The sequence below is a fragment of the Lissotriton helveticus genome, chromosome 6 (assembly GCF_964261635.1).
Source record: "Lissotriton helveticus chromosome 6, aLisHel1.1, whole genome shotgun sequence".
Classification (NCBI taxonomy): Eukaryota; Metazoa; Chordata; class Amphibia; order Caudata; family Salamandridae; genus Lissotriton; species Lissotriton helveticus.
This window is the reverse complement of record NC_136067.1, coordinates 295,588,228-295,660,316: the sequence shown is the minus strand read 5'-3', so window position 1 is coordinate 295,660,316 and position 72,089 is coordinate 295,588,228.

Here is a 72,089-nt window from a genome sequence, read left to right as displayed (position 1 = left end):
CCAACAAGCCACAGCAAATATCATCAACCCGACAACACTCGCAACTGCAAAGGAACTACCAACCTTGAGCCTAGCTATTGCCTACTGGAACGTTGCAGGCCTAACAACTAAAATAACCTGTCCCTCATGGCTCGACACAGCAAGGAGCAAACAAATCTTGTGCCTACAAGAGACCTGGCGCACAACTCCACTTCATTTAGCGGGCTACAAAACATTCTTCACCAAAGCAGTACCTAGTACTATGGGAAGACCTAAAGGTGGACTCATGATCTATTTTTCCAATACTGTTCCACTCACTGTAAAACTATTAAAGGAAACGCACAATTTTCAAATCATTCAAGTAACACAGCCAATGGAATCAAAGAAAAAGTTATATGTATTCATAAACTACTATAATAACACCGGTACTCTGGAATGCTGCTCACACCTAGACGAAATAGCGGCATACTTATTTTTACTTCAGAAGACAAATCCCAATTCCATACTCAAGTACATCTGGGGAGGTGACTTCAATTTATCACTGTGCCCAAATTACAAAAACGGAACTGTGGGCTCCAGAACGAACTCGGAAATCCCATTCCCCACTTTGTGCACACCTCGAGTGGTAACAAACTAAATGAAATCCTCTTTACCCTAGACCTTGACTTTGCTAACGAATTAGTTAACCCGGTGCAGGACTTTCTACCCACCTTTCACGGGCGAGGCTTTCTGTCTACCATCGACTATATTTTAGCTTCAAATTCCTATAATGGGCAACTAAAAAACTACAAAATAGGGTCTAATCCAATCAGTGACCACTATCCTCTTAGTGTGGAAATCCTCATGAAAAAAGCAGGAACACTCTCTGCAAAAGCCAGCTCTCTTGACCAACAATCGCTGGCCATGAGGTAGACGAATGGCTACGCAATCAAATGGTCAAAGATCGACCCGGAAGAGATAACACAAAGGGTTCTCGAAAAAACCCATCTCTGGTTAACGAACTGTTTGTCCCCCGAGGCATCCTCAGAAATAATTATCACCTCCTTTAATAACATCCAGGAAGCAATAAGGGACGAGCTATTCATAAACACTAAAAACAAGCCTAGACTTCCGACCACGAGATGGTTTGACACTGACTGCCGAAAGACCCTTACATCCCTTAAAGAAGCCCTAAGACAGAAACCGAGGGATCTCCAATTAATCTCACAACGGAGAAAAATCTATAATACCGCCCGGAAAAATCGCAAAAAGCAGATAAAGCAAGATCTATGGCTTCAACTACACGACAGTGCAGCAAGGAAAGATAGCACTGCTTTCTGGCAGACCATAAGATCACCCTTTTTGGCTAACATCACTGACCCAAACCACCTTGATGTGGCAATAACTGAGGACGACTGGGTCTCTCACTTTACAAAAATTTTTGCAATACCAACGGGTGCTCAAATAATTCAGACACAAGATTCTGAAACAGCAAAGAGAAATATCTATCCCATTAGGTTACGTTTTACCCTCAACGAGGTCAGAAAGGCAATCAAGGCCTCAAACCCTGGCAAGGCCCCCGGCCCAGACGGGGTTCCCATGGACTTGTTCCTACACAATGTCGATTATTGGTCAATAATACTCACACGGGTAATGGCAGCAGCTGCCGAAACCGGTCTTATCCAATCATGGTCCACATCTACATTACTGCCCATCTTTAAGAAAGGGGACCGAAATGAACCCGCGTGCTACCGACCGATCTCCCTTCTGGACTCTACGGGTAAGATTGCAGGTCGAATACTCCTGGACCGACTACAATCATGGGCCCGGGAGAATAACATCATCACTGACCTGCAATATGGTTTCCAGAAGGGGCTCGGAACGGTGGAACAGGCCCTAAACCTCGTCCTTTCGGCTGGAAAGTACACACGCGCTAAAGGAGGTAACATCTATCTGGTCTATGTAGACCTAAGCGCGGCTTTCGATTGCGTACAGCATGCAAAGCTATGGCAGATCCTGGAAAACCTCGGAGTGGACCCTCCCATACTAGCCTTCCTGAGAGAGCTATATACCAACGCAGAAGGTCGAGTTTGTTATGGCATTGGCGGAGAATTATCACGTCCCTTTAAAATATCACGAGGAGTAAGGCAGGGGTGCGTGCTGGCTCCCTTCCTGTTCAATTTATACACAAACGGGCTCGAACAGGCCATGCTGGAAGGGAGCCTGGACCTCCCGCAGATAGATCATCGCCCGATACCAATCCTCCTATATGCCGACGATTCTGTCATCCTGGCACGGACATCCAACCAACTCCAGCGACAGCTAAACAAATATGTGACTTTCATGGACTCCCTGGGATTGAAAGTTAATATCAAAAAAACTTTCACAATGATCATCGGACCAAGACCAGGAGTCTTCAAGCCCATATCCATTAACAACAGTAGATTAGAAAAAACATCGGTGTACCCATACCTGGGCATTTTAGTAGAAGACAAAATGAACTGGACTAAGGCAGTGGAAGCTAGAAACCTTAGTTTCCGTCGCGCAGTATCAGCATTAAGTGCGTTTTCAAGGAAACTAGGCAAACCAGCTCCAGCGGAACTAATAACGATATACTATGCAAAATGCCACAGTGTGGCCACGTACGGAGCAGGCATCTGGGGCTATGGATGTATCGACCAACTCCAGGTTACTGAGAATGCTTTTATCAAATACATCCTAGCTCTCCCCCAAAGCTCCCCGATCCTAGCCTCACATCGGGAACTGGGTATGGAATATATGACCGACACCATACGATGCCAGCCCATTCTACTGTGGCAGCGAATATGGTGTAACCCCGAAAGCCACATCACCCGCTCCCTCATCACCGAATGTCTCGGCCTAGCGTACTGGAAGAAAATACCTTGGCTCAATTATATTCACAAATTCTTTTTAGACCTTGACTGCAAGCACTACTTCCTCGAACCCCCCTCAATAGAAGATATCTCGAAGAAACATCTGAAGGAACTATGCATGGGTCACTTAAGGGAACTCCGCAACCAAGCTGAGATCATCAAAAAACATAATGAAAAATCTCGCATATTGCAGACAGGGAAACTCATACAGCCATACCTGACATACTTCCTCTCAAACTATGAAAAGTTTTTAATAACAAGACTCCGGTTCAATCTTTTTTTCCGTCTGGTCTCATTTCCAGAAATGAAGAACTGGTCTAGAAAACTGATGAGTTGCCCCTGCGATGGAGTCTCTGAACAATCAACGATACATGTTGTCCTTTTCTGCAAGTACTACAGACTAGCAAGGAAAACATGGATTTTGCCCCTCCTCCGCTCAACTGGTCTTAGACAATCACACTCAGCACTTTTACACTTACAATCCCCGAAATCCCCGCATGAAGCAAAAATGATAGCGACCTTTCTCAAAATTGTAATATCAACTCGTCGCAAAGTCAACTTCTAAATTTGTTTCATTTCTATAACAGTAACCCACTTTGACATTTTCTGTTCGATATACCGATGCCAGATCTGTGATCAATAGCACATTGACTTTTCTTTTTTTACTGTGTTATATTTCCCTGTTTTAAATGTACTTTTTATGATTATACAAGTCTATAATCGAATAAAAGTTGATGAAATGAAAATGACTCGAATCATAAGGTTGCGTGTGTTGTCACGTGTTTGTAATTTTGTTTTAACTAACATATCCGTTTGTAAAGATCTCAAAATTTCTGTGTGTTTTTGAGTCCAATTGATTCTTTTAAAATCTGGTTTTATTAGATCATAGAGAGGTTTAATTCTCTCTGCATAATTTATAATGTAAGTTCTTCCGAAATTTAGGAAGCCTAGAATTGATTGTAAGTTTTTTAGTGTTCTAGGTGCTTGGATTACAGCACATTTCTCTAGGAAATTGTCAGCCAGGCTTTTGCCTTCACTTGATAGTTCATATCCTAAACACAGGACTGTTAGATGGGCAATTCTTGACTTTTTAAAGTTAAATTTGTAACCCTCTGCTGCGAACCCAAGTATTATGGTGTTCACTCTTTTCAAGTGAGTATCCAAGTCATCATCTGTTAGATAGATGTCGTCGACATAAGATAATGCCTCGTCATCATATGTTTGTAGTAATTCTGTTACTCTCGCTGAGAATAATCCTGGGCTGTTCTTGAACCCCTGGGGCAAACGACAGAATGTTTTTTGCGTGCCATTTATTGAGAACGCCGTCAAATATCTGCTCTCTGGTGCTATATTTTGACAAAAGAAACCATTAGAAATGTCTAAGGTTGTTTTGTATTTTTTGCGCACTATGTTATTCATTAGTGCAGCACTGTGCGAGTTTTGTACTGCAAATGTTTTGCAACATGAGTTAAGGTGTCTGTAGTCCAAAACAAGACGATATGAATTGTCTGGCTTGGAGACAGGAAACAAAGGGTTGTTCATTTGTGAGGTGCAGGTTTCAATCACCCCCTGGTATTCAAGTTGATCTAGGATCTCTTTTACCTGTTTTTTAGCTTCTTGCTTAATCGGGTACTGCCTCTGTGCAGTAGGTTGTGATTTTAACTGGATTTTGTGAGGAGGAGAGTCCTCATCCCATCCCACATGATTTTTATATAAGGCAGGGGCTTGAGCTACTGCCCACTTTCTTGCAAGTGTATATTTTTTATGAATTGGAATATGGTTTGAGAAGGCAGGCATAATTATTTCTTCGCCATGTGGGCACTCTCTGACAAACTCTGGAGGCCAGTCTCGTTCAGCTAGAAGGATGGCATAGCCCTTGGACAGATTATCCCAAAATAGTCCCCTTATTTTTCTAGTCTTATCCCCCTCTATACATAATGTTATTTCATATATTTTATGAGGTTTGCTAACTCTGGTATCTGCAGTTTCCACCTGAATGTATTCATTCGTGTCCACTGTCTCCAGATGATTCATAAGGACTTTGCGAGCTATGCTCACTTCTGCTGCGCTGTCTAGCATTGTCTGAGCCCATTCTCCGTTTTTCAGCTGTGTCCTCAGTATTCTCGGCATTGTTGATTACTTTAATACTGGCTACCTTCTTTTTTGGAAATTGTAATTTTTTATTCAGATGAGCGGGTTCTTTGTCTTTGGACTTGACGTGCTCTTCCCTTTGTTCTGATCGTCCTCTTCTTTCCGATTTCTGCGAGGAAGTCTGAAAAGATTGAGAGGGACGTGTATCAATATCTTGATATCTATCAGGTTTCTTTATATTATCCCTATTTCTAAGGTTGTATTTTTTCACAGAGGGCTCCCGTTGGGGAGACTTGCGTCCTTGGTCGGGAGATCTTTCTCTCCGCCAAGGAGACCTTCCTCTGGACTGGAATCTTTTTTCTTTAGGATTGGATTGTTTATTTCCATCCCAGCTCTTTTTTTGAGTGTTTAAATTATTTTTTATAAATACTTTTTCAGGACTTTCAACTAGTTGGGGTTTCACTGGTATTCCACCCAAACTATCTCTTCCTAGTTCTTCATAGGATTTTTCTATGATTCTGGCAATTTCTGATGGTTGGTCTGCTATATTTGTCTCTTTTAACCTCTGGCGAATCGCCACATTTGCTGCTTCTCCCTTTATGTTGGCTAATAATATTGCAGAGACCTGCTTGAAGTCTTTCAGTAGTTTCATACCGAGAGTTAAAGCGGGTTCTGGACCGTATTCATCTTGAATCTGTTTTAGCACATCTGGTATTACTGACATGGATGGTACACCATGTGTTTTTGTGTAAATGGAAGCAAAGACTGTTCCCCAAGTGTCACAATCCTCCACATGTGGTGCGATTCCCATTGGAAGACAGATAGTCAGAATCCTATGTTTCTCAACAGGGGTGGTATCTGGAAACACCGCCTCTATTTGAGTTATTTTTTGTGCTAGCCAGAAAGGAATTTGTTCCCGTTTTGCGGGTACCTTACCTAGACAGGACTGTATGTTCTGTGGTGTAATTTTATTTGTGTTCCCCTGATGACTGGTCAGCTGTGGAATTTTAATTGCTGGTTGGATTGTTGAAGTCCGCATTACATATTGGACTAATTGTCTATGTATTTTTATTAATTGTTTTAGCTGTGCTAAAAGTTCTGGTGCAGGCATTTCTTCAATGTCTGGATGTGGTGTGTATCCGGCTAGGACCGGCCACGTTGCTCCTGGTCTACCTAGTGGACCGAGCCTGGTGATGTGATTATTATGTTTTAGGGCGCCATTAAACAAGAGCAGATGCTCTTGGAATTTGAGTGGTATTTCCACCTCCTCGAAAGGAGTGTTCTCATTAGGAGGTTCCTCTATTTTGTAATAGTGGAAGTCCTTTGTTACAGCGTTTGCTGCTGGAAAGTTTATCCATGAATAGAATACCTCTGTCTGCCGATATTCGTGTGCCTCAATTACGAATATATTTACAACAAGGGGTGGTGATGGACAGAGTCTCTGAATTAAACAGAGTACTCTCACCCAGTCAAGAGATCAGGGCTAGATCCAACACCGTTTTTTAGCTCATTGCACCATCCCAGTTTCAGAACCTGGCTGTATGCAAATTAGTCTGTCCCTGGCCCAGTGCATCATGGGAACAGGGCAGACCAGACTACAAAAGCCAATTCTTACACTGGGAAGGAAACAAGCTTCCGGGGACCGGTTTCTGGCATTACAGCCGTCTTCGGCCCGGCTTGCTTGAATCCTGATGGTGCAATGAGCAAGGGACTCACATCTGAGTATACCCTTCCACGCTTAGGGTGGACAAAATTATTTACAACAAGGGGTGGTGATGGACAGAGTCTCTGAATTAAACAGAGTACTCTCACCCAGTCAAGAGATCAGGGCTAGATCCAACACCGTTTTTTAGCTCATTGCATTGGGATGGTGCAGTGAGCTAAAAAACGGTGATGGATCAAGCCCTGATCTGTTGACTGGGTAGGAGTGTTCTGATTAACTCAGATACTCTGTCCATCACCACCCCCTTTTTGTAATCAATTACGAATATGACTGTACCACCTCTTGGTGTCAGTCCATTTTCTATAAGTTTTAAAGTTATAGATTTTCTTATGTTGACCGGGATGAGTATTATATCCGGGTCATTTTGTAGCAGAGTATTATCAGCTGCTATTAGTTCAGCTGCTAGTCTAGCTGTCTCTCTTTCTTCTTCAGTGTCTGACATTTTACTGACATGAAGGTTATTCTGTTTGTTTGCAGATCAAGTTTCCACGTAATATAAAGATTAGATACACAATATTTTGGAACAGTGTATCCTTCAACGTTGAATAAACCAAGAACCATACATAGGAGTCTCCTCCTGCGAGGTTTGGCGGATATGACCTTTCACCCACTCCAGACGTCTTTGGAGTATTATGGGAAAAAAGGGGTTCTGTGTGAAAAAGCACGACTGAGTTACTCTAATGTCTTGCGTTAGTTTTATCGCCTATCCAAACGTTGGGCGCCATGTAGTGTAGTTCCTATTATCCCAATAGGCTCTGCGCATTGGAATAATATCTTCAATAGTATAGACCTAGGGCAGAGGTTAACTAGGTCTTCTACCGACGATATTAGACTTAAAGTTTTGTGTTTGCCAGCTAGCTCAGAGTTCACTAGAAACTTTCTCGAATAGGCAAGGAGGATTTTAACCTCCCTGGATAGACAAGAAGGGATTTAGTTTCTGACAACCATAGAACATGACAACTTTGCTCTCCCCTAATCAAGAGTGTATCTCTAGAGTCATGTGAAAACAATAGACAACTTATTTTACTCAGTCAGTACGTGCATTCTTAGTTTCACCAGTTTGTAGAGAAATAAGAGATGGGCGTGGTTCAATAAAAGATGTTATTTATTGATCAGTCTCTTTTCTCATACAAGAGAAATGAATCGCTATTATTGCAATACTTGTAGTTAAGTAAAGTGCATACAGTAGAGACAGAATTATAAAATAATACTGTAAAAACATTGCTATGGTTTCTGAGCCATATGATACTTTAAAATGGATGAAATAGATACATACATATATACATTTGACTAATCGTACTCAACTGGTGCTTCTAACCACGCCTACCCCAATGTACCTGACTTAAGCCTAATACGTGGGCGGGAGTAGATAAGTAGCAGTTTAAGTTAAGTTTGTTTTGCCAAGGGACTGATTCGAGAATTCTCTGCAAGGGGTTATTCAGTTCTGTACCTGAGATCTAGAATGATGGAGGGCTGGTATCTCTTATCCCAGGTCTTGATATTCCAGCTGCCTGCGAGGGCTGCTTGGAAGCGCCGGAGCTGGATTTCTCGGCAGGAGAAAGGCAGCGTCTCGTTCTCAGCGCGTCAGGAAGGCGGGGCAGCGTCTGTGGGCTTCGCTCTCTGCTGGGCTCCTCAGCACGTCTTGCTGCTCCGATCTCGTCACCACCGCATGTGTTTGCTTAAGGCAATGTCGGTAATATTTATACCTGAAAGGTGCCGAGATTGACGTAAGGATGGACATATATACGTCAATAAGGATGTCATATGAACGGGCTCGTTCGCACATTCTTTTGCTGAAGTTCTCGCTGAAATCAAAACAATGGCTATGGGAATTTCCCAGGTCGCTGTAGGTTTGATTTGTTTTGAGAACTCCGTATGCCTTATCAGGGGCTGGAGGAATATCGCTTGTCTAATTAGATGGCATGCGTTATGACCTAATCAGATAACGCGCTTCTGTGCCGTGGTGTGGCTTAATCAGATAACGTTTTTTGCACCGTTGGATGGCTGCTAGTTAATTATTAACCAAACCAGGGTCAGGAATAGGGGAATCGATACAGTACCTATAGGAATACATCACAAAAGGACAGTTGGTCTCTTGGGACAAAATGGCGGAGGTCTCAAACAAAAAAATCTTGTGGTTCAAATATCTTCACGTCAAAAGGTGGTTTCAGACAAATGGGACAAATATAGACACATCAAATGAACTAGAAGTTAGTTTGATTGGTGACGTGCCAAGGAAGAAGGAAGTGGACAGATGGTTCTGCTTATTGGTGGAGTTAACGGCCAGTGTCTTCAGACTGCTAGGCGACTTGTGGGAAAAGAGCTTGCTGGAGATGCAGCCAGAATATTTATGGCAAGAATCTTTTAACATTCTCTAGTCCACTGTTCATCCCTTCATCCCACCAATTTAAGGAGAAACCACATCTTTTGTCATTATAGGGTACATTGGACACCCCTTAAGTTATTGAAGTTGGGGAAGGGAAGAACGCTGAGGTGTGTAAAATGCAGCCAAAAGAAAGCTGATGATATTCATATGTTTTTGGAGTGTCTTGTGATGCAAAAATTCTGGGGCGATATGAGTAGAAGTTTTTTCAACAATACTTGACAATGTGGAAAGAGGATTGCTAAACATAAGTTATACAATAATTACAAATTCTGAATTTCAGGCAAAGGAAACACAGCAAAATAATGCATGAACTAGTGAGCCTTAATACAGATACACAAACATAATCATGTTGTTTGATTGTAAAGATTTATCAAAACTCTTTATTTGAGTATTCAATTATTTTTAGTTTTTTTGTTTAGTCAGTATAAAAACATATTTTAGATAATCTGTTAAAAATGGTAATACATAAAACACAATACAACAAAATCACATACCCATAAAAGACCAAAAAACAACCATATATAATACTTAGACTCAACTGATTAGTTTAATTGTATATTGAGCACAAATAGGGGAAAGCAGATGAGCTGTAGTCAATGGGAAGGCTGGCGGTAGATGAAAGCTACGTGTGTTTCGGCTGGAATGCCTTCATCAGGGGACCGCCATTTGACGGTAATATCCCGGACTTGCAAACAAACGTCAGCCCATCAGTAATACTCTGGATCTCCATTTATCCCGTATCTAGCAGTAATTCAAACGATACAGAAGTGACCTTGAAGTATACCGTTCAAGGATCTTTTTAAGAATACAAGATTTATCCGGTTCCCAAAACTAATGTTATTGCCTAGTCACCTCACTGCTCTAGAGTATAGGGACACTTCATAATCGGCCCTGGAGAGAGGCTCTAACACAACGCATAGACGATATACCAAGTCTATGTCTTTGTGAGGAACCATCTTTTCAAATTAATCACAGCTCCCCCCTGACTAGACAACGAAAGAAAGGTTCATCTTTGATCCAAGAATGTTCCAGTGATAAATAAATAGAGAAAGTTGATACGGGCCCCCGACGAAGGCATTCCAGCCGTAACGCACATAGCTTTCATCTACTGCCAGCCTTCCCATTGACTACAGCTCATCTGCTGTCCTCTATTTGTGCTCAATATACAATGAAGCTATCAGTTGATTCTATGTATTATATATGGTTGTATTTTTGTCTTTCATGGATATCTGAGTTTGTTGTATTGTGTTTTATGTATTAACATTTTTAACAAATTATCTAAAATATGTTTTGATACTGACTAAACAAAAAACAACAAATAATTGAAAACTTAAATAAAGAGTTTTGATCAATCTTTGCAATCAAGCAACATGGTCGTGTTTTTTATCTGTATTAATGCACACTAGTGCATGCATCAATTTAGCTGTGTTTCCTTTGTCTGAAATTCAGAATTTGTAATTATTGTATAACTTGGTCTAGCAATCCTTTTTCCACCATGTCATTTGCCCTACGGCTAGCAAGTACATTTGTTCCATGTAGGGGCCCCTATCCTCCCAAATTTCAACTATACTTGGTACAGCATTTCAGGTAAGCCTGCCTCTTGTATTTTTGGGGTGCCAGTGCGGCATGATTATATGTCTAACATTGTGAGAAAGCTAGTCTTCTATTCGATTCTCCTTGCCCGGGGGGAGATTTGCAAGAAATGGATCAGTAACTTACCACCGACTGAAATAGACTGGGTAAAATCCTTTAAGCATACTATTAGTCGGGGTAGAGTATTGGTGAGAATAAGAAATACATTTTGGTCTCCCGATTTGAATTGGTTGGATCTAAAATGTGAGGAAGTGTTCAGGGGTAGGAGAAGGTCCAATGATTATGCCTTTTTGATCTGCAGTTCAGCATGGTTGGCCAGGGCAGAAAACGAGGGAGAAGTTTATGGGACTTTTCGATCCTTGGTACAAATGAGTATCTCTGGCAGGCGCATACTGTGGGAGGACCCAGAGCTTGATTCCAAGGCGGATGAGGAATGCATGTTTTGGCAGTGGGGTGAAGAGTGGAACAATCAAATTATGAGCAAGTAGTCAATACGCGCTAGAACAAAGAGAGTGCACATATGACCTGATTTCACATATGAAGCACCCTCAAAGAATAGCACGAACACAAGAAAATGTCCGTTTTGAAAGTAGGATGAACAGTAGAACAGCAATCAAATTATGAGCAAGTAGTCAAAACATGCAAGAAAACGGAGAGTGCGTGTATGACCCCAAATAACATATGACGCACCCACAAACAATAGCGCGCACACAAAAAAATGTGCATTTTGAGGGTGGGGTGATCAGTGGAACAACAATCAAATTATGAGCCATGAGGTCAATACATGCAGGAAAACAGAGAGTGTACGTATGACCAGAATTCACATATGAAGCACCCCCAAAGAATAACGCACACAGAAGAAAATGCGCGTTTTGAGAGTTGGGTGGACAGTGGAATACCAAATTATGAACAAGTAGTCAATACATAGAGGAAAATAGAGAGTGTGCATATGACCTGAATTCTCATGTGAAGCACCCCCAAAGAATAACACTCACAGGAGAAAATGCACGCTTTGAGAGCAAGGTGAACTGTGTGACCATTTGTAAAGTGTTTGTTATGGCAGCTGGGGTACGCCCTTTAAGAGTGCATGCAGGGCTTGGAGAGCAGCGGGCACATAAAAAGCTGTATACAAAGCGGGTTATACTAATCGGGCGCATTCAGCAATATAAACAGTTGGCCAATATATGTCGATACTGCAGCTGACTATGTCCCCAAAGTACTAGAGTCCTGAGCCAGTGGCTTCCGAAACCTGCTGCAGTTGGATCTCACTGGAAATCCAGAGTCGCAAATTGGAAACAAATGGAGGCAGCACCAGGGATGAAGTCACACTTTAGCCAATAGGGTCTTTTCAAATTTCTTTATTCTTCTTTAAGTAAAAACGACAGGACAACAGCCAACGCGTTTAGTTACTTTTATAGGAACTTCATCAGGGCAAAAAAAATCCTGTGCAAACCACGTCCCACTCTATGAATCAAGATGATAGTCAGCCTAGAAAAGTCTGGCCCAAGAAAATTTGTAAGTGCACAAAAAGTGTCCAAAGGCACAAGAATAATATTGATATTAACAAATGGAATCCGACTGCAATCGTAGCAGCAATTTGTAGCTACCGGCGATCCTCCAAGGCGAATGAAGTGATAATACACTTCAGTCGAGGAAATCCAATGAGCCTCATATTCCGGGGGTGGCAAAAATGCCCGAATTAGCAGTGAAAACAGCAGCAAATTTTCTTGGGACAGACTTTTCTAGGTCTTTTAACTACGCAGAATCCTGCCAAATAGCCTTGAGGGATCTTTTACAGGTAATTCGATTCAGTCAGAATATTTCCCCGACAAAGCTTAGATTACTGTGGCTGGAATCAGATCTAACGTTGCCCGTATCGTGGGGCTGACTATCGTCTTGATACATAGAGTGCAACGTGGTTCGCACAGAAATTTTTTGCCCTGATAAAGTTCCTATAAAAGGAATGAAACGCGTTGGCTGTTGTCCTGTTGTTTTTACTTTAAGAAGAATAAAGACATTTGAAAAGACCATATTGGCTAAAGTATGACTTCCTCGCTGGTGCAGCCTCTATTTGTTTCCAATATAAACAGTTGATCAAGATAAAACTTAAGCGAGGCACAACGACAATGCGATCCTGTTATGCAGGCACTTCTTGACCACAGACAATATTAATGCAAACAATGAGAATGCACTTTGGTAGCACAGGCTTCTTTCACACAACAAAAACGCAAATAATGTCAATGAGTTACTGCAGCGCAGGCTTCTCTCAGACAGGTAACACTCATCCTTCGTTCATACTGCAGCTCTGTACATAATTTCCTTAACCCAAGGGCACAATTGTTGTACAGCCCCTCCTGGGCTGGCTCTTCTAGAGTTAGGCCTAGTCTCCTAGGTACACTGTCCATGGTCCGAATTAAAAATGGCTTATTCAGGTTTTTTTCCCTCTCAACACCACTTTAAGATACAGGAGATGTTAAGAAACCCTCCTGCACTAAGCTTGCGGTTAACTAAAATATATGAGGTTGAGGCTAATGTACCTCCAGGCCACTCTGATCAGGAGTGCTGGGTAAATCCATTTTTATGCTTAGAGTACCTCCAGGTCACTCTGATCAACAGTGCTGGGTGAATTTTTTTTTACACTTAAGAGTACCTCCAGGCCACTCTGATCAGGAGTGCTGGCTAACTAGTAGGGGTGGGCGGAAGTCGCGTAATGGGCTTTCGTGGAGAGGCACAGAGATTGAACCAATCTCTGTGCCTCTCTGCATATTTCCGTTACGCGCCACCCGCCCGCCTCCCGCCCGCCTTATTAAATTCTATTTAAAATCCTACACCTAAATAAAACGTACCTTATTGCGGCCGCATCCTTGCCCATCGCGGCTTCATCTGGAGACTGCGCATGTGCGAGAGCCTGCGCATGCGCATTCCTCGCCATGACTGCGCATGCGCAGGCTCCTGCGCATGCGCAGTTTCCAGATGAAGCCGCGGTGGGGAAGGATGCGGCCCCAATAAGGTAAGTTTTATTTAAGTTTCATTTTGGGGTTTTATATATAATTTAATAAGGCAGGCGGGAGGCGGGCGGCGGGCGGGCGGCCAACTTCCGTTCCACCCCCGAATGTGCGGAGACTTGCCTCAAATCTCCGCCTTCTTTGCACAAGGGCGGAAGGGCAAATCTCCGCACATTCCGTGTGCGGAACGGAGATGTCCGCCCACCCTTAGTAACTAGTCCACAATAAATAATAATACAAAAATCTATTTGTACGCTTACCGCTTCTGTTTGCCACGTTATGCTGTTCCTATTATTTAATAAGAAAAAGCTAATTGCGGCGTCTTACCATTTACAAATGGCTGCCAGTGGAGGGATGCAACCCGCCACGGGCCGGCAGACTTGCAGTAAAGAGTGGTGCCTGCTGCACCTCTTTTTTCCAAAATGCATGCAGGGTGGGCTCGGGCTGCTGGATCCCCCTGTCTCCAGGCTGCAGTCTGCGTATCCGCTGTGATCAGCTCCTATGCTGGTTCTTCAAATGTTGAAGCAGGTTCTGACTATCAAAATGGAGAACAGCAAGGCTTGGCAATCAGAAACAGTTTAACTTTAATTAAACAATAGCAAATGGGAATAGCAGCCACCTCTCTTACAGTTGCCTGCTGGAATTCAACTTGCATTAGGTACATGCCATGCTTTATACTGTACCGTGGGTGCAATAAAGAGAAGCATGTCCACCTTTGAGCAGGAAATACTGGTACAGTGGGCCATAAATTATGTGTTTAGATGCATGATCCCACCATGATAGAAGGGACCATAAATACCAACCTGAGGTCACATTCTGAGGTGTTCCAGGTGGCCAGGTGTGTTGTGTGGGTTTTCTAGGGTGATGCTTACTATTGGGCTTGTTTGGGCCTTATTTGATGAATACAACTGACCGGATGTTCTGGAATTGCATTCTTGAGCCAAATGCAGGCCCTCTGCTGTGCGTTTGTTTGTGTTTATGAGTGTGTGCACCTGACTCGTTTCTTTAAGTATTACATCCTGGGGCCATATGTGATTTATTACTGCAATCTTCCAAGTATGTTTGAGGCTTCTTCCATATCTTGTGTTTCCATCACAGGAAGCACTAGGGGTGGACAAAGGGCAGCTCTGTGATGTTGATCTGATAAAGGGTCACTATGAAATTGTAACAAGTCTTTTATTGTGAATTTGGGTAGCACATGTGACAGTTGGTCTGCTATGTGCGGGACTCCTAAAAGTGGGACCTTTTTTTGAACCAATCCAATGCTAACACCTCCTAGGAAAAAAACTGTAATAAAATATAGTTTTGTTTGATTCAGCTCTGCTTGCTCTTGAAAGTGTGGAAGTTCGTGAATTCATTGCAGCAAACCTTTTGCTGATGCCATTTTTAGGGGGGAAAACAGAAACTTTCTTGCGCAGCATTTTTTTACCATTTTATTGTAAAAAAAACCCCACCCAAATTCAGCTAAAGGTTGGCTATTTTCAAGTCCCACTCCATTGAAATCCGCAAGCCCTGCGTACCCTTAAATCCCAATGATGTTGGGATAATAGGACGCCGATTTGTCGTGTATATCTTATGTTGAAATTTTTTTATGGAAGCCTAAGCGAGAAGTAGCCCAAATAGCCAAACATGGCTCAGTAATGGGATGGAGAAGCCCCAGTAGTTAAGGGTTTATGTCTATTGCCTATGTTTGCAAAAAAAACACAAACGAATAAAATAAACATAGCAGGTTCATTTATAAATGCTGGATCAAGTGTCTGTGTCAGTGCTTGTTTCGTTCGTGTCTCCTTCCAATTCGAGGAAGGTATATATGAAGCACCACTTTCCAAGTTCCCGAGCCACCACTGGCCTTTACTTTCTTTGTTTATATTTGTCTTTCCATTAATCCAACAGCCCGACCTTACAAAACAAATTCTGGATTAGAGCTAACTGCTGTAGGAACATAAACACGTCATCAAGTCAGGCTGCTGTTCTAAAGGCGCAATCCTGGCTGCTGTTATTTGCATACGTTGTAGCCTTTCGTATTCGACTGTGATTCAACATCAACCAGACAAGTAACAGCAGGTCAGGAGATTACGGCGCTCCTGCTTTACGCAATGGCTGGCAGAACTGACAGCTGCGTGTATAACTCGCTCAGTCACAGATTGGTCACAAGGCGAGCCTCGGGGTCACTCTGAAAAGGAGTTGTGTTGTGTCAGGAAAAAACTGCGTCTGCCCAAAGTCCTGCAACGCAACAGTAACTGAAATTACACGGCCTTGTAATTATTGCTCTCGTGATGTGACTGTACGGCATAATGACATCATGTTTGGCACGCACACATCGAGTGGATATGTTTTAAAAGCGATTATCCAATTTTCGAGTTGTATATCAGTCTGAACGTTGTTTCTCGAAAGGCACTGCATGGTGAAAAATCATAAAAATTATGAGCAGGGTTTTAAGTGGGCTAAAAAAACTGAGGGGTCTCTCAAGTGGGTGTGGCCTGTGTAATTAAGGGCGCGGCTTAAAAACACCTAAGCTTAAAATCTGTGCTTAGCATAGTGTGCAGCCGGACTGGTATTTTGATGGGTGGCACTGCTACACAGAGTTAAGATTTTTTTTTAACCCTGGGGGCAAAAATGGAGAGCCCGATAGGGACCCCTCTCAGCAACTGCTTTATAGAACTGCCGGTGCTGAGCACCGGTATGACCCAGCCCACTTAAAGCCCAGATTATGAGACCATATATTATACCTACGGTCTTACAGCGATGGTGGTCAGTGCTTTCCCTACACGTTTGAAGTATTGTGCACATCTAGTGGGGACACATAATGTACCTGAATTTGGGGCAGTATAAATGATGGGGCACAGGGCACCAGTTTATGTCTGGGCGCTTTGGAACTAGGGGGCCGATTAGGATTGCGGTGAATCCGCATCCTCCGGGCCGGCGGAAGCCACCGCCAGCCTGGAGGATGCGGATTCACCGCCCTGGTGAGGGAAAACACCAACCGCCACATTACGATGGCGTTGGGATCAGCGGCGGACGGCAAGTCCGTCCGCCGCTGATCCGCGGTGGGTGTACGCAAATATGGTGGCGGTGTCTGCAAGACACCGCCAGCCATATTACGATGCAGGCGGAAACATGCTTTTCCACGGCGGCTTTTCCGCCGTGGAAAAGCATGTGGTCTTTTGTTTTTGGGGGCCCGTTGCGAGCCCCCAGGTTGTTGGGGGGCGGGGGGGTGCACATTTGCATTTGCATGCACAATGCGGCAGGCACCGCGTGGTGCCTGCCGCTTTGTGTATGCAAATGCACTGCATGCATATTTCACTTTGCGGCGGGTGCTGCTTAAAGCAGCACCCGCCGCAATGTCAAATATACGGGATGTGACCGCCAGGGTGGCGGTCACATCCTAATTCCAACGGAGGAACCGCCGCCGCCCCTGCGGACGGTCCCTCCACCTCGGGGGTGGCGAACGGACGCAGGCCCATCTGCCATCCTAATAGGCCTCTTAGTTAGCTCAGTGCGGAACGAGGAAACATTTCCTTTTGGCAAAAAAAAGCTGGATGAAGAAAGAGAACAGCGGTTCATCCGAGGCTGTGCGCATGCACAGTGTAATGTCTGAGCATGCACCAGTGGCGTAACGAAAGTTTATGGGGCCCCCCTGCAATGTACACGAGGGGCCCCACTCCGGATTTTATCCAGAGCACTCAGACCTGAGTACTGTGCTGAGGGGGTAGCCTTCAGCTGGGGAGGCCCTGCACCACGGGAGATGTGTTACGCCCCTGGCACGCAATAACTAATTAGTTAAATGTATGTAGGTTTTACGCAGAGGCTGAAGTAGACATGGTCTGTGGGGATCCACGTGCCCACACTTTATTAATTCAACAAACAACAGTTACTGTACTTTTTGTTAAAAGACGGCCCTCTGGGATTGGTTGATTCTGACAGTTGAGATGCTTCAGCTAACAGAGGAAGGGAGAGGGGGTTTCCTTTCTGCGGTTGTGAAGCTGTGGGAGGGACAGAGGTATGGAAGAATAAGGTGTCTTGCCAGGGTGCCGGCTACTTCAAAGAAATGTAAGTGTGAGCAACTGATTAATCTGCAAATGTAAAGGTTTCTTGAAAGCCAGTATTGGCTTTGATGGTGTCTCTTGAAGCTTCATGACGAGAAAGAGTTATTGTTCTTGACAGGTAATGTAAGGGAGTTACCAGCTGAGTTCTGGAGTGTGTGCTTTTAATGAACACATAAAAATGTAATCACTAAGTACAGTCTTCATGCTATTAAATTGTATTTCTTATGCACTTTTTAATCTGAAACCTAAATCTCTGTGCACTCTGTGAAAAACAGTGCACTCCCCACTGATTATTTTGCTTGCATTTATTTTTCATTTGAGGAGTGCTTGTTATTTTATATGCAGTTACTTGATGGTGAAAGACTAACAAAATCATTACTGAATATTATGTGCTGGCATCAGCCAAAACCTTTTATTTTACTGAAATGTATAATATACCTACATATTGGGGCTTTTAGGCACCTCATCCATTGGTCTGTTGTGCCATTCATATGTTGCTTCAGCCCACTACAGCACACAGCATGGGGCAATGTGTCAGCCTACTGGCTAACTTCACTTTGAGTGACTGCTTTTAGCCCTTTCACAAAAAGCACATTTGCACACAGGGTAGTTCCCTTCAGTGCCACTACTTTTGTTTTTACTTTATTACTTTGGTGTTGCCATAGCAGAATTCTTTCTACCACATGAGACCACAATGCACATTCCAGCTTTATCAGTTCCTGTCTTCTGGCAATACCGCTGTAAATTCTTTTGAAATGATATTTCTTTATCTGACTGCTGCTTTTTCACACCATACCAGCAGCTCACATGAATTCTGAATACAAGCTTATGAGAGTGCTCTATCTTTGCAACCCTGTCTGTCTGTCATTCCTGCTTTCTGTCCTTCCCTTCTCTATATTTCCTTCTTTGCATCGTACTTTTCGTATTTCTTTTCTTCTTTCCATCTTTCTTTCATTCTCTACTGTTTATTTCCTGCTTTTCTGTTTGCTTTTTTCTTTCCTTTCTTTTTCCTTTTCTTTTTTCTTCTTTCTTTCTTTCCTTCTTCCTTTCATTCTTTCTTTTCTTCTTCTTTTCTTTCTTTCTTTCATTCTTTCTTATTACTTTCCTTCTACTTTTGTTCTTTCCTTTGTTTTTTCTTTTCTTTATTCCTTTCCTTTCCTTCATTATTTCCTTCTGATTTTACAAAAATCTTATTAAATTTATGATTATAACATAACACTAGGGGTTTTCAGCCGGACTTCGCACATTAGTCTGTTGTTCTACCATCCACATTGTTCTTCCTACATCTCCAACATGCATCAATGGGCAATGCTTCAGGCCACTTCAGCCATTGGCTGACTTCTTTATAGGTTAAGGCTTGCTGGTCTTTTACAAGGACCCCATCACCACACAAAGTAGTTCCCTTCAGTACCTGGGAGTACTATAGCAATATGTGCTTTATAAGACCGACACAAAATGTTTGCCTTTAGCCAATGTGTTTGCTTGAATTAATGAGGGCCCAGCAGCTTCCTGAACAAAAAAGATTTGCAAATGACATGACAAAACAAGAATTGCCCAAAGGCTGGCCGCCAAAGTCAGACTTATTGGGTTTGCCAATACTTGTTAGCCATGTCTCTGACCCTACTCACACTCACTGACCCCGCCCCCATTGCATTCAGGATCACAGTTCCCTTGCTTTTTAATGCACTTTATTTGCGGAGATTACATTACAATTTCATGAACCTTCTTTCAACAGTTATTATAAATAAACGAGTCACACATAATGCACCACTAATCCTATTTGGGTTTTGGAGTAGCGTTCTACTCCTCAAAAAGAGCTTTTGATACCTCATTAGGGGTACCAAGCACCATATAAATGCAAACCCCCCTCTTCTATCCCTCCACTATCCGTTTCAACCCAAATAACAGACTCACATGTCCACCACTCAAATTAATTTCATATTTCCTTACACTAATTCACCACTAATCCTTTTGGGATTCCAGAGCAGCGTGTTACTCGCCGAAAAGCGCTTCAACGCCTCGTCAGGGGTAGTAAGCGTTATATAAATGCAATTACAACAATACAATAACAACATGCCCACTGGGGTGGCAGGTCAGATGCTGCACTGTTTTGCATGTGTCCTGATTTATTGCACTCCTCGCTAGGACTCTCTACTCACAACGAGTGCAGAGAACCCGCAGCTCTCGAGCCTGCTGCCCGACACTCACTGCAGTGTTTATCCGTAACTGATGGAGCTGTCTTTCCCACACAACTCCTACTCTGCAGGCCACCACCTTCTGTTTGCCTCCGCCCTGTGGCTCCATTCCGTCTGCGGCAGACACCAGGCCACGTACAACAGTACTCATGCCTGCAGCTCCACCTAACTTTGTCTATGTGACTGCTGCAGGCATGCACAGGTCACAAATGATCCTCCCTCACTGTCCTTCTTCACAGCATGGAGTGTTTCCAGCGTGCCTTCATGCTCATCACTGCCTGGCCCTTCCCTCAGGCTGCTGTGCCCCGCCTACCTGACAATGAAAGCTCTCATCACGTGCTGTTACTTTGGACTCGCTTATTATTTATCCAACTTCAGTACCTGGCTCTGACGCCTATTGATGTGCTGTGCATCACCTCTTATTGGCACCACGTACACTCTTATGAACCTGTTCCCAAATTCCTGCCTCTGTAAGGAATACATTTGCAACAGCATGGCTGAGAACGCCACAACTATAATTCTTGTCAGAGTGAACCACAAAAGTCATTAAATTAACCAGTGTTTAACCCTTTTGTGGCTTGACACTAAATTAGTCAGGCTTAACTTGGAGGCACTGTGTTAATTATTTATGCACCACAACATAGAATAACAGTATAAAAGTGAAAACACAACTCAAGAGATATACCACACTAATTTAGAAAACAATAGGGCTGGAGACAGAGACCAGATTAGCTCCTACTAAAAAAGTCATAGGAGGAGCTCAACTGATGCCAGCTAAGGGTCCAGGACCTGGGAGAAACCTCCTTTGGATCAGGAACACACTCCGGTAGAGGTTGAAGGGGTCAGCCAGGTCCAATTGTAGGTCTAGGCAGGCCCAGCTGCAGAGCCAATTTCAGCAGGTCAGCTGGGTAGTTGCACGGAGGCCCCTGGACCTTGTTGCATCCCACAAGCTCAGAATTGGAGGGAAACCAAATGGCCCTTGGAGTCACTTAGGAAAGCCTGTGATGAAGGGAACAGGTCCAGTCTTCATTCTAAGAGAGCAGAACAGGCCTCAAGCAGCAAGATTGTCCCCCATAGAACAATCGAGGCCTCAAGCAGTAGGGCAGTCCTCTGGAAGCAGCAGGGATGTCCTCTGAAGAACAAGGCAGGTCTCAAGCAGCAGGGCAGTGCTCTGGGGAATAAGGCAGTCCTTCTTCTGTAGTGTTCACAGGCCCAAGTGTGTAGTGATGAGTGGCTCAGGAGGTCCAATGTTTATGCCTGCTGTCTCCCTTTGAAGTGGGGAAAACGTCTAGTCCACCACCCCCCTACCCCACATGTGGTTCTGAGAAGTTTGCTCTTTCCCCTTCCTTCCCCTACTCAGGCTCCAAGAGCTGTAAGGTGAAAAAAGGCTAGAGTTAGATTTCTTTGTCTATACTGGACGCAAGACCTTTGAAATGTAAATAGGGGAGGGAACATCTCCACCCCTCTCATTCTGGCGGGCTGGCCCTCTTCAGCTACACCTAGGTCCGATTGTTCACTGTACGGGCACAATACGCATTCCTGATGGGAGAACAATATACAGGCCCAGGCAACTGAAAACTCCTAAAAAGCCTCAGAAAGTTTAGGGCAGGAAAATGCCAACTTTCGAAAAGTGGGGAGTACATTTTGGGTGTTGAAGTTGTTGTTGCACTTCAGAAGACTGTGGTGCAAATGGTCACGGGGTCAGAAGCACTGATTTTGATTGGAAATACGTAGGAGATAACCCGGTTTAAAACAACGGATTACACGGTAGCGAGAATGGATGACTTTCAAATATATGGGGAGAATTGGATGAGGAGGTTAGGCTGCCAGTTGCATCTAGAGTAAGGTAATGTTGTCTGACCTTGAAAGTATGGGAAAGGGGGAAGACAGGCTTCGATTTGAAAACGGGTTAGAGGCATATGGGGAGTATTGGTAATTGAAATAGAGGGGGTTGAATTTAGCATTTTGGTGATGTGACACGAGGCTTCAGTTGCTTTTTGATTGCGTGTTTAGTTATGGTTAAATGGATGGGTGAAAGGGGTTTGAGTGATGAGAATGGGATTTTCGTGACATTTTCTTGATGTTTGAATGAACAGGTTCCTTGTTAGGTGGGTTTGGGAGTGGCAGGGGCAAGAGTGAGACAGCGTGCGTGTTTAAGATTATTTGGTATTAGTGAAGGCCAATAGTAAGTAGGTAGCTGAGTGTTTTTTATTTATTCATTGCAGATCCCCTGAAGAAGAGCCAGTATTGCCTCGAAATGCATTGGGTATGAAAAGACAAGCAGACTCTGTTGTACGCTCTACTTTTTGATTGTACGGGTTGCTGTGAAAATCCTGATTGGCACGCAGCAGTCATTTGAAGCAAATAAAGGCAGAAGGTGGAATGGCGCTGTCTCCACAGTGATTTAATAAGCTCGGATGAATGAAGAATAAGAAACTGTATAACTATTGGTTCCTAATTATGAAAATGGAAAAAGGATGTTTAAAGGGTTTAATGAAAGGAGGATTCCTACCCACAACACAGTGCGACAGAACTGACACGAGATGTGTGTCCTGAGGTAAACTTTCTAAAAGTGGCATTTTCAAAATTGTAATCTAAAATCTGACTTTACCATTAAAGAGGATTTTAAATTGCAATTTATTTGAGTTCAAACATATTTTTACCTGTTCCAATCAAATGTTAACACTTACTAAACATAATAAGGTAACCCAGAGATATCCTCTGGGAGAGGTAGGCCTTACAGCAGTGAAAAACAAATGTAGGAGTTTTTCACTACCAGGACATGTAACATTTAAAACATATATACTACTTTTTAAATACAATGCACCCTGCCTTATGGGCCTTTTAGGGCCTACTTTAAAATGTTCTTATTTGAATTAAAAAGGAAAGCTTAAGCATGGCAAAAAGGCTTATTTAGCCAGGTCAAATTGGCAGTTTAAAACTGCACAACAGGCTGCAATGGCAGGTCTGAGACGTGTTTTAGAGGGCTGCTTAAGTGGGTGGCCCAATTAATGTTATGTCTAAAATACAGTTTGATGACTTTGCACCTCCACAACTGCTGAATGCACAAATGTTTCAATCATAGTTCATTGCAACACACCACTCCCAATACATGGAGTGTTCCAGTCAGGTGTAATGCACGAGGATTAGCACATCTTCACAAAGTTCTATGTCATGCAGACAGGCTCTGGGATGCTACTATGTTGCAGAACTGCCTAACTACTATCTCCTAATCCAGTTTGCCTACAGTGTCCATGCTTGTAAGCTGGTCTCTTTGCTGAGTGGCTCTAACTCCCTCTTCCACAGGCCGGTTACTTAAACAATGAGACAAATTGACTTTCTGTTGACTGCACCATCCACCTCATAGTGCAACGCCACTGGCGAGCACCTTTGATGCTATACTGAAAAGGCTAGTAGTGACTGACATGATTGAAAAATTGGACAGGCCATGATCTTGGGCGTTGCCCATCGTGGTGGCATGCAAACCAATAGCAACCCATCAGAGTCCACATTTTCCTCGACAAACACCTCCCCAATACAGCCATTAAGAGGTAGCACAATCTCATGTACTCCATTGATGATCTGGTTGTAGAGGTGAACGGCGCATACTGGTTCTCAAAAATCAGTTTGAATTGTAACAACCCAGTTATCTTCTGCCCAGAATCCATATATTTATAGACCTTCTCCACCCACTTAAGTCTGTGACACTACCAAAGGCTTAACTTTGGCATTGCATTTCAAGAACTGCAAAGATGTTTTAAGACTGCATCATACAGTTCTGCCTGGCCTCACAGGATGATAAATGTCAGTGATTTGATCCTTGTGCATGCAAAGATAACAATGAACACAACAGGAAACTTCGAGCCACCCTCCAACACTCAAAACAAGCATTTGCAATGCAATAGGTCTCGCATTAGGAAAGTTTGAGCTATTGGTATTGTAAATGACACATTTTTTATTTATGTGTTGGTTTTGAAAATAGCGAAATTAATAGCTTTGTCATTTACAATGCCAATAGTTTAAATTTTGCAAATGTGAAACCTATAGCATTTGTATGCAATATGTGTTGTATTTACGTGACTTAGATGTATTGATATTACAAATAACAATGGTTTTTACATTTTTTAATAATTAATACTTAAATAAAAGTTATTGTAATTTATAATGGCAATAGCTTAAACTTTTGTAAATAATTTTTGTGAATATTTTGTTAATTGTATTTTATTGTGACGAAAATCCAAGCACAGAAGTGAAATAACATCTTTTTGTGACATTTGTAATAAAGCTTGAAACATTGAGATAACATATTTGAACCAGTTGTTGATTGGTTGCACAGATTGATGCTGTGGTGGTGCTGAGTGATGTTGTGGCGGCGACAAGTGATGCTGTGGCGTTCAGTGATGCTGTGGTAGCGCCTAGTAATGTTGTATTTCCCCTGAGTGATGCTGTGGTGGTGCTGAGTGATGCTGTGGTGAAGCGATAGATAGAGTGAGTGCGATAGATAGACAGAGAGAGGGCTATAGATAGATAGAGTGAGGGCGATAGATAGATAGAGTGAGGGCGATAGATAGATAGAGTGAGGGTGAAAATAGATAGAGTGAGGGCGATAGATAGATAGAGTGAGGGCGATAGATCCATAGAGTGAGGGCGATAGATAGATAGAGTGAGTGAGGGCGATAGATAGATAGAGTGAGGGTGAAAATAGATAGAGTGAGGGCGATAGATAGATAGAGTGAGGGCGATAGATCCATAGAGTGAGGGCGATAGATAGATAGAGTGAGTGAGGGCGATAGATAGATAGAGTGAGTATGGGCGATACATAGAGGGAGGGCGATAGATAGAGGGAGGGTAATAGATACAGGGAGGGCGATAGAGGGAGGGCGATAGATAGATCGAGGTAGGGCGATCGATAGATCGAGGGAGGGCGATAGATAGATCGAGGGAGGGCGATAGATAGATCGAGGGAGGGCGATAGATAGAGGGAGGGCCTATAGTTGTTTTGTTATGCTATGTTTTGTTATGCTATGCTATGTTTTGTTATGCTATGCTAAGCTTTGTTTTGTTATGCTATGCTGTGTTTTGTTAAGCTATGCTATGTTTTGTTGTGTTTTGCTATGTTTTGTTATGCTATGTGTTGTTGTGTTTTGTTATGCTATGTTTTGTTATGTTATGTTATGTTATGCTATGGTTTGTTTTGCTATCCTATGCTTTTTTTTGTAATGCTATGCTATGTTTAGTTTTGCTATCCTATGCTTTGTTTTGTTATGCTATGCTATGTTTTGTTGTGCTATGTTTTGATGTGTTTTGCTATGCTATGCTTTGTTATGCTATGCTATGTTTTGTTGGGCTATGCAATGTTTTGTTGTGTTTTATTATGCTATGCTTTGTTTTGCTATGCTATGTTTTGTTATGCTATGTTTTGTTATGCTATGCTATGCTATGCTTTGTTATGCTATGCTAAGCTTTGTTTTGTTATGCTATGCTATGTTGTGTTTTGTTATGCTATGTTATGTTATGTTTTGATATGCTTTGTTATACTATGTTTTGTTATGTATGCTGTGTTTTGTTATACTATGCTTTGTGTTTTGCTATGTTTTGTTATGCAATGCTTTGTTTTGTTATGCTATGTTTTATCTTATGATATGTTTTGTTGTGTATTGTTATGCTATGTTTTGTTTTGCTATGCTTTGTTATGTTTTGTTATGCTATGTTTTGTTGTGTTTTGTTATGCTATGCTATGCTTTGTTGTGTTTTGCTATGCTATTTCTTGTTTTGTTATGCTAGGTTTGGTTTTACTATCCTATGCTTTGTTTTGTTATGCTATGCTATGTTTTGCTATGCTAAGCTAGGTTTTGTTATGCTATGCTGGTGAGGGTGTGTGAGGGTGAGTGAGGGTGTGTGAGGGTTAGGGGGTGTGAGGGTGTTTGAGGGTGAGAGGGTTGTGAGGGTGAGTGAGGGTGGGTGAGGGTGTGAGGGTGAGGGGGTGTGAGGGTGAGGGGGTGTGAGGGTGAGGGGTGTGAGGGTGAGGGGTGTGAGGGTGAGGGGGTGTGAGGGTGAGGGGGTGTGAGGGTAAGGGCGTATGAGGGTGGGTGAGGGTGAGTGAGGGTGGGTGAGGGTGGGTGAGGGTGAGTGAGGGGGTGTGAGGGGTGTGAGGGGGTGTGAGGGTGAGGGTGTGTGAGGGTGAGAGGGTCATGAGGGTGAGTGAGGGTGGGTGAGGGTGTGAGGGTGTGAGGGTGAGGGGTGTGAGGGTGAGGGGTGTGAGGGTGAGGGGTGTGAGGGTGAGGGTGTGTGAAGGTGTGTGAGGGTGTGTGAGGGTGGGTGAGGGTGAGTGAGGGGGTGTGAGGGTGAGTGAGGGTGTGTGAATGTGAGTGAGGGTGTGTGAGGGTGAGGGGGTGAGGGTGAGGGGGGTGAGGGTGAGGGGGTGTGAGGGTGAGGGTGTGAGGGTGACTGAGGGTGAGGGTGTGAGGGTAAGGGTGTGTGAGGGTGAGGGTGTGTGAGGGGGTGTGAGGGTGAGGGTGGGTGAGGGTGAGAGGGTTGTGAGGGGGGTGAGGGGGTGAGGGTGAGTGAGGGTGTGTGAGGATGAGGGGGTGAGGGTGAGTGAGGGTGTGAGGGTGAGGGGGTGTGAGGGTGTGAGGGTGAGGGGGTGTGAGGGTGAGGGGGTGTGAGGGTGGGTGAGGGTGAGTGAGGGTGTGTGAGGGTGAGAGGATGTGAGGGTATGTGATGGTGAGGAGGGGTGAGGGTGGGTGAGGGTGAGGGGGGGTGAGGGTGAGGGGTGTGAGGGTGAGGGGGTGTGAGGGTGAGTGAGGGTGAGAGAGTTGAGGGGGTGAGGGTGTGAGGGTGAGTGAGGGTGTGTGAGGATGAGGGGGTGAGGGGGTGAGGGGGTGTGAGGGTGAGAGGGTGTGAGGGTGAGGGGGTGTGAGGGTGGGTGAGGGTGTGAGGGTGGGTGAGGGTGAGGGTGTGAGGGTGAGTGGATGTGAGGGTGTGTGATGGTGAGGAGGGGTGACCAGAGACAGACAGAGGCCACTGGAGACAGTCAGAGAGCAGCCTAGACAGGGGAGAGAGAGCGGAGAGAGGGAAGAGAGAGCGGAGAGTGAGAGGGAAGAGAGAGTGGAGAGTGAGAGGGGAGAGAGAGTGGAGAGTGAGAGGGGAGAGAGAGCGGAGAGTGAGAGGGGAGAGTGAGAGGGAGAGAGAGCGGAGAGTGAGAGGGGAGGAGAGAGTGGAGAGTGAGGGGAGAGAGAGTGGAGAGTGAGAGGGGAGAGAGAGTGGAGAGTGAGAGGGGAGAGAGAGCGGAGAGAGGGAAGAGAGAGCGGAGAGTGAGAGGGAAGAGAGAGCGGAGAGTGAGAGGGGAGAGAGGTCTGACACTGAGATGAGAGCGGAGAGTAAGGGGGGAGGTCTGACACACACTGAGACGAGAGTAAGAGAGGTCTGACACTGAGACGAGAGTGCAGGGACGGTGACAGCAGAGTGCGCTCTGACACAGAGGTGACAGGCGGGTGAGTGCGCCGGAGGTCGAGTCTCCGGCGATGGTCAGGGCCTGAGATGAGATAGAGGCCGGGACTCAGCAGTACTGCGCTCTACCTGTTGCCATCTTCATATGAAAATGCCAATAAAGCGATTTAAACTGTAACATCAAATCCAAAGTACAAATACAAAGAAAGGATGATCACATTTTTTCCCCAAATAAAGGCAGCAAGAATCATTACCAGTCTTATCAGTCTGGTTATATAGTTGTGGCAAGAAGACATTGGGCTCATGTAGTTATTATGATGCCATGATTAATTACAAAAACACTGACTTTCACTAGCGGTTGATGTGGGGGAGAGAGATCAAAGCAAGCCTCGATCTCGGTTTTTTTCTGGGAGGGAGCATGAGCAGTATGGCTGCTTCATATGAAATGGACTATACAGGAACACGTGACTACTGCTATTATGACTGAGATGAATCTGTATGGCATCTTCTGTCAATGGCCACATTCCTTAACAGTTTAATAGTCCTGAAGGCAAGCCACTGAATCAAAGAACATAATTAGAAAAAGCATCAAAGCAGCTCTTCTAACAGACGGTCCTAGAAAACTATGTGCTGCTAAAAATCACATGGGAAATGTATTTCTAGTAAAACCTACATCACTAAGCAGGGGCAGAAGTGTCAAGTGTTCTTCCTAAGTGTGGGGGGGGGACACAAGCTGCTTCACTGCACGATGGGAGTGAGCAACGTGCGGAGTTCTTAAGTGGCAGGGTCGAAGTTCATTGTTTTAGCAAAAAGTACTGAAACACCACACCACGTTTCCTTCTTTCTTTTACAATCCTGTTCTCAAAGTGGCGTTTTCAGTAACATGTCTCCCAGAACGATTCATCTGGTAGACTGGATTCTGCATAATAAAGGATGAAATGAAACCATGCATATTTAAAAATGTATTCCGTGAGAACACGCATGGCAGGAAACACTACCATTTATGAATTCAGATACAATTCCACTATGCCAAACTAAACCTGCTGGCTTTACAGCTCTCTGAGCAGGATTCGCTGGCCAACATGTATCTAAACAGGCAGCTCTCAGGTGTGAACAAGCATTTACAATGCAGGGGAGGTGCTGGAGCTGGGGAACAGATGGCTGGGCAGAAATGCAAGTCACATGGAGAACGCGAGGGGAGGCAATAGCGACAAATGATTGCCACCAATTAGTTACTGAAGTCTTACTTAGAGCTGAGTAATGGGCGCAGCAGGCTTCATGGTAGCTACAGCCAGAGAGAGTGATGAAGCAAAGCTTCGCATATTTTGCGGCTTGCCGAAATCAAGAACCTCATTTATGTGTAATAAGGTAACCCGTGTATGTTTTACTAACGTTTATATTTAGTTTAAGTAAAGTTCCCGAAGCTTGCCTATGTGTATTTCTAATGAATTAATCTGTGTCCTTTTAAAATGGCCGTCGCTTGTATTTTAGTTACTGCGCATGCGTCAGCCACACTCACGTGTCCTGACGCGTCTGCAGAAGTGGAGGGAAAGTTATGCGCATGCGTAATTCATAGCTGTGCTTATCATGTGGTACTGCTCGTGCCACTGCTCTTGTGTCCGTCTCAATGTAGCTAACATTTAAATGCATAAGTTTATTTCTTGATGATGAGTTAAAAGTACAAACCCTGTGATGTGTTTTCCTAATGACATTATTATGTATTAATTTGTTTTCGCTTACTTTTCATGTACCGCGGGAAATGGGGGTCTGAGTGAGAGGAGAGCCATATTGGAGGTCCCTTCTGCGCCTGTGCGACATTCGGCAGCACGAGGGACCTTGGCTGATGGAACATAGCCAGCTGGCAGTGATGGGCGAGATGCTCCTGAGAAAGTCACCTCTGCCCTGCGAGAACAGCGAATGTGGCTCCTTATGTGATACATTGTAATATTGCGCTACTGTTAGCTCATGGGAACCCCAAATCTGCTAGGCGGTACCCAAATATGTTAATGAAGGCTTCAATTCGCGTATTGTGATTGGTGTGTTACCCAAACCCTACCTTAGGACCAATCAAAATTGAGGGATTCTGACACTTTGCAACATTGGGGGGTGGTACACTGTCCCCAAACTGTATATCTACCCTGGGTTCACCTAGTGAACCGTCCGACTTGTCTGGTTTAGCTGACCTGTCACTGACCCAACGCACTCAATAGGTGACTGAAGATACAGAGCGCTGCGGAGCACTCTGTCCGAATTTGACTATAGACTAAGGTTCTACTGAACCTTAAAGTGCTGGCAAGGCACTTAGCTGGGAGTTCGCTGACCCAATCGGGGTCTTGATCGATAGCTGCAGAGCGGGTGGAGCGCAGGCGTTGCTTCCGAACTGTGGGTTCCGATCCTATCCTGAAGAGGGTCCTGTCCTGAGGGTTTGCTGTCCTGTCCTGAGGGTCCTGTCCTGATTCCTTTTCCGAGGGTATCCTGTCCTGTCCTGGGTGTCCATTCTGCACCTGCTGTCCTTTGAGGGGTATCCTTCCTTGAGGGTTTCCTGTCCTTAACTGACCCGTGGCCAGGGTTTGGTTTCCACACCTTTTCTAGGTAAATATTACTCTGAACCTCTTGAAATTCTTGCACCTTCTGAATTTCTAACTTTTGCTTAAATAAAGTTCAACATTGCATATGTTATATTTCCATGCCTTTCCGCAACTATTGAACAGTCATTTATAATTTTGCAAAGTTATTCCTATGTCTTCTCATTTGTTAGAAATTATATTTTGCATAGCAGTGTGTCATTTTCTGATATGGTCTAGAACTTCGTTGCCTAGGTTGTTCAAAGGCCCCTTCACCTTAAGTGAAGCGTGTTATTCATTATAAGCTCTTCTATAGTCACACACACTTAGTCTATCCCTGTCTAGATAATACTGACTTACATAGTATTTTCTCGTTACATTTTATTTAGTACCTTGATGATTACTCTGTCATTATTTCTTCATGCTTATGTGATTTACGTCATCTTGGTTATTGATTGCCTTATTTTTCTGTACCTCATACAAGAAATTATTGAATTTTAGATAAACATTTTAAAACTTCCAGTTGTCCGTGGTCATTTAAACAGTATTTGAATGTTATTGGTTGGGTTTGTATTTTGCTGCCTTTCCTTTACAGCTAGCTCCCTGATTCATTGTGGTCATTAGGCACCCGCATCGGTGGATGGTAAGTCGGGTGCACCGAAAATTGGTAGCAGGGAACACACACACACCAACTTGGTAGAGCTCGTGAAGTCACCTGATCGATGTATATGGTGATTAGAAAAGTATATGGGCCCTGAAGCCGGAAACGGCGAAAACTATTGGTCGGGTGGCCTCGCGCGCTCTATCAGTTTTCTGGTAGCTAGAGGATGGTTAGGGACTAGTTGAGAGTAAGGCAGGGATTAGTTGGACTAGTTAAGTCGGAAGCTGCTATTATATTAATGCTGCTATAAGAGCGGCTGTTCTAAGAGATCTGATCAATCTCTTGTGAATACGCACGAATAATATCTTGTAAAAATAATTCATGAATTACTGTATTGTTATTATTCTTGTTCTTATATTGTTATATGTACTAATCCATGCAATTGTCAATCGTTTAGTTAAGTGTTGTCCGAACTCCCCGGGGAATTGAAAGGGCAAGTGGTGAATAGAATCCATTGTCCTGAGGTCACAGGTTCGAGGAAAGTTAGGTGCAGGTTAGGATAACCGGGAAGCACTAACTAGGGTTTTCTGAATACATGTGTGAATAAATGACAGTAACGGGGTTCATTGGCAAAATTCCCATAGTGGCGTAACCTAGTAAGGGTCACATCGGAAAAGTAGCAGGTTCCTCGGAGCTAGCGTGAAAGCAGAGGGGTCCGCTGAGAAACCTTAAACTCGGAATATATCCCGGAAAGAAGTGGATGAGTTTAGGGGAATAACAGGTTCACCGATGCTAGAGTAAAGGGTAGGCGGAAGAGATCTGCCAGTAGCGAGTGAAAAGTAAATGGAAGTAGTTTACTTGCAGTAATAGAATTCTTTCTCTGTCTAGACACTTGAGCACTGTGGCGAATGTGTATTCGTTGTAAAATAACCAAGCACTGAGCACTTTAAAAGAAAGAAAGTTTCCGTTACCTTGTGAAGGGAGGGAGTCAGTCGCGAAGCACCTCTGACGTCACTCTGTGCCGCGCTGGGATTGGTAGAAGCAGCGGGCGGGTAGCGGAGCTGAAATTGTAAAGGAGGGGTGAGCGCCGGAGCGTGGGAACTGTCTCACGAAGGGGCCGCGCACCCATTGGCGGAGCTTATTTTGTGTCGCGCACCCATTGGTTGCACGAATTCTCTGAAGCGCGTTCTGATTGGAGGTAGTTTGTAAACAAAGTTAGCGCAGAAGTCGTATGTGGCACTCGCGGACTACAGAGACTCGACCTGATCCAAGGCATCTAGGGTTTGAAAGGGATCAGTGGAAGGCTAATAGATACGATATTATGTACGGAACCAAGAGAAAAATGTCCCTTGTAAGTAAGGTGAAAAATTATTTTAAAACAGACAAACCGATAAAATCTAGGGAAGGTGTTCTTGTCCCAGCACCCAATACTCCCGCCTCATTCATGATGTTTGACCGAGGGTACAATACCTGTGTGTGGTTGGAAAATTGGGTGAAGTACACAAAAGATGACGGAGTATTGGCTTTTCCGTTAGATGGTACTTTCAATGGTAGGATCTTATTTAATTTAAGAACCCGAATGAATGAACTGCATCCCAGACCGAGACTAACGCAGTATGAGGCATTAGAGGAATGGGAGATTGAGGCTTTTGAAAGAGAAAGACCCCGAATGGACAAGGGTTTGACCAAGTGGTACCCCAGGCAGAAACAGGAATCCAGGGATAAAAGGATGAAACAGTGGAGGCAGAGCATGATTGTTGAGGGTCTGTTTCCCATGATGCCTGCATGTCATAACATTGGAGCAGGTGAGAAAAGTACTGAAAAATGTAAGCATTGGGGGGCCCTGGGGGATTCAGATGATGAACTAATAGATGACATCTGTACCCGAAGTCCGCCACCTTACAATGAGGGAACCCGACCTTCCAGTGTAGGAGATGTTCCCCGACGCCACTTCCTAAAAGAAGAAGACAGGTCCCTGGGACTGGGAGGGGGTGGTCAAGTATTGCCCTATCCTGAAAAACCCGAACTGACGGAAACAAGGGATATATATCCCAAAGTGCCCGCAAGTCAGGAAGAAAAATATTCACGTACGAAAACTTTTTTCCCCAGACCCTTGTATGAAAGCGAAGAGAAACCCTCGAATTCGGGACTGCCTTTTGTTCAACCTCCATATGGGGAAGAGCGCAGGTCCTTTAATACTGGAACCTTATTCCCGAAACCAAATTATGGGGGAGGACCAAGTGAAACGCATCCTACTGCCCCGAGTTTTACTCCTCCATTGACCCCCCAGATATTACATGACACAACTCTAAGAAGGGTACTAGTGGAAAAGGAGCAAGAGGCTCTAGCTAGACAAAGAACAGAAATAATTCAGAAAATTTCTCAGATAAATACCAGTCCTGAGGCATTGACTATTCCAGTAACTATTGGACCGGTGGTCCCGTTATACGGAAATGGTCAGGGAAATCCGATTACTCCAGTTATGACCCCAGTCATGGCAACCCCGAGACAGGAACCAATCATCATAGATGATCAGTCCAGTGAATGCGAGTCTGAAGTTGCGTTCTTGGAATTGCCAAACAAACAGACTGGAAAGGGAATACAGCAGAGGTATAACCCTTTTAATACAAAAGAAATTAAATTAGAGACAGCAACCGGTACTAGGAATGTCTCTCTGGTAACTCCGGATGAAATTGAGAGTTGGAGTCGTGAATTAGAGAAGCAGACTCCGCAAACAAAGCCTTTAGACCTCTACAAGCTGAGGGTTGAAATAGAAGAATTAATGGCAGGAAATGTGGGGTTGGATCGATTGAATACCTACTCTGAGGAAGAATTGTCGTTCATATGTAAAAGCTTTACTAGGAACACCAGAGTGCTCCATGAAAAACTAACCGAAACAGCAGTTAGCATGGGGGTAGATATCTCAAAATCCAAGCCCTTACAGAAACCGTACAGAGCAGACTTCTCAGACAAAGATATAGAACACCTGAATGTGGCAGGGAAGAAGTTGCAGATTAAAGAATTAATGGGGGTACTGCAGAAATGGGGAGATGTGGAAAAATGGAGAAGCAGGTGGGCGAAAAAGAGGGAAGAGGTTCGCTCCCGACAAGTGACTCCCGAGTTTGCTTTAAGAGAGGTAGAAAAACCTGAGCAGTTATGCCCCATGCGCGAAGTTCCAGGAGGGAAATATGTGCATGTTCCTTGGTCTAGGCAGGATATTGTGTCCTTCACGAACGATTTTCCAAAATTACGAGAGAAACCAGTTGACTGGTACCGGCAAGTGGAGAGGTTCGTGAAGGTACAGAAATGTCTGTGGAAAGACCTGGATGGGTTTTTCGACATTGTGGTTCCAGTAGATTTATGGACCCAGTGTAAAATAAACATAGATTGGCCCAGTGAAGAGTATCCCAGAAACAAGGAAACAGGGGAGCCATCAAAGGATGTCATGCGAAAATATGAGCAGGTAATTCAGCACTTGAAAGAAAAGGTGCCCGCAAAGGAAACTGATTGGACAAAGATAGATAGAACAACACAGGAAAGGGACGAGACAGTGCACTCCTTCTATGAGAGGTTATTGCAGGTATTTAAAACATACAGTGGTATTGACAACATCGACCTGAAAGATATGACGCACTTTATTTACAGGTTTGTAAATGGTTTAAGACCTGAAATTTGTCAGTGGATAAAAGACAATAAAATCTGTTGGCATACTAAGAAAATGGATGAGGTCCTGCGGTACGCTAAGTACTGCGAGGACGAGATGGCAGAAAAGAAAAAGGCCCTTAAGGAGAAGGTTATGTGGGCTCAGGTGAAGCTCGCAGAACAACAGGAAAAACAATTGAGTAACATGGTTAAAAATGCTGGGAACAAAAGTCCTGGGGAAGGGGGTGGAGGAAAGCCCCGGCCCAAATTTAGCAGGGAAGAGGCTATGAAAAAATTTCCCTGCCATCAGTGCGGCGAAATTGGACACTGGCGAAACGAGTGTCCCCAATTAGTCGATGTTAATGAGAAAACTCCTGATTTAATTCCACAGACGCAGAAAGAAAGACCAAGAAAGACTCAACCCCAGGTAAAAACCGTTCAGGTGCCTCGAGCACCCAAGCAGGTATACAGGGGAAGACAGGCAGAGAATGAAGAGATAGAGGTTTGGGAAAGCGGGGAGAACAGAAATACAGCAACTTCGCAGTATCTGCTGAATGATACCTTCCTTTGTAATGATCAGGACTGACGGGGCCTGAGAGGGGAGGACGAGGAGTGCGTACTTGGCGCTTCCTTGCCGGTAGACCAGTCTGGACCATATATTGAAGGAAAGGTTGACGGAAATGATGTCACCTTTCTGTTGGACACTGGCGCTACCCGTTCTACTGTAAGAACAGTGGACGTTCCAAACCTACCCCTCTCGGGAGAAAATATCCAAGTAGTAGGTGTATCTAATCAATTGATTAGTACTCCTGTTACCGAACCAATGGAGATTTCAATTGGAAATTTTAAACAGATGCATAGATTTGTCGTCTGTGACACCAGTCCAGTAAATCTACTGGGACGTGATTTGCTGTGCAAAATGAACTGTACCATCTTTTGCACACCAAAGGGTGTTGAAATACAGACCCCAGATGAAGACGGCATTTATAAATTATTGTTGCTTAGACCTGACTCAGAAATTAAAAGATTGACCCTGCAGGACTTGCCCCAAGAACTCCAGGAAGCCGTAAAGCCAGAGGTGTGGGATTTCACTGGAAAGGATGTGGGGTTGATGAAAGATGTGGACCCCATACAAATAGCCATCAAGGACAATGCAGTATATCCTAACACTAGGCCCTACCGAATGAATGCTGAAGTGAAAGCAGGTGTCACTCTGGAAATACAAAAATTATTGGAAGGAAACATCATACAGGAAGTGATGAGCAGCCCATGCAACTCACCGATTATGGGCATAAAAAAGCCTAGTGGCAAGTATAGGGTAGTGCAGGACCTGAGAAAGGTTAACAAAATTGTAGTTCCTTGCTGCCCTATTGTCCCAAACCCTGCAGTGATATTGTACCAGATTCCTTGGGATGCTGAATGGTTCACTGTGATTGATTTGTGTCATGCATTCTTTTCGATACCCCTGCACCCCGACAGCAAATTTCTTTTCTCATTTGCTTTCGAGGGTCACGTGTATTGTTGGAACAGGGTCCCTCAGGGGTATACAGAGAGCCCCTCTATCTTTAATCAGATCTTGAAAAAATGTCTAGAGACTTTGATCTTACCTGGGAACTCTGTGTTAGTGCAGTACATAGACGACCTTCTATTGGCGTCTAAAAGTCACAGGGACTGTGTAGTTGACACCATTGCCCTCCTAAATCATCTGTGTGAGAAAGGGCATAAAGTAGCCCCTGACAAACTACAGTTCTGTGCGAAATCTGTAAAATATCTGGGACACCAAATAGAAAAGGGTGTCAGAAAAGTCACATCAGAAAGAGTGAGAATAATTCAAAAGATGCAGTTGCCCCGTACTCAAAAAGAAGTCAGAATGTTCCTGGGTGTATTAGGGTACTGCAGGCAGTGGATTCTGGGATTTGCAGCCTTAGCCAGGCCCTTGATAAAAATGACCACGAGAGGAATGCCAGATGTTGTACAGTGGGACGATGAAAGTCTAATGGCTTTCACAAGACTGAAAAACTGTCTGTGTACAGCCCCTGCGTTGGGAATGCCAGATTATTCCAAAGAGTTTGCCCTTTTCTGTGACACTCGCGATAATTGCGCATTGTCTGTCCTGACTCAAGAACATGGCACGACCAGGAGGCCTGTGGCCTATTTCTCTGCCACACTGGACCCAGTAGCTGCTGGGTTACCAGGCTGTCTGAAAGCAGTAGCTGCTACCTGTGCAAGTTTGGAGCAGAGTGAGTCCATTGTCATGGGACATCCTGTGACCGTGTATGTTTCACATGGAGTGGTAATTCTATTGACCAGAACTAAAACACAGTATCTCACCCCTAGTCGGCTGACTAAATACGAGAGGATTCTTGTGGGTGCCGCAAATGTGAGCATTGTTAGGTGCGGTATTCTGAACCCTGCCACCTTACTCCCCGACCCTTTGGAAATGGAAGGAGGGGATGAAGATGAACATGATTGTATTGATCTGACAGAGTTCAGTACCAAGCCACGCCCAGACATAAAAGAAGTACCATTGCCTGAGCATGATAAAGAACTATTTGTGGATGGTTCCTGCCTAAGACATGAATTAGGAGGCTTGAGTGCTGCTTATGCAGTAGTGTCTTTCACAAAAATTGAACAAGCAGGTTACCTATATAACATCAAGTCTGCACAAGTAGCCGAATTGATAGCCATGATAATGGCTTGCAAAATTGGGAAGGACTTACGCATAACAGTGTATACTGACAGTCAGTACTGTTATGGCGTTGTGCATGACTTTGGCCAATTATGGCTGCAGAGGGAATTCATGACTTCCTCAGGTACTCCCATTCGGAATGCAAAAGTTGTTCATGACCTTTTAGAGGCCATCCAGTTGCCCAAAGAACTGGCAGTGGTAAAATGTACTGCTCATCAAAGGAGCATGGACAGAGTATCAATGGGAAACGATTATGCTGATCGAGTGGCTCAATGGTGTGCCAAAGATCGGTATATTGTAAATCCAAAACGAGGGGGGCCAGGAACCAGCTGCCAGCTTCAGGTGTTTGAGGAAGTGCCTACATGGGATGAGGTGAGAGAGTGGCAGGAGTCGGCTCCTTGGCAAGAAAGAGAGAAATGGAAGGAGGATGGCTGTAGACCGAGACGTGTGGATGGTGTGATTTTGGGCCCAACTGGTATGCCTGTGTTACCCCGACACTTGCTTGGCACAATGGCAAGATTGATACATGAAGGATCACACATTGGTAGGGATGCCATGATTCTGGTATTTCAACAGACTTGGTACAGCAAGAAGTTCAGGAAGGTAGCAGAGTCCCTCTGCCAGAGGTACCTGTCATGTCAACAGATGAACCCAGGCAAAAGGACAATGGTTGAGCTGAGCAAGATTGGGAGATCAGGGGGTCCCTTTATAAAGATACAGATTGATTTCATCACCATGCCCCGTTGTGAAGGGAAACGATATGTCCTTGTCATTGTTTGCGTATTTTCAAAATGGGTAGAAGCTTACCCTACTCCTCAAAGTGACGCACTGACAGTAGCGAAGTGTTTACTAAAAGAACTGATACCTAGGTTCGGAATACCATGCATTATTGAATCAGATAAGGGTGGACATTTCCAGAATGACATACTGGCTGAACTTTGTAAGGCCTTTGGAATAAGGCAGAAACTCCATTGTGCATACCACCCAGAGGCTTCTGGAATAGTGGAACAAGTAAATGGAACTATCAAAAACAGACTAGCAAAGCTGACAGATGCTACGGGCATGACCTGGGTGAAGGCCCTGCCCCTGGTCCTGATGGGACTGAGAAGTGTTCCAGACCGCAAGACAGGCCTAAGTCCCCATGAAATCATTATGGGAAGAGTGATGAGACAAGCATGGGTGCCAGGAAGCAAACTGTTGAGTATTACTGATGATTTGGTGCTTGAATACTGCAGAAGATTGGGTGACCAAGTGCGTTCTATCTCTCGCCAGATTGGAGACGACGGCATCCTCAATCCAACGACTCCTCTCCACAGCTTGGTTCCAGGAGACTGGGTCAAAATAAAGAAGCACACTCGATCAAGTTGTCTGGCACCAAGGTGGGGGAAGAAACGCCAAGTAATCCTGGTGACAACCACTGCAGTGAAAGTCGCAGGTGTTCCCCAGTGGATCCACGCTGGACACACCCAGAAGGTATTGCCAGACAAAGGATTTGAAGAACCAGGGCAACCAGCAGAGGACCCTGAAGGAGCCCGACCTGAAGCAACTGACAACGAGCAGCCCAGTACCAGTCAGGTTGCAGGAACAGCAGACGTTGGCCCAGGAGTAGTTGACTACGAACTGCCAAGAATCCAGCCTGCTGAAGAGGTCCAGGAAACTGAGCCAGGAGTAGCTGAAGACGAGCTGCCAAGCATATGGCCAGAAGAATGGATACCGATGATTGATCTGACCGAAGATCCTATCAGAACAAGAGAACGACTTAGTGAAGGTAGAGAGTGGACTAGTCAGGAAAAGCAAGGCACAGGCGAAGAACCTCAGCCACTTGAGATTCAAATCAAAACTGAGGAAGGAGAAAGTCAGACAGGGACAGAGCACGTGATTGATACAGATCAAGTGAATAAGACTGAACAAGTACCCGATACTGAACAAGTGCAGGATACAGAGCAAGTGTTTGATACTCCTCCGCTAACTCCTGATGTGGATAAGGGACAGACTAGACATAGAGTAATAGTTCGAGCAGAAGAAAATCAAGAGATCGAAGTGCTTGAACAGGATCAGATAGGGTTAAAAGAACGGGTTCAGGAAACAGAAACAGAAACAGAGACAATCGAAAGCAAAAAACAAAATATTCCTGAACAAGGCCAGATTAGCAACCAGGCAGAAGAATTTGATGCTAGCCCTGGAACTAGTCAGATAAGGGAAGTAGGAGAAGAAAGTGGAGAAGAATTACCACAAGATAAAGAGAACAAGAGAAGAAGAAAAGAAAGTGAAGTCCAAGTACCGACTAAGAGACTAAAGAAAAGAAACAACCTTGAGCCTAGGTTTGTAAAAAGACTGAGACTAAGGATAAAGACAGTGGAAGAAAAACGTGCAGAAGCAAGAAGAAGTGCTCGAATAGCAGAGCAAGAAGAAGACTCTTCCAAAAGAAGGAGTGAGCGAATAAAAAGACAAAACAAAAAGTACAAGTCTCCTGAATGGACACTGGTTTTGGAGGAACTTGAAGATCTTGATATAACTGACGTGAGCGACGGGGAACCTGTCCCAGAGTACTCAGCTGAAGAGGAAGACGAACCACCGTGAATTTGCACAAAGTAAGCTAGTTGTGTAAAAAGTAAAAAAGAGGGGTGAGAACACTCCTACTGAGCTAAAATGTCTGATTCAACAGTGAATGGTAGACCTAGTTGCAGCCGTTTTAAGACGTGTTGCAAGGTGTGTATATGTAGTGTAGTAGTACTGATAGTTATCTGGATAGGATTAACAATTTTCATTCCCTTTGCTGTAAGTAAAGATACTAACATTGTCCCTACTGAAGTTGTAAATACTGACAATGAGGAGCTGACAACACAGAGTGTAGAAAGACATGAGAGAGCATTGAGACAAACTAAACGAGACTTAGAAGCATCAGATGAGAAAGGACTACATTATCATGGAATGAAAAACAGGACACATTTGAATGTTTTCGCAAACTTGTTAATACACTATGTAGAGACTATGGAAATTGAAGATTGCTATGTCTGCATGAAGCTACCTACTTCAGTGGCTGAAGGCGTGACATACCATCATCTGCCATTGACATATGGAATTTCCTGTAGCATTTTAGCTAGTTTATTTTACAAAAGGGGACCGTTACAGTATTATTACTCTAACAATGACGTGATCTTTTCTGAACTTCCTATACGTGGGAACTTGAATCCTGTACATACCAAAACTGACACCATAAGATATATGGGAGACTACTTTCTGACTATAGGGAACATTGACATAGCAGACGCACACAGAGATAACTTGACTTGTTCTTTGCGTGAGCAGGAAAAGATGTTCCTGAACATGGCAGAGAAAAGGAGAATTAAAATTCAGAAGAAGGCTAATGACGAAAGTCAGAAAAAGCCAAAGTGGGCAGAAAACATGGAAGGCACCTCATCTGGTGGAGCGGGTCCTGCTCTGTTGCTGGATTTTGAAAAGAAAGGCAAGCTATGTCTTCACCGCGAGAAGACTAGCTATTATAATAATGTTTTCATTGGTTCCAGTGAATGCGAACATAATTACAAGGTAATTGGAGGTTGGGGTTTCAAAAATGGGTCAGAGCCCGTGTTTCCTGGAATTTATTATATTTGTGGGGACAAGGCTTATTTCAAATTGCCGGATCACTGGTATGGGAGCTGCTACTTTGGCATTGTTTTCCCGAAAATATACCATGTGAATGGAAAAGCTGGAAGCAATGAAGATACTAATGGCTTAGTGCGTAGTAAAAGAGAAAGTATAGGTGAAATTATGGGTAGTATTTTCAGTGCACTGATACCTGGAGTGGGAGTGGTTCTGAACACTCACAGAATTTGCAAATTGTCTACTATAGTAGATGTGCTGTCTACTGAAACAGCTCATGGATTTCTGCTGGTCAATACCGAAATGGTTGCGATCAGATCAATGGTTTTACAAAATAGACTTGCTCTTGACACCTTATTAGCGAAAGAGGGCGGAGTCTGCCGGATGTTGAAGGCGCAACATTGTTGCACTTATATTCCGGATAAAAGTGTACAGATCAAAAGATATGTGAAAAACATTACTAATTTGGCAAAGGAACTCAAACCACTCGAGGTTGATAGTGCCTGGAAGAGACTGGTAGATGGTCTCTCAAATGTAGGTCATTGGCTTGCTAGCATAGGTAAAAGCTTATTATTCAAAATTCTGATGCCAATTGGTATTATAGGTCTTATTATACTTTCCATTTTCTTATGCTGTAAATACCGCAAGCGCACCAAAAAGCACGAGGTAAATGCAAGAGGAGTGAAACGAAGTGTGGATGAGATTGAATTAGAGGAAGTGAATGATCAGATATACAAAAAGGTGAAAACTTCTCACCCTGCTAAAACTGAAAGAGAAAAGTTAGAGCGGTTGCTGGAAGAAATAGAACTTTATAAAGTGTGAAAGAAAGTTGGCATCTGGTTCCATTATAATTTGTGATGATAGTAGATATCATCAAAGAGGGGATTGATGAAGCAAAGCTTCGCATATTTTGCGGCTTGCCGAAATCAAGAACCTCATTTATGTGTAATAAGGTAACCCGTGTATGTTTTACTAACGTTTATATTTAGTTTAAGTAAAGTTCCCGAAGCTTGCCTATGTGTATTTCTAATGAATTAATCCGTGTCCTTTTAAAATGGCCGTCGCTTGTATTTTAGTTACTGCGCATGCGTCAGCCACACTCACGTGTCCTGACGCGTCTGCAGAAGTGGAGGGAAAGTTATGCGCATGCGTAATTCATAGCTGTGCTTATCATGTGGTACTGCTCGTGCCACTGCTCTTGTGTCCGTCTCAATGTAGCTAACATTTAAATGCATAAGTTTATTTCTTGATGATGAGTTAAAAGTACAAACCCTGTGATGTGTTTTCCTAATGACATTATTATGTATTAATTTGTTTTCGCTTACTTTTCATGTACCGCGGGAAATGGGGGTCTGAGTGAGAGGAGAGCCATATTGGAGGTCCCTTCTGCGCCTGTGCGACATTCGGCAGCACGAGGGACCTTGGCTGATGGAACATAGCCAGCTGGCAGTGATGGGCGAGATGCTCCTGAGAAAGTCACCTCTGCCCTGCGAGAACAGCGAATGTGGCTCCTTATGTGATACATTGTAATATTGCGCTACTGTTAGCTCATGGGAACCCCAAATCTGCTAGGCGGTACCCAAATATGTTAATGAAGGCTTCAATTCGCGTATTGTGATTGGTGTGTTACCCAAACCCTACCTTAGGACCAATCAAAATTGAGGGATTCTGACACTTTGCAACATTGGGGGGTGGTACACTGTCCCCAAACTGTATATCTACCCTGGGTTCACCTAGTGAACCGTCCGACTTGTCTGGTTTAGCTGACCTGTCACTGACCCAACGCACTCAATAGGTGACTGAAGATACAGAGCGCTGCGGAGCACTCTGTCCGAATTTGACTATAGACTAAGGTTCTACTGAACCTTAAAGTGCTGGCAAGGCACTTAGCTGGGAGTTCGCTGACCCAATCGGGGTCTTGATCGATAGCTGCAGAGCGGGTGGAGCGCAGGCGTTGCTTCCGAACTGTGGGTTCCGATCCTATCCTGAAGAGGGTCCTGTCCTGAGGGTTTGCTGTCCTGTCCTGAGGGTCCTGTCCTGATTCCTTTTCCGAGGGTATCCTGTCCTGTCCTGGGTGTCCATTCTGCACCTGCTGTCCTTTGAGGGGTATCCTTCCTTGAGGGTTTCCTGTCCTTAACTGACCCGTGGCCAGGGTTTGGTTTCCACACCTTTTCTAGGTAAATATTACTCTGAACCTCTTGAAATTCTTGCACCTTCTGAATTTCTAACTTTTGCTTAAATAAAGTTCAACATTGCATATGTTATATTTCCATGCCTTTCCGCAACTATTGAACAGTCATTTATAATTTTGCAAAGTTATTCCTATGTCTTCTCATTTGTTAGAAATTATATTTTGCATAGCAGTGTGTCATTTTCTGATATGGTCTAGAACTTCGTTGCCTAGGTTGTTCAAAGGCCCCTTCACCTTAAGTGAAGCGTGTTATTCATTATAAGCTCTTCTATAGTCACACACACTTAGTCTATCCCTGTCTAGATAATACTGACTTACATAGTATTTTCTCGTTACATTTTATTTAGTACCTTGATGATTACTCTGTCATTATTTCTTCATGCTTATGTGATTTACGTCATCTTGGTTATTGATTGCCTTATTTTTCTGTACCTCATACAAGAAATTATTGAATTTTAGATAAACATTTTAAAACTTCCAGTTGTCCGTGGTCATTTAAACAGTATTTGAATGTTATTGGTTGGGTTTGTATTTTGCTGCCTTTCCTTTACAGCTAGCTCCCTGATTCATTGTGGTCATTAGGCACCCGCATCGGTGGATGGTAAGTCGGGTGCACCGAAAATTGGTAGCAGGGAACACACACACACCAACTTGGTAGAGCTCGTGAAGTCACCTGATCGATGTATATGGTGATTAGAAAAGTATATGGGCCCTGAAGCCGGAAACGGCGAAAACTATTGGTCGGGTGGCCTCGCGCGCTCTATCAAGAGCAAAGTCCTACCCCAGCAGGTAGCCAGGAAGGAGGCCGTGTCAGCACAGCCGCTGCAGCACTTATGGAGCCTGCCAGGGTGAGTCTCCTGCGCTACCAATGCTGTCCTACCACCAGAGAAGTGGGACCCTCAGCATAGACTGTGTCAGGGGCTACCCACTGCCCTGTAAACACACACACACTCCGTAACTGTAAAAAAACAAACATACAAATTCCTTTTAAAAAGAAGGCTCGCACACGCTCTGCTGAGGAAGGGGAGAAAAGTAGAGGAAGCGCAGCAACCGCGGGTTGGTGGTGGTGGGGGGGAAGGGGGGGGGGGGTGGAGTCATGATAGAGAAGGGGTGCCAAGATAAAAAACACGAACAGAGCATAAAGCATGCCACTGAATTGTTAGTTAGAGGTTAGTGATGGGCACGGCAAGCTCGATGGTAGCACCCAGCAGAAAAGTGGGCGCTGTGTTGATTAAAAAAAATACGGCACAAGCCTGCTGAAGCGGCCAGCATGTTACACGGCATTTCTTCCCCGCAACCTCTTAGGAGGTGCTGTGAAATACAGGCAGCGGGAAGGAGAAATGGAGAATGTGGGTGGAAAACAAGGAGAAAATATTAGCTATTGAGGAAAGCACCATAAGGGAGAATTAGAGGAGGAAGGAAAAGGGGGGAAATGAAAATTTCAAAGTGAGCAGGAAGAGGAAAGATAAGAGAAGAGTGCAGGAAGCAAGAAAACAAGAGAAACCATCGAAGAACACGAAAAGGAACAGGGAGGGAGGGAAAGAGGGCAGAAGTTAAGGAGCCAAGGAGGACGTTGGGGGGGGGAGGGGGAAGCCTGTGGGAGGCTGATGCCTTTGATGTGAGACCAGGGGGGAGTAGAGATAAGAGTCACGGCCTGCGGCCGTGAAGTGTGAACCAGTGGGCGGGGAGGCAGGAGCAAATGGTAAGGGGAGCCTTTGAAGAGCAAGGCAGGGGGATAGAAGCGCGGTCACGAGCACGTGTACTACTACAAATCTGGGTCGTAAAAAGTCAGTTTTGTGAATGGGTGGCATTAGGTCTCTCTGCGAGACCTAAACAGTGATTTGACCCTAAACAAAAAGAAAGTGTGAGTTCCTCAAGTTCAGTATAAACGTCTTCAGATACCACTGCTACCCGGAGTGGGTACCCCCTGATCCCCTCAAAACTGCTGATTTGAGGTCTACCTCTCTGCCCACCGGGGTCCCAGAGGTCCACCACTTCCTGGGGATGGTGACTTATTGTGGATGTATTATCAGAAAACTCACATCTCACACCAGTCCTTTGAGAAAATGGATGTAGTCCAACTCAACATGGTCCATAGAACCCCGGTAACCCTTACAAACCATAATGGAGGCTCTCTTTTCAGATACTGCCTTGAAGTATTTTGATTCTTTGAAGGGCTCTGAGATGTCAGTTGATGCCTAGGTGCTGTACTCTTGAGCAGAAAGGAATGTGGCTTATGGGAACTTGTCACCTATGCAAGCCAAGTTCTTCCCCTATTGTGCAGCACCACTCACAGGTTGAGAAGGAGGCCATAAGAATGACCAGGGCAGTCGCCATTTTCATTTGTATTTGTATGGGCATTTATTTCAGGTCTCCCTTTTCATAACCCTCATTTACCCCTCTTACAAGGACTATCCTCCAAGCTGCCACCTAGGATTGAAAGGAGCATCCTCCAGCTACAAGGTATACTTTTCCAGGATCACTGACTATCTGTCAAAGCACTTCTGACCTCCTGCATCTAAAGAGGTTCAGTCGGGATTGAGACCGAAAATGATGTGCAGTTGGCAGATGACTTTTCCCAGACTCTCCCAGTATCCCTAGAATACATTTTCTGAAGCATCCTCACAAGGTTATATCTACACCTAGCAATCTAGGCAGTGGCAGAGCGATGACTGTAGATTTCTCTATGCAACCATTGGAGTAAAAAAAATAGAAGCTCAACAAGTGCTCAGTTTTCTGCATCACATAAGCCATGATTTCACTCTGGGCAGTGCTTAATTTGTAAACTTATAAGTGCCAGGGCCCACGTCAGGAGGCCACCGCAGCCTGCACCGCCCATTGCCTTTACCGGTGTTGCCAACAACAGCACTTACAAAACTTCTAAGCATCACACTGCTACAAGTGTGACTATTCAGACTGTTTTAGGCCCTGAACGCTGTAAGAATGACTAGGGCAGGAGGGGTTAACTGAATTAATGTAGTTGCATTAATAAACAACTGTTGTTCTGCTCAACTCTAAATTGCACATACAGCGCCGCCATGTGGGAGCTGTCATAAGTGCTGGTGGTGACAATTAAATTCCTATGCTGACCACTGAAACCACCGGCTCAAATTAAGCAGTCTCTGGGGCGTAACACAGGGCCCTGGTTCCATGGAACCACAAGCCGTGTAAATAAGAAAACCTCACTTGTCATGCACGTGTGCTAACTTTGTACCCATTCAGTTGTTGCTATTTTTTCCCATTAATTGCTTAATTGCTGTAGAAGATAAAAGAAGGAAAGGCTGCAGATGTCAGTTGTTCTTCTACAATAATTTCGCTCACTCAGACTCTGAATACTTGTACACAATTAGGACAATAGAGGCTGGGAAGGATGAGTGTAGATACCCAAGACAAAGATAGTGGTATTCAGGAGAAAATGTGTCTGTTTTGTCTGGAGGTGGGGCAGTTGCTTACTTGAATAAGGTAAAGAGAATCTGTGTGTTGGGCTCTGGTTTTAGTTTATTTTGCAGGGAATGTTTCATGTTATTGGGTGTGTCATCGGCTGAATAAATAATGAATGCTATAATTAAACTGAACATTGATAACGATGAGCTTTTATTTACAGGACACAATTTGTTCTGGTACAGACAAACTGAAGCCATATGTGGGTCACCTCGGTCATTGCTCGTAAGAAAGCAAATGCTGTAGAAAAGACCCAGGATTGACTAAAACGAACCAAACAAGTGGTTGCAATTTTAGGAGGATTCACCCATTGTAAGTTTTGGCCCCAAAACACCTTTAAAAAAAAAAAAAAAAAAAAAAGAGAGTTCAGGACTTAGGAGTTTTCATGTCTGATTTAATTAATATTGCTTAACGCGTTCATTGCAACTGTACCTTTTGGACATGCAGGAAATGTAACATGAGTGTGCTGTGTGTCATTTCTGACTTTGCCAATGTCTTATCAAGACATCGTAGATCACAGATGGAGTTTAGCAGTTTCACTGTGATCATCTGACATCTGCTGCTTTCATTGAAGTTACTGCGAAAATGAACCCTGTCTTCCCAGAAAGAGATTTAGATTTTGGGTTGGCTATAAAAAAGCCCACCCCATTGTCCTCGCGCTGCTCTCCAACCTGATGGATACTGTGAAAGGATAGCTCAGGCGACGTGCGCAGTGGTTGCAGAGGGCTGGTGGGGACCAAAGGACTCACACTTCACAGCAATACTAGATCCTGAACAATTGTAGCAGAGAAGTGGACTCAGCCAAACGATTCCCAAAAGAAGACTCGAGACTGCAAAGGAAACAGAGAGCTGCAAACTGCCTCCCTACCGTGTCCTGCCTACCTGTGCAGCACAATGGGGCGTGAGCTGAAAAGGCAGAGTGCTCAGAAACGCAGTGCCTCATTTACAACAATTTGACGCAGGAAAGCGCTGCACGTCACTTTGATGGGCTGCTCTGCGGCTAAAGAAAAGGTCATGAATGCGCTGTATCTATGAGATACGGTGCGTTCCTGCCCTCTTTCACTGTGCTGACACATAAAGGGCTGCCTGGCGCCAACGCTGACACCCTTGCACCATTGCTCAAGGGTGCCTGCACTAAATTGTGTTGCGTTGTCTTACGTCGTATCTACAAGCACATATAAAGCCACGCTGGATGGCTTTCTGTGGCCTTATAGATATGCGTCTGCACTGTGCGCCGCCAGAATGTCAAGAAAAATTACATTCCAGCAGCACACTGGGGGCCTCATTTACAACAATTTGACACAGGTCAGCGATGCACGTCACTTTGCTGCGCTGTGCTGCCCTGCATCAAAAGAAAAAAGCAGGAATGCTCTGTATCAGATGCGGCGCATTCCTGTCCTCTTACCCTGCCCTGGTGCACCAATGGCTGCCTAGCACCAACACGGGCACCCTTGCACTATGGTGCAAGGGTATCTGTATTAAAATCAGGTTCTTTTTGTGCAAGGGTCACCTTCCTTCACAAAAACAACTCTTATGCCACCCCTGGGGAGGTGAAGGATTTTTACGCATTCCCAGATTAAATTAAAGATGTTGTAAATCTGGGAATGTGTTGCATTGAGTGGGGACACTCACCACAACGCCCATGGCATGCCTCCCGAACCAGTGTGAGGCAACGCAGAAACTTGTGCTGCGTTGCCTTACACCATATCTACCAGGCCAAGGAAAGCGAAGGGTGGCTTTCCGTTTCCTCTTGGATATGGGTCTCCATTGTGCGGTGCTGGAAGATCAAGGAAAATGACTTTCCAGTGGCGATTGACGTAGGGCAGCACTGCACAACACGTTGCTGCAATGCCCTGTGTCAAAAGAAAATGACAGGAATGCTCAGTATCTATCAGATGGCATTCCTGTCCTCTTACACTAAGCTGGTGCACCAATGAGTGCCTAGAGCTAACACAGGCACCCTTGCACCATGGCGCAAGTTTGCCTACATTGAAATCTGGTTGTTTTTGTGCAGTAAGGGACACCGTACTTCACAAAAAAAGGTTATGCTACCCCTAAGGAGGTACATGGCTTTGACACATTCCCATATTTAGTCTATGTTGTAAATGTGGGAATGTGTCAAAATCCATGGGCGTTGAGTGGTCACTGCTACGCCCATGGCATGCCTCCCCGAGGTAGTGTGAGGCAACGCAGCGGCTTGCGCTGTGTTGCCTTACACCATATCTATAAGGCCATGGAAAGTCACATAGGGTGGCTTTCCGTCCCCTCATATACATAGGTCTGCACTGTACACTGCTGGAACAACAAAAAAGGAGGTTCCAGTGGCACACTGGACTTGTAAATAATCCCCACAGTTTGGCTAATGTTATCAAGGCATGATGTTGAGAGACTCAGCGAACCAGGAGCACGCCTTTTTTGCAATAAAGCTATCACAACACAGCCATGTGAAAGTAGAGTGCACAGGTACTATAGAGACTAGCTACACGTTTATTACAGGAAACTTACACCCAAAGGTGCAGATTTACAAGCCCCTTGCGACACTTTTACGCTGCTGTTGCGTCACTTTTGTGACGTAGCGACGCCGTAAACAATGCGCCACGTTGCAACAGATTTACAACGTGACGCATTTAGGGAGATGTGTCATGTTGTAAAGCCCTGCGTCACATTATATCTGCGTCAGGTATAATGTATTCAGGGTGGAAGTTCCAACGCAAGAAAGCCTTGGAAAAGTGACACAGTGAAATCTACAAGATTTCACGGCGTCACTTCTACGACGCCACTACGTTAAAACCTTACGCCTGCTTGAATCAGGCATAAGGAGTGATGCAGCACAGTGGGAATAGGCATTCCAGACAGGCCCGGACTGGCCGTTGCGGGCACCGGGCAATCCCCCGGTGCGCCGCACGGGTGGGGGCCGGTTTTGGGCCCCTGGGGGCCGTTTTTGTTACAGGGCCGTTTTTGCAGCATAGCTGCAAAATCGGCCGTGTAACAAAATCGGCCGAAAACCGACCCCGGCAAAGAGCTCGGTCGCACCCCCAGGGGGCCGGCCGAGCACTTTGCCAGGGCCGATTTTCGTTCTCAGTCCGGCCCTGATTCCAGAGCATTGCTGGAGTTGCGTCGTGCTTGTGACACGACTCAAGCAATGCATTACCTTTACGCCAACAGATGCATGACACATCTGTCAATCCTTGCGCCACGGTGCACCCGGTGGTGCAAGGGTTTTTTGTGTGATGCAATTGAACTGACGCATCTCTGCTAAAATGAAGATATGTAACTGTTCTTGTAAATCTGCCCCAAAGGGTACATTTACCTAAATAATTCTAAGGCACTCTTGTGGCACAAAAACCACACAAAACGTACTCTCTATTTCAAATACATTAAAGAGGCACACGAGTGATGCTCAAAATTGTCTTGCACACTCATTCAAATGTTAGTAAATATACTCTTTAGACACGTACACGCGAATGTGAATTAATGCTCCATATCACATCTTCAAGTGACATTAACAAGACGTGTTGGTAACAGCCATAACAGATGCCCGCAGAGGTCCTAAGAACGGGCTGTGATGCTGAGAGAAATAGTGACTGAAGGTCTACAGAGATCCAGGTGCCAAGAACAGCACCCACAAAGATGCGATAAGCTGAGCAGACGCAGGAGGGCCCATGCTAGTGACGAAGAAACTGCAGTTGTTCAGCTCAAACACTATGCATCAGCCGCGGTTCGTGCAGGTAACAGCGGTGGGGCTTGGTTGGGGGATTTCGAGGGATGATTGCAGAGGGAAAATTAAATAAATAATTAATTTTCCTTCAGCATTGCCCCTCGAAATCCTCCCCCCACGCGGCCCCACCGTTCTCCCCCAAAAGCAGTCGGAATTCAACAAAGCAGCCAAAGACAGACAGCAGTACAACTTCCTTTTGAATTATAAACATCTGTTTATCTCCTCTTTTTCCTCTTTCTCCTGGGCCCTTCCGTCATCATCCTAAGGGTTTACTTGAGAGGTTGCTGTGGACAGCTCATGGCAGGGCTCGATCCGTCATCTCTACAAGCAGGGGCGCAACTAGATCTGAACTTGGGGGGGGGGTAGTAATTTAAGCTACAGTGATGGGGCTACTACTTAAAGCAATGGGTGTGATACATCCTCAAAGCCAGTATGAGAAAACATAGCAGCAAAACCAACGTAGGTGCCTTTCATGTGCTAACGCATGCAAACAGCATTTGTGCATGCCTGTATTTTCTATAACGCTAAATCTATTGGGTTTGTCAGTGCTTTCCTCCGGGATGCTAAGCACTGCTAGGGCTCCTAGAATATGTACCAGATTTGCGAGATTAAATGTCTGTTAGAAGGTACCAAGTGAGTCATGGGTCTGGTCTTCATATCTGACACATTGAAAAGAAAGCACTGAAGCCTATTTGGAAAGATGTCCTTTCATCTAAAAGCAAGATTGGCCACATAATAAACAAATCCTTCCAGGGACCAAGAAGATGTTTGTGTGAGGATATCCCAATAAGCACAGAAATGTGCTCCCATAGACATAGAGAAGTAGACTTATATGTATCTCATTGTAAGTGTGAAGCATGTATTGGGATACCGAAAATTATGGGGGCCTCTATCTGGCCATCACAAAATGAGGATGGTTCACCAAGAGCTCAAAAGTAGGAGCATTCACAGAGTGGAATATGTGGTATACCTGTTACAATGTTATGTTATGTTATAAAAAGCTCTTCTATAGCGCACGGCTACTCCATGGAGTGTCCCGGCGCTTTGGCAAAGAGAAGTAAAAGAGAAGTACACAACATAACGTCCTTCGTAGATCGGCGCAAAGTTTACTGAGAGAAGAGCCAGGTCTTCAATTCCTTTCTAAAATGTAAACGTATGTATGTGTTGATATTTGTATAGCACGGACCTAGCTGAGGAGCAATGGACCATTGTAAAAAGAAATGGGGATTGGTCTAAAATGGGTTTTAAATCTTTGAACTACACCAGCATCTCATATGTTTAACCTTTGGGCACAGTGAGATTACGTGATTCGCCCAGAATTTGACACTTTTCAGTCAAATGCCAAGCTGGATTCAAACCAAGGTCCCCAGTTTTCTAGGTGCCAGTTTCTAAAATGTTTCTTTGTTTATTGATGCTTGAAACATCCCCTGCCTGCACTTGTGTCACAACGACAAAGAGACAGCCAGATCTCTGGAGAACAAGGGAACAAAAGGAATGGTTGAAATGGGTTGCATAGTTTGTGTTAGTATTATTATTGTACTGCTTGTTCGCACATCACTCACTCTGCCATCTCCTATTTTCCCATTTCACCCTCCTCGCTTCTTTCGCATTTCAATCGCATTCTTCTCTCATTTCCTTTTCCTCTTTCTTCTCTTTTCCCTCTATACTCTAGCTCACCATTTCGCCATCTTCTAATGTCACTATTCTCCATCTCTCTTGCCACAATTTCTTCTATCAATCCCTTGTCTGTGATTAACACCTTCCTTCCCACCTTCTTCTCCTCATGTCCCATCAGAGACAGGCCATGTAGGAGACCAACCTGGGTGAGAGGCCTGTGATACCTTCACAAAATAATTATCCCATTCCACACAGAAGATCAGCTTTTACATTTCTGGAATGAATAATGAAATAGCTCAACTTGCCCCGAGAGCTGGCCCACCACAGTCCATGGAGGATTCTGTCTGTGCAGAGTTTCATCTCTCTTTATACAAGAGTTCGCCACTGCTTCAGTGAAAGAAATCTACTGTCTGTAAAGAAGCTGAATGGGATAGCTGTATGAGCTGAGCTACATCTGTGCATGGACTCTGCTCTATACAGGCAGAGGTTCAGGCCTAAGTATGTAAGGAGTCAGCTGCATATGTGATCAAACTCAGATTTACAAGAGGATGGGCTCGGTTTGTGACAGAGTCCTTCTTTTTCTGCATGTGCAGTAACTCACTTTATCAGTGCAAGATGTCTTCTAGGTGTCCAGCCATACCTCCAGCCGAGTAATCAACTTTACTTTTGGGTTCCTCTCCTTAATAAAACAGGCACCTAAACGTGCTTCTTAATCCCAAGAAGTCCTAACCCCTTGATTGGTATCTTGTGTAGCAACACATTAGACATATGATGCTGTGCATTGCAGTTGGATCCCTCATCTCTATTTACTTTTACTTCTAATCCACTCTCTGTTGCACACTTTCTTCCTTCCCTGTCTTTCTAATCATCTAAACTTTTTTGTGAATGCTTTCTGGACCATCATTGCTTTTAGGTCATTTTTGTATTCCTTTTGGCCTACACTTGCAGTTGGAAAATTTAGTAAGAGCAGGTAAGTAGGGGCAAATGGAAGGAGATAACAGGGAATAAAAAAAATGACAAAGTGAAATGTAAAGAGTGGGATGCAGCAGGTGGAGGAAAATGAAAATGGAGGATGACAGGGAGCAAGAGAGGAGGCAGTAGCATGTTGAGAGTGAATTCAGGGACAGAGGTGAGGATGAACAGTACTGAGCCCCAGGTGATGGCCTATGGACAATGCAATAGTAGCCGAAATGCACTGCAGAACATGGGAAGGAAAGAGCGGACTTGGGGAGAAATGCAAAAGGCAAAGAACGAACACGTACAATTGTAACTCTTGATTTTGGGCACCAAGCTTGAGCTTTAAAATCCACTCTGCATGCATACCCAGAAAAAAGCTGAGGCACCTGGACTGTGTCTTGTCAGCAGGATTACACTTGCTAGTTTGAAATTGACATAGGTTAGTAGACAGGAAAGGAGGCTTCAGCTGACTGGAAAAATGAATCAGCTTGAGGAATAGCAATGCCCAGTGATTACACAGCTAATATGCATTTCAATTGAGCCTAAGAAATGTGTGGCTCAGGTCTAGAGCATGGCAACCTTCTTCTCTCAGCAGTGTGAAGCTTTTCAAGCACAAATATCCACCCACAGAGAGGGTAAAAAGGACTAAGGCGTAGGCCCCAACAGTGCCAAGCAATTCTAGGGCATACCATGCTTCTGCAGGAGAAAGCTTTGGTGGGTGCAGTGCCACCTAGTCTCCTTGCACAGTGCTAAGTCTATTATGTGTTCGTTCACCAAACAAACAGGGGAAACAGGCACACAAGTGCATTTTATGAGATGGATTTTGTGAGGTTAGTGTTGCAGTCAGATTCCTATCTAGATTTTCCTCTAACCAATCTTAAGAATCCTTGGTCGACGGGATCGTCTGGTCTGCTAAGAAGTGTGAAAGGAAGAACAACCGGTTCATAATAATGTTGTAAACGACCAAATTATTCCAACTCAAGAACCACTGACTACAGAATAACATTTTAGAGGTTTATTACAAAGCCAAAAATAACTGAACATACAAGCACCTCAACAGGAGGTTGAGAAAATAAACGGGCACTAATACAAACATAATTCTATGCAAAAGTCTCAGACGACTTAAGATAATGACTAAAGTTATCTCTAAAAGCATTAGGCAAATGATGACATTCTCTGCTTGAAGCTTTGACTGCATTCGTTCAAAGGAAAGAAAAGAAAATTAGTCTATACCTACACAAGCACTAAAATGGCATCCCTACTTAGAATCCCTCCCAGGCAAGAGAAAAAGGTGTCAGTGAAGACTTCCTAAGAAGTACACTCACTATCTATAGGTAAGTAGCCTAAGCTACTGAGCTTGTTCTAAGATGCTCCTTCTGCCCTTCTCCTGTTAAGTTCCGCTCTATACCAAGACTGACTCTCCTCCCTTGGGGCACTGTCCCTAATACAAAATCCCATAACGTTAAACATGCCATAAACACACCCCTTCGCCAGGTCTTCGGGCTGTGCTTTTCCATCGAAACTTCAGCTTCATCCAAAAAACGTTGGTATGTCCTTGGGTCCCAGGCACCTTCTCCGTCAAAAGTATCATCTTGACATTCCTATTCACTCCCACGATGCTTGCCTCTACCATCCTAGCTCCTGAACCAAGAGTTATTCTACCTAACTAAAAGTGTGTCCTTGCACCTGCAGCAAAAAGCCTATGAACGAATTAGCCTTGTACACACACAGATCTGCAATGCAAAATTTGACTAGGAAAAGAAGCCTTCCCAAGGAAAAATACATTTTCAGGCCTACAGTCTCCCGACAAGCTAAGAACCCACAGTTAGGCCTCTTATTAATGCTTTCATATAGTTAGGCCTTTACACATTTTAAACACGTCTCTAAACTACATTATAAGCATTACATTCAAAATCATATTAATGCAATACATTTTACTCGTGAATAAGCAAACCTACAAGTGTGGCTCAATGGTTAGAGCGGCAGACCCTGATACAGAGGTCTAGCCCGGGACCAGTGTTCAATTCCCTGCATCGGCGGGTCTTGGGCTCAAAATTCCACGGACCTGATAATTCTCGCCTCGGTGCCTACTCTAATCATGGAGTCCCACTCTGCAACTCTGGGCAATAGCTTGCTTAATCTCCACAACGGCCCCCACAACGCTAAGGATGCCTGGCCTCAACCTTGGGAGTGCCCAGGAGTGGACACCTCACAGGGAAAGTCAGGATGGGTTCCACAGCGGTATTCGTACAAGCGCCTTGAGACCCTTGCGGGTGAGTAGTGCGCTATACAAGTGTCAATATACATACATACATACAACTTTTAACCTGGTGCACGTTTAAACCTAATGCAACATCTTATACATGAAGCAATAATCTCTACATTACTTAAGGCACTTTCTCGTATTAACACTACATTAGTTTTCAAACAATATGAATACTCCCAAACATTCTAACATATTTTGATTATTTACTATGTTTCTAATGATCACACATTAGTTCAATCCTCTAAATATGCGGGTGCTGACTACCCATGATTATGACGCACCCCTACAATTTTCAGAATAACATGGCGCTCTATCATTCCCCCCCTTTGATGACCTGTGTCATCACCAAACTACACCATCCTTGGGGAAAGAAATGACTTAAACAGAACTTGTTGCCATTCTCCCTCGCCTAAACATCTCCATGTTTCTGATATTTCGATATTGACTGTCCTCGCAGTTTCTCTATTCGCCTCTCTTGCTCGCTCAATGACCTCGCCATCCTGTTGGACTTATACCACTTGCAAGCCCTTATCAATACCCACAATCCAATCACACAAGCCACAGCTATAACAAGAGGTTTCAACACATAGCCAAGGAATCCTTTTCCCAAGCTCACAAACCAACCTCCCATCTTACCAAATCCTTTACCAACTTTCTCCCAAACACCTTCCTCAGTCAGATCCTCAATCTCATGATGTATCGTAGTGATGTTTCTTTTATATTTCGCTAGATACTTGCTGTTATCTGGTATATAAGTACAGCACTCTTGAACCTTCAAAAGTTTACAGAGTCCACCCTCTTTTGCCAAAATGACATTGAAAGCAAGGCAATTTTGCAAAACCATAATCCTTATTGACAACATCTCTCCTTCGACCAACACCAACGACTTAGCTGCATTCATTGACAATTCAACAACAACAGTAGCCAGCTTCCTGATCTTCACATCATTCAAAATCACTCCCAAACCTGGTATCACTGCTCCAAAAACATCTCCAATTATTGCTGCGGCACTATCACCCCTTTTTACTCTCACATGCTGTCCCCCTTCCAAAAGCTCCAAATCTTCTGCATGATAAATCTTAGGAAAAATGATCGCCAAATAACACATGCCATACCATTTTGCAGGCAATCTCACATAGGCATTCCTCCCACAGACATAATAATACACTGTTGGTATTACTTGCACCACACCTTGCAAAAAGTCCTTAGCTGAATCTTCTATAGTGAAAACATGATCACATGTGGTCTGTCCCGCATTAACATTCTCATAATATGCCTGAGGACGCCTTATACATGACTTTCCTTTCTGCTTTTCATCCAGTGCTATTGGACCATAACTCCCCTTTGATTTGTGCAACTTTTCTTCGTCCGTCCAATCCACTCTACCTTCACCTGAATCTCATAACTGTGTTTGTTTTCTGTATCGATCTTCTACTTGATCTATGAATCTTTTCTCTTCATCTGACAACAAACACGTCAGATTATGTTGATGTGCATAAGCTATGTCTAACTCCGAAGAAGGTATGAAATATTTTCTAAGTCTATCTTCTGTTTTGTAATAATCATACTTATTCAAATGCTAATAAGCTGGCACTTCAAGAAGCACTGCATCATAATTAGAAAAGAAATACTCAAAATGAGTTTGCCCATAGAAAACGCTAAGCAACAAACTACACTTAATACCATACGTCAATGGAAGGTGGTGATATCTAATACCCTCATCCACTGAGGCAGGCAACTGCATGCACACATAACAATCCTTCGCATCCATAGCATCAATATACTCATACAACAACTTGGCATATGCATTAAGCTTAAAGTCACTCCTAGACAGATCTATATGAAACCTACGACTCTCTTCTAGTAGCAAAGATCTTTCGTCTCCTATTTTGACCTCTTTCTTGCTAGGAGTGGTGGGTGTAGGTGTTCCATGTACCTCCACTGCCTGCTCATGTGGGGCTAAACATGAAACTACAACTACTAAAATTATGAAAACTATTACTCCTCCTACAAGTGTACCTACTATACACCTAGACCTACGATTTGGATTTCCAGCCTCCATGGTCTCAAAAGGTCTTTGATACTCTCTTTTCAGCAACGATGTTCAAAAGTCTCTTTTCTCCTTCTTCAGTTGCTTGTGAGCCAACTTGAACCGCACCTTGAAAAGCTGGAAGTCCCCTGATTTGATTTCAGTTCCTTATTTACATCAACAAAAGACTTCCTTAACCCTTCTCCAAACTCTACGGAAAGTCCCTAAATTTCTTCTTCTTCCACTCGGACCTAGGTTATCAAATGCAACTTATTTACAACAAAGTCTCTTTGTCCAAAATAAGATTTGCTCCAACTGCTTCTAGAACATGCTGTAAAAGTTCAAGACGAAGAAAAATAGTTTCATGTGAAGGAAGATCAACTCCAAACGTAGGAAATATCAGTCTATTCAATATCAGATTACAAGTCTGCTCAGTATCGGTGGATTTGGAACTGTGATGGTCAGTACTCCCTCAATTTCAAGTCCTGGCACCAACAACACCACATCCAATTTCACTTCGGGCTGTTACTAACCACTGTCACTGCCCTCAGCCTTCCGCATCTCAGAACTCCTGGCATCAGTCACAACGTATAACCGCTCTGGAGTTGCGTATCTCTGACAAGGTACTCTTGTCCGTCTTGATCTTCTCAGACCTCCACGAGCTTGCCCTTCTTCGCCTTTGTCTGACTCAGAGTCTTCAGGCACTGGAGCAAGATCCCTCTCAGATACCAGCCGCAGATTCAACCGCCTTTGTCTCTCATGCCACTGTTCCTCTGCTCTGCTAGTTCTCCTGCTCGCTTTCTGCTCACTCTGCTCACAACTTCGCTCTGCTGAGTCTAACTCCGGATCACCTTCGCTGCAACTTCCCCTTTCTGATGCAGTCTCAGTGTCGCTGTTGTCGGGACCCTCCTCAACCGGATCTGGTGAGCAACCAGCTTTGTCAGCCACCCTCACAGCTTGGCTTGCCCCCTCCCGTGGCTCTGTTACCACAGCTGGATTTTCATTTGGTAGAGGGGCTGTTTCTTGCAAGGGTGCTGAAACTCTCGGGGTGTGTGAAGCATGCACCCAGTTTGGCAATCCTCCATGCATTACTGCAGTATTCGCCACCAGTATAATTTGGTAAGGGCCCCTCCAGCGAACATCCAGGCAGCTTTTTCTCATGTGCTTCTGAACCAGCACCCAATCCCCTGGGCTCAGCTCGTGACATAGATCACTTGAAGCTGGAACCACAGCAGCCTGCACCTGATGAGACACAGAACGGACCACATAAGCGAGTCCCTTGCAAAAATCAAGGATCAGATCATCTGTGATGTTTATCAAAGCTGTGGATGGCACTGCTGGTAATCTCATAGCCCTTCTCATCAACACTTCATGAGGTGAAAGACATGTTCTCCTATCTGGAGTACTGCGGATACTCATCAATACCAGAGGCAGAGCATCAGGCCACTTCAGGGATGTGGACGAACACACCTTCGCCATTCGAGCTTTCAAAGTCCCATTAACCTGCTCCACTATACCAGAAGCCTCTGGACGGTAGCTACAATGGAGTCTCTGGTCAACATTCAGTGCTGTGCAAATCATCTTCATGATTTCACTGTGGAAATGCGTTCCGCTATCTGATTCCAAAGAGATCGGAATTCCAAATCTAGGTATAAGTTCCCTCAACAATAACTTAGCTACAGTGAGTGTGTCGCACCGACGTGTTGAATAAGCCTCTACCCATCTCAAGAACACACACATTACGATCAACATGTACCTCAACCTGTTGCACCTAGGCATTTCTATGAAATCCAATTGCATCCTATTGAAAGGTCCTCCCGACCTCCCAATGTGACTCAATGTAATCACAGTCTTTTTCCCAGCATTCATCTGTTGACACGTAACACACCTCTGACACACAGCCTCAGCTACTGCACGAAATCGCGGATTGTACCACGTCTGTCTGAACACCCGCACCATCGCATCTCTTCCCAGGTGCACTGCACCATGAATCTGCCATGCCATTGGGTTCAACAAGTCATCTGGCAACACCGCTCTCCCATCATTTGAAACCCAAATGTCAACATCACCATTCACACATCCTGACTTGATTCACACACTTTTCTCCTGTTCTGAAACCTGTTACTGCAGGCACTTGAGTTCATCCCAAGTATCTGCCATGGCCAACATCATGTTGAACTCGGTTCTTTCTTGGCTCTCTCCTGTGTGTCTCTCAGTAAAGGTGCAACCTTGCTCGGCACAGAAATGTGCAACTTCGTCGCCGTATCGGTTTCCAAGCAAGAGAAAATCTGTTCCCTTTCCATAATCTGTGCATTTGACAACAGCAATTTCCTTTGGGCGCTGTAAGGCCTCTAAGAGTAGCCTCACAAACTCCCCATTCCCAATGGGTGATCATGACGATGTCATGTAACCTCCCTGGGACCATAGCTGTCCGAAGTCATGAACCACACCAAATACGTATTGGCTGTCAGTGTAAATGGTCATTCGAATTTGGTCAGCTGCCAAACAGGCAAGAGTCAAAGCAACGATTTCAGCTACCTGAGCGGAGTATACTCCTTCCAGGCAAGCAGCTTCAACCACTCCCATGATGGTGCATTCAGCAAACGCTGCTCTCAACTGACCGACACTGTCCCGTATACATGAACCATCAACAAAGAAAATCTCATCAGGGTCAGACAATCGTTCATCAACAATAACAGGTCTCGGCTTGGTGCAAAGTTCAGTCACATCAAGACAGTCATGGTCCACACAATCTTCATCAAGGGTGTTTGGTAACGGCATCAAAGTAGCAGGATTCAAAACAGAACACCTCCTAAGAGTCACATTTTCCACAGCAAGAATGACTTGCTCGTAGTGTGTGAGTCTATTTTTGGTCAGGTGCTGTGTCTTGGTCCTTGTCATCAACAATTCAACAGAATGCGGTACATGAACAATCAATGAATGTCCCATGACAATTCTTTCACATCTTTCAATGCTGACACCCGATGCAGCAATGGATTTGAGACAGCCGGGCAACGCCGAAGCTATAGGATCTAAAGTAGCTGAGAAATAGACAACTGGTCTATGGATACCTCCATGATCCTGAGTTAAGACTGACAATGCACAACCCTCTTGTTTTTTTATTTTTTATTTAAAGAAATTTATAGAGCGCTGCTGACACCTTGCAGGTTTCCTGGCGCTGGAGAAAACTCTTAACTGAGGAAGGTCAGAACGAGGGCAGAGGGGGAGGGTTTAAGGAAAAAGCCAGGTCTTAATGCGTTTCCTGAAGGGGAGAAGATGGGAAATTTGGCGGATATCGATAGGCAAACTGTTCCATAATTTAGCCGCTGCAATTCTGAAAGATCTGCCCCCAATTCTAACTTTATTGTAATTCGGCACTTTTGCCAAACAGGCAGATGCAGAGCGCAGGGTTCTGTTGGGAGTATACCAAGAAAACAAGGCTTGCAAAGGTTTGGGTCCGACTCCGTGCAAGGCCTTGAAGACCAAGCAAAGTGCCTTGAATGCCATACGCTGCTTCAGCGGTAGCCAGTGTAGCCGGCTAGTGCTGCTGTGGCCGAAGATCTCCTGGTCCAGCCGAGAGCTAGTTTAGCAGCTGCCGACTGAATTCTTTGCAGCCGATCCAGCAACAGAACTGGGGACTCAAGTAACAGCGCGTTACAATAGTCAAGGCGACTAAGAATAGTACACCTGACAATCGTTGCCCGGGCATGTGCGGGTAGGAGTGGCATAATTTTGCGCAGAGAACGCAACAGAGCTGAACAAGTCCCCACTGTTTTTGTAACTTGAGTTTCCATGCTCAGCTTGTTATTGAGCATGGCCCCAAGGTTGCGGACCGAGGTTACTGGCTGTGGTTTATCCGGTATTTCCCGAGGCCAAAAGTCGCTCGGGAACGGACGAGAAATTCTGTTTCCAGCACAGAACAGTACCTCGGTTTTGGAAGAGTTGAATTGTAGGGAGTTGTTATGCAACCACCCAGCCGTCTCTCTTAGGCAATCATGGAAGGATGTTAAGGGGATAGCGTCTTCACCTTCCCAAGAGAGAATGAGCTGGGTGTCGTCAGCGTAATTGATAGTTTTTATCCTGTGGGACTTTATTAACGTGATCAAGGGTTTGAGATACACGTTAAAAAGAATGGGGCTGATGGAGGACCCCTGGGGAACTCCCTGGGGCACGGCTGCAAATTCAGATTGAAATGGGGGGAGGGATACCGCCTGTCTCCTGTCCTGCAGGTAGGAGTGAAATCACAGCAAGGCCGTGCCCTCCACACCGGCCTCACCTCTTGTTCACAACAGAATAATGAAAAAGGCTTGTTGTAATCAGGCATACCCAGTGCCGGAGCGCGACAAATGTCCTATCGCAACTCCAAGAACACGTCATACAGTCATTGTCCCATGGTACCGGATCACTCACATCCTTGCACGTCAGTCTCTGTAAAAGCTTTGCCTTCAGTGAAAAATTGGGAATCCACTGGTGACAATAGCCAACCATTCCTAGGAACATATTGACTTCCCTCTGTGTGGAGGGCACAGTCATACTCATGATTGCCTCAATTCTGTCAGGTGACAACTTCCTCTTGCCTTTTTCTATTCGGTGACCCAAGTATTGCACTTCATTCAAACAGTACTGTAACTTATTTGGCAACACTTTGTGTCAGTTTTCTGCCAAATGATTCAATAAGGCGATGGTGTTAATCCTGCACGCATCCTCCATTTTTGACGCAACAAGGAGGTCGTCTATGTACTGCACAAGAACGGAGTTCTGCGGCAAAACAAGACTCTCCAGATTCTTTTTCAAGATCTGATTATAGATCGATGGACTCTCTCTATACCCTTGAGAAATATGGCGCCAAACACGGTTTTCCAGCTTGAAAGCAAAAAGATACTGGCTTTCCTCATGTAACGGTATCGGAAAGAATGCTTGACAAAGGTCAATCACAGTGAACCACTCTGCTTCACATGGGATCTGAAACAAAAGCACTGATGGATTCGGTACCACCTGACAACATGGAACAACTATGTTGTTGACCTTTCTCAGGTCCTGCACGATCCTGAATTTCCCATTCAGTTTCTGCAATCCCATAATAGGCGAGTTGCATGGACTGCCCATTATCTCCTTCTCGATCCCCTGCTTAATCATGGAATCGATCACAGGTTTTTTCCCTGTAACCGTTTCTGGTGTCAGATTGTACTGGGGCGTTCTTGGGAACTCAACATTCACCTTAACCTGAATTTTGACTGGCTCAACTCCTTTAATCAATCCTAAATCTTCCCCTGTGAAGTCCCACACCTTTTGCGAGACTAAATCTCTCAAATCAAGTGGAAGTTCTTCCACTGTCACTACAGGGTACATCTCCACATACAAGTGCTGATTCGCAACCTTTAAGGTGGCATTGTCATCATTGGTCTGCAATTCCACTCCCTGCGGGGTGCAATAGTTTGTGCAGTTGAGCTTGCACATAAGATCTCTTCCTAATAGACAGACAGGACTTGAGTCGCACACCACAAATTGATGCCTGTCGCGGAAAGTTCCTATTCTCACATTAATCGGTTCAGTCAATGGATTGGCCATTTTTTTCTTTGCAACACCTACAACTTGGATTGATTGTCCCGAGAGGGGTAGGTTGGGAACTACTGCAGATCTCACAGTAGAACGGGTAGCATCAGTATCAACCAAAAAGGTGGTAGGGTGATCATCAACATCAGGTTCTACAAACGGTCTGCTCTGGTCTACCTCCAAGGCTGCCCCAATAGTGCAGTCTTCCTCCCCCCTCAGGCACCGTCATAACAACGGGTCTGAGTAGTGCTCATCACTTCAATCAATCAATCAATCAATCATGGCATTTGTATAGCGCACTACTCACCTGGGAGGGTCTCAAGGCGCTGGGGGGGGATACATTACTGCACGAACAGCCAGGTCTTGAGTTGCTTCCTGAAGGAAAGGTGGTCCTGGGTCAGCTGAAGGTGGATGGGGAGGGAGTTCCAGGTCTTGGCTGCCAGGTAGGAGAATGATCTTCCTCCGGCGGTGGCTCTGCGGATGCGTGGGACGGCGGCGAGGGCGAGGCTGGTCAATCGCAGCTGGCGGGTGGGCGTGTAGAAGGTCAGGCGGTCGTTGAGGTACTTGGGGCCCAGGTCGTGGAGAGCCTTGTATACGTGGGTGAGGAGCCTGAACGTGATCCTCTTGCTGACGGGAAGCCAGTGCAGGTCTCTCAGGTGGCCGGAGATGTGGCCGTGTCGGGGGATGTCCAGGACGAGTCATGCGGAGGCGTTCTGGATGCGTTGGAGTCTTTTCTGCAGTTTGGCTGTGGTTCCGGCGTAGAGGGTGTTCCCGTAGTCCAGTCGGCTGGTGACGAGTGCCTGGACTTCCATCAAAAAGAGGCATATGCTGGTAAGTACGAGTCCCTTGCGGGATCCCTGGTGGCTGGGGAACTTGTACTTGTGGGGCCAGCGTCCCCCCTTTCATCGATCTTGACTTCATTACAGTGGTTGTCACTTCATGCACCTGTACTACTTCTCCTTCCTGCTGCAGCTGATTTACCAGATTTAAGGAACACTCGCGTCTCCAATATCCAACCTGGTGACAAAGGTGACACGCGATGGTCTTTTTCAGCGTCGCCACATCTACTCTTACCTTTGGGTCTTCGGCATTTCCATTCCCTTTGTTCGGGCCATTCTGTTTCCTCCCTTGCGTTCCTCCACCTGACTGAGTCTGAGTTCCCCTGTCTGCCGCTTGCATCTGAACTAGCATCAGTTTGTCCTTAAGGTTCCTATGCTTCAAATCCACTTCATAGCTGCAATACCTAGCATATCGCAGTATTTCGTCTATCGGTTTGTTCTGCCAACAGATCAAATGCTGCTGAATCATAAGGCAAATCTCAGGTCTCAAACCCAGAACAAACTAGGAAACAAACTGTCCCATATGCTTGGGGTTCATCGTATCCAACCCACTATATTGCTTAAAGACTTGCAAAAGCCTCTCATAATATTCATGCACTGTTTCCTTTGGCTCCTGAACCGTTCGATCTATCTTTACCCAGTCAATATCCTGTGGAGACACCTTAGACTTCAACCATGTAATCGCTTGCTAGTATTTTTTCATAATAATCGGTGATGGGCCATTTGTGATAGCATCCCTGTCCGGCTCTGAAGCAGGCCCCTCAATCGCAATTTTACATGCTGCCCACAGATCACTTGGGACTACAATGTCAAACAATGTATTCAAATCGATCCACAACACTTTCGAAATTTTGACAAACCACTCAGCCTGCTTGTACCACTTGAATGGACTCTCCCTCCGCTTAGGGAAATCATTTGTGAATGCTGCCAAATCACCTCTGCTCCAAGGCACATGCACATACCCTCCGCTAGCTACTTCTCGTAAAGGTTAGTTCCCTATTTCTGATGTTCCCCCTTCCGGAGGAGGTACCTCTACCACACTCTTCCTGGTACTCTTTTTCTTGGACCATCTTTCTTCCCACTTGTCAAGTCTATTCAATGCTAGTATCCCTATGATCAATTCTCTAATGTGAGTCTTTAGCCCAATGACCCTCTTCTCGTCCAAGTCTTGGTCACTGTATTGCAACCTGTGACTACCTTGTAACATCTTCGTTTTAGACAGATCCACCTCATATCTGTTTGCCAATTTAGTTAGTTTCTCATGTGGCAACCTTGCTTTGCGAGTCACATCCTTTGCCACAAACAATAATTCATCTGGGTCGTAAAGTTCCATTCTCTCCAGTGGTAAATTTCCCTCAACGATCTCATCCACCTCTGCTTTCAACCGCATCACATCTAACCTCTTTGCCTTTTTTGCTGCTTTCAGTGTAACTCGACTGGATGTGCCACTCGACTTCCTACAGTCGCTATCCTGTTCTTTGCACCTATTCACTTCAGATGTATCACTAAAACTCATTCTGTTCTCTGCATTCCGATGGTCCCAATCTTCCCATGCCCTGACGCTCTGATTCCCTTCGGATGAATCCCACATCCTCAGGTCTGATCTTAACTCAGCAAAGGATTTCGGTCTTGGTCCCCTCAGATCCAATTTAAGACGCTGTGTCTTTATTTCAAGATTCTGAAGCTCGCCATGCCTAGCCTGCTTGGTAACTTGCTTACCCCTTATGTTCCCCCCGCCAGTTGTGCTCCTTGGGGCAGCACTTGGTTACTGTTCCCCGTGTGAAACGATGTCGTGTGGAGAGCCGGTCCTTTCGCTGCTTGGCGGCCAAGTTATGGAACTCCCTGACTGTTCAGATACATAGTATGGAGTGTCTGCTGGACTTTAGAAAAATCAATAAAACCTTTCTCTTTCCTTCAATTTAGTCTTCTTGGCCCTTCTTTTTTTTCTTCAGCGTTGTTCTGTTGTTCCGTTATGGTGTTTAGGCCCGTTTTCTGATGCTGGAAGCGCCGGGATGTCCCTTTGCTGGGGCAGCTGCGCGCTATATAAGTCCTAATATTATAACATAACATAACATCCATTGGTCCCCTAGACGAGTCTGCCATAGCTGGCACCGTAGCTGCCGTAGCTGGCACCGGTCTCGGTATATGAGCCAATCCGCTCACCACACCGTTTCCTCCTATGCTAGATCTCCCTTCGGCTCCTGTCTGAGATGTATTTCCACTCCTCACCTGATCTGGATCATACACCGACACTATGGGACCAATGGTAACCGGCACCGTAAGGGCATCTGGTAACCTCCTAGTATCTGTGTTCTCTGGATTCTGCGTTGCTATCCCTCCTATTGAAAGCTTCCCCACACTCGGTGGAGCCAGCGATTCCCTGGCTTCCTCCAGCAGGGCTGATTTTTCCCCCTCTCACTCTGGGTTGTATGGAGGTGGTCTCTCAGATAGCAGCCTTTCTATCAAGCTATCATCCGTATCACTGTCATCTTCCTCTCCAACCTCCTTCTGGGTGCTCCCTTCCTTGACTATCTGTGGGTACAGCTTATCCCATTTAATTGTCTGTACTCTCCATCTTTTCTCCAAGGCAAACCACCTTGCGTCTTGTAATGCCCTGACCTACCTTTTCACTCTTGCCTGTCTCCTGTCCCTGGATTGATGTAACTCTGTGACGCTGCATTTTTTCGTGTCATTATGGATTTACATTTGCCCCATATTCTGTCAATTGCGGCATCATTTTCAGATTTTAGTAAATAAAATGTTTTTCTTGCTCACACAGTTCAAAAGTTACTGAAAATGCAGCAATGTTGTAGTGCTCAGTGAAAGGCCTAATACAAAGTTTGACTGGCAACCTTTAGATGCTTACTGCTGTATTTGGGTGTTAAACTGGCACTATTTAGGTGAAACCTTTGCCTGCATGTGGAACAAGCATGAAAATGCAATAGGTCTCACCCTTGTTTAAGTTAAAGCAATTCGGTTTGTAATTAGGTGGCTTTTTAGCTTTGCTTTTATTAGTGTGTTTTCAAACTTTCATGTACATAACATGCATATATGTATATGTATATGTATGCATGCATTTATATTTGTATTTATATAAATATGCAGATGTATATATATATATTTATATATGCTGGCAGGCTGCTTTAAAAACTAATAAAAAAGAATTTCTCACCTGCATATCTGGGTCGTCTTTCGCTTCTTTTCCTGTGAAGTCTCGGGCACGAGGAGACTTCGGGATCCTAGGAACGAGTCTTCTGGCATATATTTTTATATATGTATGTACATATATATAAATGCATATGCATATATATATACATAAGTGCATCTGTGTGCGTGTAGAGAGGTAGAGAGAAATAGAGAGGGAGAGGTAGAGTATAGAGTGAGTAGTAGAGAGTAGAGAGTGAGTAGTAGAGAGTAGAGAGGGAGTAGTAGAGAGTCTTAGCGAGAGTAGCAGAGAGAGTAGTAGAGAGTGAGTAGTAGAGAGTAGTAGAGAGTAGTAGAGAGTGAGTAGCAGTGAGTAGTAGAAAGAGAGTAGTAGAGTGTGAGTAGTAGAGAGTGAGTAGAGAGTAGTAGAGAGTGAGTACTAGAGTGAGTAGTACAGAGAGGAGTAGAGAGTGAGTAGTAGAGAGAGAGTAGTAGAGAGAGAGTAGTAGAGAGAGAGTAGTAGAGAGTGAGTATTAGAGAGAGAGTAGTAGAGAGTAGAGAGTAGTAGAGTTAGTAGAGAGGAGTAGAGTGAGTAGAGAGTGAGTAGTAGAGAGTGAGTAGTAGAGAGTGAATGGTAGAGAGTAGTGGTAGAGAGTGAGTAGTAGAGAGTGAGTATTAGAGAGTGAATGATAGAGAGTGAGTAGTAGAGAGTGAGTAGTGAGTAGTAGAGAGTGAGTAATAGAGAGGGAGTAGTAGAGAGTGAGTGGTAGAGAGTGAGTGGTAGAAAGTGAGTGGTAAAGAGTGAGTAGTAGAGAGTGAGTAGAGATTGGTAGAGAGTGGTAGAGAGTGGTAGAGAGTGAGTAGTAGAGAGTGAGTAGTAGAGAGTAAGTAATAGATAGTGAGTAGTAGAGAGTAAGTAGTTGAGAGTGAGTAATACAGAGTGAGTAGTAGAGAGTAGTAGAGTGAGTAGATGAGTTGTTGAGAGTGAGTAGTAGAGAGTGAGAAGTAGAGAATAAGTAGAGAGTGAGTAGAAGAGAGTTAGTAGAGAGTGAGTAGAGAGTGAGTAGTAGAGAAATAGCAGAGAGTTAGTAGAGAGTGAGTAGGGAGTGAGTAGTAGAGAGTGAGTAGAGAGTGAGTAGTAGAGAGTGAGTAGTAGAGTGAGTGGTAGAGAGTGAGTAGTAGAGAGTGAGTAGTAGAGAGTGAGTAGTAGAGAGTAAGTAATAAAGAGTGAGTAGTAAAGAGTTAGTAGAGAGTTAGTAGAGAGTGAGTAGTAGAGAGTGAGTAGAGAGTAACAGAGAGTGAGTAGAGAGTGAGTAGTAGAGAATGAGCAAAGAGTGAGTAGTAGAGGGTTAGTAGAGAGTGAGTAGAGAGTGACTAGTAGAGAGTGAGTAGAGAGTAAATAGTAGAGAATGCGTAGAGAGTCAGTAGTAGAGTTAGTAGAGAGTGAGTAGTAGAGAATGAGTAGAGAGTGAGTATTAGAGAGTTAGTAGAGAGTGAGTAGAGAGTGAGTAGTAGAGAGCGAGTAGAGAGTAAGTAGTAGAGAGTGAGTGGAGAGTGAGTAGTAGAGAGTGAGTAGTAGAGAGTAGTAGAGAGTGAATACTAGAGAGTGAGTAGTAGAGAGTAGAGTAGTAGACAGTGGAGTAGTAGAGTGAGTAGAGTGAGTAGAAAGTAGTAGAGAGTGAGCAGTAGAGTAGCAGAGAGTAGTAGAGTGAGTAGTAGAGAATATAGAGTAATAGAGAGTGAGTAGTAGAGAATAGAGAGTAGTAGAGAGTGAGAAATAGAGAGTGAGTAGTGAGTAGTAGAGAGAGTAGTGGAGAGTAGAGAGTAGTAGAGTGAGTAGTAGAGAGTAGTAGAATGAGTAGAGAGTGAGTAGTAGAGAGTAGAGAGGGGTAGAGAGTGAGTTGTAGAGAGTGAGTAGTAGAGTGAGTTGTAGAGAGTGAGTAGTAGAGAGTGAGTAGTAGAGAATGAGTAGAGAGTGAGTAGAGAGCAAGTAGTAGAGAGTTAGTAGAGAGTGAGTAGAGAGTGAATAGAGAGTGAGTAGTAGAGAGTGAGTAGTAGAGAGTGAGTAGTAGAGTGAGTGATACATAGTGAGTAGTAGAGAGTGAGTAGTAGAGAGTGAGAAGTAGAGAGTAAGTAATAGAGAGTGAGTAGTAGAGAGTTAGTAGAGAGTGAGTAGAGAGTGAGTAGTAGAGAGTGAGTAGAGAGTAGTAGAGAGTGAGAAGTAGAGAATGAGTAAAGAGTGAGTAGTAGAGGGTTAGTAGAGAGTGAGTAGTAGAGAATGAGTAGTAGGGGGTAGAGTAGTAGAGAGTAGAGTAGTAGAGTGAGAAGAGAGTAGTAGAGAGTGATTAGTAGAGTAACAGAGAGTAGTACAGTGAGTAGCAGAGAATATTGAGTAGTAGAGAGTGAGTAGTAGAGAATAGAGAGTAGTAGAGAGTGAGAAGTAAAGAATGAGTAGTGAGTAGTAGAGAGTGAGTAATAGAGAGTGAATAGTAGAGATTGAGTAGTAGAGAGTGGGTGGTAGAGAGTGAGTAGTAGAGAGTGAGTGGTAGAGAGTCAGTAGTAGAGAGCGAGTAGAGTAGTAGAGAGTGAGCAGTAGAGAGTGAGTAGTAGAGAGTGAGTAATATAGAGTGAGTAATAGAGAATGAGTAGTAGAGAGTAGTAGAGAGTGAGTAGTAGAGAGTGAGAAGTAGAGAGTGAGTAGTAGAGAGTGAGAGAGTGAGTAGTAGAGAGTAGTAGAGTGTGAGTAGTAGAGACTGAGTAGTAGAGAGTAGTAGAGAGTGAGCAGCAGAGAGTGAGTAGTAGAGAGAGTAGTAGAGAGTAGTAGAGAGTAGTACAGAGTTGTAGAGTAGTAGAGAGTGAGTAGTAGAGTGAGTAGAGAGTGAGTGGTAGAGAGTGAGTAGTAGAGAGTGAGTAGAAGAGTAGAGAGTCATTAGGGCGTGGTGGTAGGACAAGCTGGGGTCTGCACCGAAAACAAACCAAGCGGTACCCTTAACTACAGAGCACCACAAATAAGCTCCCCGCCCACGCCAGGTTGCATGTGTGTCACGAGGGCGGTGCGTGGATGAGGTGTCCTTGCAAATATCAACAGACGCACAGAAACACGGACCAACTCCACTCCACACAGTGGAAGTAACGATCGCTGGCACAGAAGGCGAATAATGCAGTAATCTGGAACACTTTGTGCAGACATTATAAAACACACAATCTGGCATTTAAACAATCTGGGATACCAATAATTTCCCTCCTATTTGGGTCCCAAAAACCTCCTCCCTGCCCCGACCTGCTCACAACCAAGGGTTACTTTGAGGAAGCCAGAGGCGAGTCCAAATTTAAACTTCTCAACCCACGTTTTATTATTTAACAGCTATACAGGATATGGTGGCATGGTCATGCAGCAGCTAGAATGCAAGCAGCGGCACCCTGGCTCAGGCACTGTAGTCTTCTTACAGCGAAGTCACCAGGGTACAGCGTACACTGTCTGATCTTAGACTCTTTTAATCTTTAATTTTGTGCATGAATACATTTTGAATTTATAACAGAATTATGTATGTGACATGATAACAAATGGTACACCATTGTTTAGTGCCGCCTGTACCAGAGGAGGCACGTGTCTTATTTGTCCTGCTGGGATTTTTAGAACAAGCGCCTCACATCTATCACTGCATGTTGGGTGAAAGTATCAATACTCTTATTCAGGGCCACAGGAGAAGTGAAGACGCAGTCTAGTCTTCCCCTGGGGTCGTTGGCGCGGGAAGGGCCAGGCTGGGGGGTAGGGGTGTGGTTTGGGGGTGGGTATAAGAATGAAGGAGAGGAAGGCGACTTCCTCTTCCTGCATTCTGGCATTGTTGGGTGGGGAAGTTTATTAAGAAAGGTGAAGATTAGGCGTTTGGTTCCCACGTGCGGCTGTGGATCGAGGCGGGGCCCACTGGTCGGTGGAGCGGTTTTTCGGCATCCGGTGGTTGCGGTGTTGCGGCGGTCCAGGTTCGGGTGAATATGGCCAACGTTACGGCCGCGGAGGTGAGGGAGGCCTTGAGGCTTTTGGGGTGGGCCGCGCTGGAGGATTTGCTGAGGCCCGGGGTTTTAAGTGAGGCTTGGGTGGGGCGTGAGCGGGTCCCACTGGCGGCCTCTGCAGGAGTATCAGCGGCGGTGGTGGCGTGCATGGAGGAGCCACCACCGCTGGGTCGGGGAGGGGGAGGGGCACGGCAGTGAAAGGAGCACCGCGCGGAGGTCGGCATAAGAGCCTGACTCCACGCCTGGATGTGGTAGAGTGAGTGCCTGAGGGGCTTATTATGCCGGATGTGGTGAGGAAAGCCCCCCCCTCGCGATGGCTGAAAGGAGTCACGGCAGCAGAGGTTGTGGGAATAGGGGCAGGCCCCCATTTTCAAGATGAAATGTCTGCCCAGGTGACCTTCCAGGAGGGGGGGCAGGGTGTAGAGGAGGCAGGATCATTTATCCCTGAGGAGGCAGAGCAGGGGGAGGACAGTGAGGGGAGGAGTTGGCATGTGAAGAAGCTGGGTACCTGGGGGGGACATGTCCATGGATCTTTCTGGGGGTCAGCGCTCTCGCTCCCCGGCCCTGAGAGGGAGTGAGGAGAAGGGCGGTAAGGCATTCCTGGAGGCTGGGAGGTCTGGGGGCAGTGGGCTCACCGGTGCAGGCACCCCTTGGGGGCACATGAAGGGCGTAGGGCCTAGGGGGCATTGCCCACCTTTGCTGCCCAGATGGGAGGCCTTGAAATTTGAAGAAAGGATCAGGGAACCGCGACTGCTGGTGCAGGAGTCAGAGGCATGGTGGGCTGAATTGGAGGCGCTCAGGGCTTGGGCAGTATGTGATGAGGAGGGGGAGGGACCCCTTATGTCCACCTCAGAGGAGGAAAGATGGGCGGAGCAGGATGATAGGGAGAGAGCTGAGAGGGCCTGTCGGGAACCAGTAGGAGACAGAGTGGTACAGCAGGGGCAGTCAGGGACGGCCAGGATGGCGACAAGGCCCGACGATGCCAGAGCCCACCCAGGTTGGAGAGACCTGGGGGTAGGAGGGATCCCAGCTGGCAGAGGTCAGCAAAGGGGTGGTAGGTTCGGCGGGGCACAAGACGGCCTCTGGACGCCGCCTTGAAGCAGTAGGGGGGTCTGTGGCGGCCTTCCCTCCAGCGTGGGAGCGGGCAACGGCGTTGTTATAAAACACACAATCTGGCATTTAAACAATCAGGGATACCAATAATTGCCTGTATGGAGCGTGAGAGCGGTGGTGTTGTGAAAGTGCAGAAAGGAGTGAAGAGAGCAGTACATGAGGTTATGTGGAAGCCTGTGGAGGATGAGCCTGTTTTGGAGTTGGACTATGGTTCTGAGAGTGATGACCTGGAAGATGGGGAGGTGAGGGATGACGTTGACAGGACGGGGGGTGCAGAGCAACAGTGGTCTTGGTGTTTTGCAGACCTCACAGAAGAAGAAGGGCAAGGCAGAAGCGGATACCACCAAAACCAGCAGCTCGAAAGGACGGCCAGGAGTGACGCAGACACCTTTGTCAGGTGAGGGGTCTTGGTGGTCAGCTTGGGACGAGGGCCTGAAGCGGGGTTGGAAGAAGGCATGTAGGCCAGTGGGTGTGGGGGACGGGTCTATGCGGGACACGGGGAGGTTAGCAGCCGGTGTGTCTGGGGTGGGGACATCCACAACGGAGACAGGCAAGGCGATGGTGACGGCGGGGGTCCAGGCTGACAAACCTGTAGGGAAAGAGGACAAACCTGACAGGAAGGAGGAAAGAGATGGAAAAGGTGAAGACAAACATCAGAAGAAACTGCCGTATATGGATTTGGCCATACCCCTGGGTTCCCACTTATCGGATAAGATTAAGAGTAGGATTTGGAAGCACAAATACGAAGACGTGTTCAAGCTATTGCATAGG